At 46.6% G+C, this 72089-nt stretch overlaps 1 protein-coding gene across 1 annotated transcript; it reads left to right on the forward strand.

The window, feature by feature from the left end:
* Positions 1 to 4171: 4171 nt before the first annotated feature.
* LOC143799100 (uncharacterized) lies at positions 4172 to 33805 on the forward strand. The gene is made up of 4 exons (XM_077281140.1): positions 4172 to 4285; positions 32252 to 32393; positions 32482 to 32632; positions 33031 to 33805. The coding sequence occupies exons 1-4, from the start codon at positions 4172 to 4174 to the stop codon at positions 33704 to 33706; spliced, it is 1083 nt and encodes a 360-aa protein (XP_077137255.1). The 3' UTR covers positions 33707 to 33805.
* The last annotated feature ends 38284 nt before the right edge of the window (positions 33806 to 72089 follow it).

Raw genomic sequence — 72089 nt, forward strand, 5'->3', positions numbered from 1 at the left:
CTTACACACACGTAGCATTTTTTATGCATTTTTGAACTTTAGCATTGCTTTCAACCAAGACAAATGCATTCACTGGGAACTGTCATTTTAACATTTTACAACCATATCTGGTCATGTGGTGTGTGACACATCATCACACACATCCTGTTTCATTTATGAATGAGGGACTCTGAAAGTCACAAAGCCTATTTTAATAGGGTGATCAGGCGGCCTTTACTATTCTTAAAGGGCCAGCAGACAGCCCTCACTATTCTTAGAGAGCCATCAGCCGGCTATGCTTTGTTGTTTCCATTATTAAAGGGAACCTGTCACCCCCAAAATCGAAGGTGAGCTAAGCCCACTCTGGAATGCTGTAGATAATCCCCCGATGTATCCTGAAAGATGAGAAAAAGAGGTTAGATTATACACACCCAGGGGCGTTCCCGCTGCGGTCCGGTCTGATGGGTGTCGTGGTCCAGTCCAGCGCCTCCCATCTTCTTACGATGACGTCCTCTTCTTGTCTTCATGCTGCGGCTCTGGTGCAGGCGTACTTTGTCTGCCCTGTTGAGGGCAGAGCAAAGTACTCCAGTGTGCAGGTACCGGGAAAGGTCAGAAAGGCCCGGCACCTGCGCACTGCAGTACTTTGCTCTGCCCTCAACAGGGCAGACAAAGTATGCCTGCGCCCTAGCCGCAGCATGAAGACAAGAAGAGGACGTCATCGTAAGAAGATGGGAGGCCCCAGCCGGACCGCGGCGCCCATCGGATCGGACCGCCCGCCCAGGCGAGTATAATCTAACCTCTTTTTCTCATCTTTCAGGTTACATCTGGGGCTTATCTACAGCATTCCAGAATGCTGTAGCTAAGCCCCTGATGCCGCTGGGCTTAGCTCACCTTCGATTTTGGGGGTGACAGGTTCCCTTTAAACATTGGGTCTCCTATACTGTTATTGGATATGCATTGTGTGGCAGGGCTGCCCAAAATTTGGATGCACCCCAATACCCCTTTGAAGAGATGTACAGGAGGGCCTCCTGAAAACAATGTTCCCATTATTAGGAAGTGGATCTCCCATAGTGTTTGCCTATGCAGTGAAACAACAACTGCCAAAAATTTGGAGGAACTCCAATGCCCCTTGGAAGAGAAGTAGAGGTCAGAGAGCCTCCTGAAAACAATGTTCCCATTATTAGGAAGTGGGTCTCCCATAGTGTTTACCTATGCACAGAATGCAAAGGCTGCCCAAAATTTGGACGCACCCCAATACCCCTTTGAAGAGACATACAGGAGGGTCTCCTGAAAACAATGTTCCCATTATTCGAAAGTGGGTCTCCCATACTGTTTGCCTATGGAATGAATGCAAGGGTTGCCAAAAATTTGGACCTACTCCAATGCCCCTTGGAAGAGACATAGAGGAGGGCCTCATGAAAAAAATGTTCCCATTAGTAGGAAGTGGGTCTCCCCATAGTGTTTGCCTATGCAGTGAATGCAAGGGCTGCCAAAAATTTGGACCTACTCCATTGTCCTTTGGAAGGGACGAAGAGGAGGGCCTCATGAAAAAAATGTTCCCATTATTAGGAAGTGGGTCTCCAATAGTGTTTGCCTATGCAATGAAGGAACGGCTGCCAAAAATTTGGAGAAACTCCAATATCCCTTGGAAGAGACGTAGAGGTCAGAGGGCCTCCTGAAAACAATGTTCCTATTATTAGGATGTGGGTCTCTCATACTGTTTGCCTATGCAGTGAATGCAAGGGCTGCCAAAAATTTGGACCTAATCCAATGCCCTTTGGCAGAGACGAAGAGGAGGGCCTCATGAAAAAAATGTTCCCATTATTAGGAAGTGACTCTCCCATAGTGTTTCCCTATGCAGTGAAGGAACAGCTGCCAAAAATTTTGAGGAACTCCAATGTCCCTTGGAAGAGACGTAGAGGTTAGAGGGCCTCCTGAAAACAATGTTCCCATTATTAGGAAGTGGGTCTCCTATAGTGTTTTCCAATGCATTGAATGCAAGGGCTGGCCAAAATTTGGACGCAGCCCAATACCCCTTTGAAGAGACGTACAGAAGGGCCTCCTGAAAACAATGTTCCCATTATTAGGAAGTGGGCCTCTCATACTGTTTGCCTATGCCGTGAATGCAAGGGCTGCCAAAAATTTGGACCTACTCCATTGCCCCTTGGAAGAGACGTAGAGAAGGGTTTCATGAAAAAAATGTTCCCATTATTAGGAATTGGGTCTCCCATAGTGTTTGCCTATGCAGTGAATGCAAGGGCTGCCAAAAATTTGGACCTACTCCATTGCCCTTTGGAAGGGACGAAGAGGAGGGCCTCGTGAAAAAAAATGTTCCCATTATTAGGAAGTGGGTCTCCAATAGTGTTTGCCTATGCAATGAAGGAATGGCTGCCAAAAGTTTGGAGGAACTCCAATATCTCTTGGAAGAGATGTAGAGGTCAGAGGGCCTCCTGAAAACAATGTTCCTATTATTAGGATGTGGGTCTCTCCTACTGTTTGCCTATGCAGTGAATGCAAGGGCTGCCAAAAATTTGGACCTACTCCATTGCCCCTTGGAAGAGACGTAGAGAAGGGTTTCATGAAAAAATTGTTCCCATTATTAGGAATTGGGTCTCCCATAGTGTTTGCCTATGCAGTGAAGCAACAGCTGCCAAAAATTTGGAGGACCTCCAATGCCTCTTGGAAGAGATGTAGAGGTCAGAGGGCCTCATGAAAACAATGTTCCCATTCTTACGAAGTGGGTCTCCCATAGTGTTTTCCTTTGCAGTGAATGCAAGTGCTGCCAAAATTTGGTCGCACCCCAATACCCCTTTGAAGAGATGTAGAGGAGGGCCTTATAAAAAAAAGTTCCCATTATTCAGAAGTGGGTCTCCCATAGTGTTTGCCTATGCAGTGAATGCAAGGGCTGGCAAAAATTTGGAAGCACTCCAATGCCTCTTGGAAGAGACGTGGAGGAGGGCCTCATCAAAAAATGTTCCCATTAGAAAGGAGCGGGTTTCCTATACTTGTAATGCCCATGCACTAAGTATATAGGCTGACAAACATTTACCCCTGGGGGGTATGCATGAACATACTGTATACCAATTTTTTTTTTTACGGGCGTCATAAACACCCTTTAAAAAAATCATGTGGGCATCACGGACCACGGTCACCCTGGTGATATGGTGGTGGAGGATAAGAATGAGGAGAACGAGGATGACAACCGCAAATAGCCAAAATCAAGAAGCGTATACCCATGTGTGGGTGTGAAGAGGTGCATGGGAATAGACCTCCGAAAAAAAGATACTGGATTTAAGTTTATGTTACTCTGTTATCATTCGGTGGGGTTGAGAAGTCTGGCCCAATCCAGCCCTTGTTCATTTTTGTAATAGTCAGCCTGTCAGCATTTTCAGTTGACAGGTAGATGCGCTTATCAGTTATAATTCCACCAGCGGCACTAAAAACCCGCTCTGACAAAACGCTAGCGGCAGGGCAGGCCTGGACCTCCAAGGCGTAGATAACCCATTCATACCACATGTCCAGCTTGGATACCCAACAATTATAAGGCACAGAGGAATCATGGAGGACATGGTACTCCCTCAGCATCTTCTCAAGCTTTGCACTCCTTGTGACAGTACCCCTTGCCTCAGGGCCTGTGCGATGGGATGGTCTGACAAAACTCTGTCAGAACTTTGCCAGTGTTCCCCTGCCTCTGCTGGATTGGAGTTGTGTCTCTCTCGCCTGTACTCCTTGGTTGTCCAACAAACTGTGACCTCTGCCACCAACGTTTTCACATGGAAATTCTTTTAATAATTCCGCAACAAGGGCCTTCTGGTACTGCCCCATTTTAGTAGACCTCTCTGCCTCAGGAATAAGAGATAGAAAGTTCTCCTTGTAGTGTGGGTCTAGAAGTATCTCCAACCAGTAATGACTGTCACCTGTCATGATGATATAAATATGCCATATTAAGAGTATAGTTCTAGAAGGTTCCATGGAACACACATGCTGCAGATTTGAACCCCCTCCTTTTTTCCCCCACTGCATTCGCTGATACAAAAGCAAAGCCCTATGGCAGACACATACTGTGGGCTCTTCCTGTCGGCTCTGTGAAATTCTAAACCTCTCATCCACCCTCCTGCCTGATACCAGCTATAACTGGTACAACAACTTTCAGACCGCATGGGACTTCTTTGTTCATGAAAAGTTACGCATAATGGCACCGATCAAGGATAGAGATGTAAAAGATACATATGTCCACCGAGAGATCTATAACACACTGAAGTCACTAGGATCTAAACCCAACGAAATGCAAGGAGCGGACTTCTCTGTAAGCAGGTCATATATCCACTGCGTCTTTATACTTAATGAACCCCATGTCGTGGTTAGCATAATGATAACTTTGTCTTTCTTCTACGAGGTTCGTACACTGAGATATGTGTAGAGATGGTTTTTTTATATCTTCAAGAAAGGAGAATATTCAGCCACCCAGTGAGGTCACCACAGGGGGAGTGCCTTGGTTTTGAGAACAAGTATAAGATAGTGACACTTCATCTTGCAGTAGCTTTTGTCCAGGAGGCTAGCTGTGAGACACATCTGTAATGCATCTTGATGTATCGCCCCTCCCCTGCACTGCATGGTCTGCTATGAAATGATGTGAAAGAACTGTAAGTGTTTTTCTTCCTTTAATCCTTTTTGTTTTCGTAATTGTTTTTACATATGATACTTGTCTCATTTTATAATATCTTGTTCCACCTTTGTAAACACTGCCTACCTTGTGGAGTAAAATATATAAAATTACTAGCTTCGTTTCTCCTTGCTCTATAACATACTGTCACGTCCTCTGAAGTAAATTGCACTACTAATTGGGTTTGCTCCTGACCCATTATTGATTTAGTTATAGGGGCTGGTGGCAGCAGACTGTACTGAGCTTGTTGGGTAAAACTGGCAGCGACGGAACGGGGTTCGTAAGTGTATTGCTCGGCTGCGGCTGGGAATAGTTATATCACCCTTGCTGCAGTGTGCCCATTAGCCAGTCCATAGTAAGGCAGCCTTTCTGGCGATTTATTATCTTAAGTGCAGTACTCTGTCTAATCTGAGGGCAAGGGTGGTGCCAGAGAGCTGCAAGTTCCAAACCGGAACTGGGAAGTGGGATATAGATAAATTCCCTTCAGAAAAGAACTGGTGCCAACCAAATGACCCTGGTTCCTGACATATTGGTGTCAGTGGTAGGGATGATAAAAATATCCCCCTGCGATTCGTGACATCACCCAAAATTTTGAGAACGCGAGGGTCACGGGAAAGGCAGTGTAACATAAACTCAGCCATGCGTGCCAGACTGCTAACAGGCAAGACTTGTCCTCGTAACAAGGTGCACCGGGGGGTAGTTATGGCAGAGTTACTTAAAGGCACAGTCCACAGACAGAGCAAATGGTTAGCGAGCACCCCCGGCCCCTTGTACATAAATAGACGGGACCGACATAGCTTTTCCCACAGTTTACCTTTATCTCACTCTGGCCCTGGTGGTCCAGGTGAATTACAGTCCAAGAAAGCAGCAGGGAATAACTTTTTAATGAAGAGGGATGGAATAGAAAGAGAAGAGTACAACACTGGATTCCTGCTCGCTCCCTGACACTCTCTACAACCGCACTTGCAGCAGCTGCAGCATCCTAAGATTCACAGTAATCCACTCGCTGAGATCTGGGCACATAAAACCCCTTCAGCTGGGGCCCTTCCAGAGTCCTGGGGCCCGTGTTGCGGTCTTTAGTCCTTTTTAGTCTTTGAGACCCCTCTAGAGTCCTCTTGTGTCCTTTCAAGCTCCTCAGAGTCTCCGTTACTATACATCTGCTCAGGGCTAATGTGCCCAAGCTTCTGGCAGGGGACATCATCTTCCTGCCACCTTTCCTGCTGCTGGCCTAGCCCATAATTTAACTATCAACTGTCCCTAACTTAGTGCAACACATAGATACTTAAAAGGGAACTTTCCACATTACACAATATAAACACAGTGCAGTGTAATACACAAGGGGATAACATTGCATGGTACATAGTATTAAACATGACAATACACAGACATTTTACAATAACGTACACAACATATTTATATAGGACACACGGGGGGGTCACACTGAGAAGGAGAGAGTGCAACTTAGGGGACCTGCCACCTCCTTACATCCTCACCACGAGGACGACTGGCCATGCTGTCCTCCTCCTACTCCTCCTACCTGTCCTCAGGACATCCATGCTGAACAGACGGTATGACAGTTGTGCAGGTAGTACCGTCTATAGTGAGTGAAACTAGTTCCTGTTCTTCCTCTTCCTACTCCTCCTCTTCCTCATTGCCACCCAATCCACGTTGGGATGAGATGAGGCTGGGCTGTGCGTAATCAGCCTGTATGGTTCCTTACTCCATCTCATTGTGCTCCGCCTCCAATGCATCCTCTTTCATTGTGAGCAGAGAGCATTTCAGAACACAGAGAAGTGGGATTGTGATGCTAATTATGGCGTCATTGCCGCTCACCATCTAGGTGGAGTCCTCAAAGTTTTGGAGGATGGTACATATGTCTGACATAGTAACATAGTAACATAGTAACATAGTTAGTAAGGCCGAAAAAAGACATTTGTCCATCCAGTTCAGCCTATATTCCTATATTCCATCATAATAAATCCCCAGATCTACATCCTTCTACAGAACCTAATAATTGTATGATACAATATTGTTCTGCTCCAGGAAGACATCCAGGCCTCTCTTGAACCCCTCGACTGAGTTCGCCATCACCACCTCCTCAGGCAAGCAATTCCAGATTCTCACTGCCCTAACAGTAAAGAATCCTCTTCTATGTTGGTGGAAAAACCTTCTCTCCTCCAGACGCAAAGAATGCCCCCTTGTGCCCGTCACCTTCCTTGGTATAAACAGATCCTCAGCGAGATATTTGTATTGTCCCCTTATATACTTATACATGGTTATTAGATCGCCCCTCAGTCGTCTTTTTTCTAGACTAAATAATCCTAATTTCGCTAATCTATCTGGGTATTGTAGTTCTCCCATCCCCTTTATTAACTTTGTTGCCCTCCTTTGTACTCTCTCTAGTTCCATTATATCCTTCCTGAGCACCGGTGCCCAAAACTGGACACAGTACTCCATGTGCGGTCTAACTAGGGATTTGTACAGAGGCAGTATAATGCTCTCATCATGTGTATCCAGACCTCTTTTAATGCACCCCATGATCCTGTTTGCCTTGGCAGCTGCTGCCTGGCACTGGCTGCTCCAGGTAAGTTTATCATTAACTAGGATCCCCAAGTCCTTCTCCCTGTCAGATTTACCCAGTGGTTTCCCGTTCAGTGTGTAATGGTGATATTGATTCCTTCTTCCCATGTGTATAACCTTACATTTATCATTGTTAAACCTCATCTGCCACCTTTCAGCCCAAGTTTCCAACTTATCCAGATCCATCTGTAGCAGAATACTATCTTCTCTTGTATTAACTGCTTTACATAGTTTTGTATCTGCAGCGCCCCAGAGTTCTGGTCGTTGCAGTGCTGTGGCTTCGCCGCTAAGGGGAGCCATGGTACGTTCGATGGCACCGAAGGAGTTCCTCCAATCAGGTATCACAGACACCAATATATTTCACAGCTGGGCCTCCGGGGGGAGCTAAGGGTGCTATTCATTAGGCCACTCCCCACCATAGTGGGTAAACTGGGGGTCAGGCAGGAAGTTAGTAGAGAACGCTGACGGGATTGAACGGAGCAACACCCTGTGGCAGGGGGTGTTGTGAAGGGAGAGACTGTAGGGTCTCTGCCAGGGGTGGGATCCTGGCAGAGGCTTGGCATTGAAAGAACGTAACGGGTCCGCGCAGGCTCCTGGAAGCGGCGGGACTCAAGAAAGGACTAGAAGCGAGATAGATTGTGCTGAGTGAGAAACGAGATCAAGCAGAAGGAGAATACCAGCAGGGGTTTTGTTGAAAGAGGCAGCACCCTGCTGAGGCGCAATACCGGTGGCCGGAACGCCGAGGGAGTGGATTAGAATACAGCTTCAAGCCATACTCCAAACAGCGGCAGGACAGTCGGTCTCAGGCGGGCTGTCTACCACATATCACCTATGAAGTCTTGGGGGGCAATTGCGGGAGAGGGGCGACTCTAGGGTCCCGGAAGAACTCCAGGCCTACCTGACAAACGGGTGCCATTCCAACCTGAATACAGGGAAGGGGTGGATTGCAGAGGAACATCAAATCGAGTTGTGAGGGAACTTAAGAAACAGACACAACCGTTGTGGGGTTACTTTCCGTAAGCACAGCAGGGAAGGACTACAACACATAGCGCTAGAAGGAAGGCACAGATTTCCACCTGAGAGGAGAACTCTGGAGGTGCCATTGGACCGGCCGGACTTGCGTAGCCTGGTGAACCATGTTCTGGACTGAGGACTCAGAGATCTCCAGTAAAGAGGTAAAGAGACTGCAACCTGGTGTCCTCGTTATTTACCGCGACTTACACCCCACAACTGCACCGCTTCACCGCTATCATTACTACCACCTATTACACCGGACGTCCCCCACTGACGGACAGGGCCACGGACCGGGTCTAGCCACCGTGACAACCCCGAGACTGAGAACTAGAGGCCCGGCTCCGGGTACCCCCTCGGCCCTTCGGCGGTGTGGGGGCGCTCCAAACTTGGCGTCACGAACAGGATCTACTTAAGCCTGAAGAATCAGGTCATGTGTGCCTAGAGACTGTGATTTACTGTGCTTGGACTGTACTTTATTGAAAAGACTGTGCTGCGCCATTAGCCGCCAAAAGTTCCCGCCAAAAGGCGCCGCCATTGCTACACCCAAGGGGAAGGAGGGCGTGTTATGGGCGGAGACTCCCAGTGTGGCGCGAGAAATGGCTACCGCCCCCTGCACTTCTGGCTGCAGAGGAATGACCTGCCCCAAAGCAGAAGAGAAACACCTCTTGATATGCAACGGCGGGAAGCGGGTGACGGAGAAGCCCGACCTCAGAGAAATGGCGGAGTTAGGTGCAGGCACTGCCACCGATTATCAGGCAGCGATGATGAACGGCGAGTGCCTGAGCGAGGAAGAAGCAGTTCCGGCCTGCCCTTCTTCACCGGAGATGGACCGGAAGCCTGCGGACCCAACAGCGGAGTTACGTCCACCAATCCCGACCTCGGAGTTAGAGGAGGAGGAACCACAGCCAGCGGAGCCGAATCCGAGCATCCCGTTGGAGGAGCCCCGGTCCGGGCTGCAGCAGACTCCAGTGTCCTCGTTAACGGACCGGAGCGACACCGATGGAACCATATTAGGCGCAGGTATGGCCGACGTCCCTGCTCCCCTCCGCGAGCCCGCTTCCATGACCCACCTCTATCGCAGTAGGGAGCGGCTTATCTCGGCAGGGCTAATGGTGCTATCCCCCGATGACCTGGGGAGGATGGTGCCACCGCTGTCGACTGGAGTGGGGGAGCCTGTGGATGTGAGCTTGGATGGAGTAGTTCTTCGGTGGGACACCCCCTGGTTTAGAGCAGATGGATCCCGGGAGAACGGGTCCACTCTTGCGGTGCTTACATGGGAACAATATAGACAGTGCTTGATTTTGCAGTGGAAAGGACGGAAAGGAGCTGAGTCGATGGGCCCATCGAAAGTACAACAACCCCCCCCGGCATGGGATGACGGAGACGTGACAAGGCGGGGCACTGTGTTGGCCTACCATGCAAGAAGAGGTTGGGGCCTCATACACGAGCCAGGATTGGATACTGATGTTTTTGTTGCGCACTGTAACGTGAGGGCTCCCTGCTGTGGCCGAAGTGGAGAACCATTGCAAAAGGGGGATTCAGTGACCTACAGCCGCCACCAGAACCCGCTCGGGTGGTATGCACGGAATGTTCGGCGGTGTATGTCTGGAGCCGCGACCCTTACCGCCTCGGACCTGGTCCCAGGAGCGCCCGATCTTGTCACCATTGCAACGGTGCGCCTGGTTGCGGCCACCGAGTTGGCCAGTCGAGTTCATCTTCATGTTCGAACCACGGACGCTGGCGCCACGGTGGCTGGGGGGCAGGAGCCCGAGCCACCAGAAGAAGAATAAACCTCGATACTCTGAAAAATGTAAATAGTTACTGTTTGTTCTTTTAAGTTGCTGCTAAACCCGCCCAGGGTTAATGGATCCCTCTGTTAACCCGGGATCCCCTTTGTTTGTTTTCCTTTTCTGAAGTTGTTGCACAAAAGTTACACAAACTGCAGAAATCATGGACTGTGCATGATTCGAACTTCCTTTGTAAATAGTTTGCACCTTCTTAAAGGTGCACCCTACTGGTTTTAGCCAAAGACACTTTGCGAAGATATTTGCCCCATTTGTTTGAGCCAAAGACACTTTCTGAAGATACCTTTCCTACCGGTTCTAGTTAAAGACACTTTGCGAAGATACCATGCCGGAACCTTTGCATGGGCCGGTAGGCTGAGAAGACGAGCTACCTTAGAAAGACTTGGTCTCCTCTTAAAGGGGATGTGAGAAACTGAACGTGAGAAAGATACTGTTGCAGAACAGTAATGCCATAATGATGCTTTGAAAAGAAATGTAACTGTTTTACATGCTAAGTTATATGTGTTGAATTTGTTGAAATGTCTAAATAATGTTTTGCAGAAAGAAAAGATGCAGAGAGCCCGTAGGGGTAGAGATAGAGGTCTGCATAGTTGAAAGTAAGCGAAGTAATAATGAAGGTGAGGATAGAAGGTAAACCCCGCGTCCCCATTGAAAGTTACTTTGTTACTAAGGACAGAGAGTGAACCCGTAGGGGTTAGAGAGTGAGTCCTTAAAGGAGCCGAGTAGAGCTGGCTCAGAGTTCTTTAAACGAAAGGAATGTTATGTCTATACCATGTATAGTAGAGAAAGGCAGTAGGCCCTGGCTGAACGGGGCGGTCCTGTAAAAGAAAGGAGAGGCAGTAGGTCTGGTGCCATAGGGACAGGCGGTCCTGCAGGTTCAAAGTAGGAGAATGAGAAGTTACCTTACCCTGTAATGTGATTATAGGAAGGCCTTTGGTAAACTAAGAGTGTATGTTTCTTAAAGGCAATGTTAATTTATTGTTCCAGAATTTGCACTAAGTAGAATACCCGGTTGGGTAACAGGAGTTATGCATAGCCTGTAATTTATAATGTTGACCATGTTTGTAACGTTAAAAGTGTCCTCACCTCCCATAAAGGGAAGCCTGTTCAAGTATACTTATTGTTTTGCACTCAACAAAATTGTATGTCTGTTTACTAATCTGTATTGTTGTTTTTCTTCCCAGTCCCGGAGTACTGTGTTTAACCAGGGGGGAGTGCAGCGCCCCAGAGTTCTGGTCGTTGCAGTGCTGTGGCTTCGCCGCTAAGGGGAGCCATGGTACGTTCGATGGCACCGAAGGAGTTCCTCCAATCAGGTATCACAGACACCAATATATTTCACAGCTGGGCCTCCGGGGGGAGCTAAGGGTGCTATTCATTAGGCCACTCCCCACCATAGTGGGTAAACTGGGGGTCAGGCAGGAAGTTAGTAGAGAACGCTGACGGGATTGAACGGAGCAACACCCTGTGGCAGGGGGTGTTGTGAAGGGAGAGACTGTAGGGTCTCTGCCAGGGGTGGGATCCTGGCAGAGGCTTGGCATTGAAAGAACGTAACGGGTCCGCGCAGGCTCCTGGAAGCGGCGGGACTCAAGAAAGGACTAGAAGCGAGATAGATTGTGCTGAGTGAGAAACGAGATCAAGCAGAAGGAGAATACCAGCAGGGGTTTTGTTGAAAGAGGCAGCACCCTGCTGAGGCGCAACACCGGTGGCCGGAACGCCGAGGGAGTGGATTAGAATACAGCTTCAAGCCATACTCCAAACAGCGGCAGGACAGTCGGTCTCAGGCGGGCTGTCTACCACATATCACCTATGAAGTCTTGGGGGGCAATTGCGGGAGAGGGGCGACTCTAGGGTCCCGGAAGAACTCCAGGCCTACCTGACAAACGGGTGCCATTCCAACCTGAATACAGGGAAGGGGTGGATTGCAGAGGAACATCAAATCGAGTTGTGAGGGAACTTAAGAAACAGACACAACCGTTGTGGGGTTACTTTCCGTAAGCACAGCAGGGAAGGACTACAACACATAGCGCTAGAAGGAAGGCACAGATTTCCACCTGAGAGGAGAACTCTGGAGGTGCCATTGGACCGGCCGGACTTGCGTAGCCTGGTGAACCGTGTTCTGGACTGAGGACTCAGAGATCTCCAGTAAAGAGGTAAAGAGACTGCAACCTGGTGTCCTCGTTATTTACCGCGACTTACACCCCACAACTGCACCGCTTCACCGCTATCATTACTACCACCTATTACACCGGACGTCCCCCACTGACGGACAGGGCCACGGACCGGGTCTAGCCACCGTGACAACCCCGAGACTGAGAACTAGAGGCCCGGCTCCGGGTACCCCCTCGGCCCTTCGGCGGTGTGGGGGCGCTCCAAACTATCTGCAAATATCAATATTTTACTGTGTAAACCTTCTACCAGATCATTAATGAATATGTTGAAGAGAACAGGTCCCAATACCGACCCCTGCGGTACCCCACTGGACACAGCGACCCAGTTAGAGACTATACCATTTATAACCACCCTCTGCTTTCTATCACTAAGCCAGTTACTAACCCATTTACACACATTTTCCCCCAGACCAAGCATTCTCATTTTGTGTACCAACCTCTTGTGCGGCACGGTATCAAACGCTTTGGAAAAATCGAGATATACCATGTCCAATGACTCACCGTGGTCTAGCCTATAGCTTACCTCTTCATAAAAACTGATTAGATTGGTTTGACATGAGCAATTTCTCATAAACCCATGCTGATATGGAGTTAAACAGTTATTCTCATTGAGATAATCCAGAATAACATCCTTCAGAAACCCTTCAAATATTTTACCAACAGTAGAGGTTAGACTTACTGGCCTATAATTTCCAGGTTCACTTTTAGAGCCCTTTTTGAATATTGGCACCACATTTGCTATGCGCCAGTCCTGCGGAACAGACCCCGTCGCTATAGAGTCCCTAAAAATAAGAAATAATTGTTTATCTATTACATTACTTAGTTCTCTTAGTACTCGTGGGTGTATGCCATCCGGACCCGGAGATTTATCTATTTTAATCTTATTTAGCCGGTTTCGCACCTCTTCTTGGGTTAGATTGGTAACCCTTAATATAGGGTTTTCATTGTTTCTTGGGATTTCACCTAGCATTTCATTTTCCACCGTGAATACCGTGGAGAAGAAGGTGTTTAATATGTTAGCCTTTTCCTCGTCATCTACAACCATTCTTTCCTCACTATTTTTTAAGGGGCCTACATTTTCAGTTTTTATTCTTTTACTATTGATATAGTTGAAGAACAGTTTGGGATTAGTTTTACTCTCCTTAGCAATGTGCTTCTCTGTTTGCTTTTTGCCAGCTTTAATTAGTTTTTTAGATAAAGTATTTTTCTCCCTATAGTTTTTTAGAGCTTCAATGGTGCCATCCTGCTTTAGTAGTGCAAATGCTTTCTTTTTACTGTTAATTGCCTGTCTTACTTCTTTGTTTAGCCACATTGGGTTTTTCCTATTTCTAGTCCTTTTATTCCCACAAGGTATAAACCGCTTACAGTGCCTATTTAGGATGTTCTTAAACATTTTCCATTTATTATCTGTATTCTTATTTCTGAGGATATTGTCCCAGTCTACCAGATTAAGGGCATCTCTAAGCTGGTCAAACTTTGCCTTCCTAAAGTTCAGTGTTTTTGTGACTCCCTGACAAGTCCCCCTAGTGAAAGACAGGTGAAACTGTACAATATTGTGGTCGCTATTTCCTAGATGCCCGACCACCTGCAGATTTGTTATTCTGTCAGGTCTATTAGATAGTATTAGGTCTAAAAGTGCTGCTCCTCTGGTTGGATTCTGCACCAATTGTGAAAGATATTTTTTCTTGGTTATTAGCAGAAACCTGTTGCCTTTATGGGTTTCACAGGTTTCTGTTTCCCAGTTAATATCCGGGTAGTTAAAGTCCCCCATAACCAGGACCTCATTATGGGTTGCAGCTTCATCTATCTGCTTTAGAAGTAGACTTTCCATGATTTCTGTTATATTTGGGGGTTTGTAACAGACCCCAATGAGAATTTTGTTACCATTTTTCCCTCCATGAATTTCAACCCATATGGACTCGACATCCTCATTCCCTTCGCTAATATCCTCCCTTAAAGTGGACTTTAGACAAGACTTTACATAGAGACAAACCCCTCCTCCTCTCCGATTTTTACGATCCTTTCTAAACAGACTGTAACCCTGTAAGTTAACTGCCCAGTCATAGCTTTCATCTAACCATGTCTCGGTTATTCCCACTATGTCAAAGATACCTGTAGATATTTCTGCTTCTAGTTCTTCCACCTTGTTTGTCAGGCTTCTGGCATTTGCGAGCATGCAGTTTAGAGGATTTTGTTTTGTTCCAATCTCCTCGCTGTGGATTGTTTTAGAAATGTTCTTACCTCCCTTCTGAGTATGTTTTCCTGGGTCTTCTTTGTTCGAGTCTAATGTTTTTCTTCCCGTCCCCTCTTCTTCTAGTTTAACGCCCTCCTGATGAGTGTAGCGAGTCTTCTGGCGAATGTGTGTTTCCCAGGTTTGTTGAGGTGTAGTCCGTATCTGGCGAGGAGTCCATCGTACAAGTAATTCACACCGTGGTCCAGGAATCCGAATCCTTGTTGTCTGCACCATCGTCTTAGCCAGTTGTTCGCATCAAGGATCCTGTTCCATCTCCTGGTGCCATGCCCGTCTACTGGAAGGATAGAAGAAAAAACTACCTGTGCATCCAGTTCCTTTACTTTCTTCCCCAACTCTTCAAAGTCCTTGCAGATTGTCGGTAGGTCCTTCCTTGCGGTGTCATTGGTGCCAACATGTATCAGAAGAAATGGGTGGACGTCCTTGGAGCTGAAGAGCTTTGGTATCCTATCAGTCACATCCTTGATCATCGCACCTGGAAGGCAGCATACTTCTCTTGCGGTTATGTCCGGTCTGCAGATGGCTGCTTCTGTGCCTCTCAGTAGTGAGTCTCCCACCACCACCACTCTTCGTTGCTTCTTGGCTGTACTTTTTGCTGTCACTTGTTGCTGCGTACCCTTTTCTTTTTTGCTTGCTGGTAGTGCTTCATCCTTAGGTGTGCCATCTTCAACCTCTACAAAGATTTGATATCGGTTCTTCAGTTGTGTGGTTGGTGATTTCTCCATGGTCTTCTTGCTTCTTTTGGTCACATGCTTCCACTCATCTGCTTTTGGAGGTTCTCTGACACTTTTTTCAACTTCTGTGACCAGTAGAGATGCTTCTGTTCTGTCTAGGAAGTCTTCATTCTCTTTGATGAGTTTCAAAGTTGCTATTCTTTCTTCCAGACCCCGCACCTTTTCTTCTAAAAGGGCCACTAGTCTACACTTCTGACAGGTGAAATTGGATTCTTCTTCTGGTCGATCTGCGAACATGTAGCACATGCTGCATCCATGTCCACTCCTGAGGTCTTATGTGTGGAATCTGAACTGAATACCGACGGCCTTGTTGATGCGGGTAGTCAACAACTGCCCTCTTCTGCTCACAAATCCTTACCAACATCTGCAGTGTAGAGTTCCAAAGCGCAGGGACATCACACAACAGTCGGTGAGCCTGAAGCTGCAAACGCTGCTGAAGCACGGCAAGGGTGGTGGAAGCTGTAGCTGAGTTTCTAAAAAGGGCACACAGGTGGCGTACTTTGACAAGCAGATCCGGCAGCTCCAGGTAGGTTTTGAGAAACCACGAGGTTAAGCACATGAGACAGGCATGGTACGTGTGTGAGCTCGCCTCGCCTCAGAGCCACCACCAGGTTCCCGCCATTGTCATACACGACCGTGCCTGGCTGTAGGTTCAGCGGTGTCAGCCACAGATCTGCCTGCTCTTTCAGACCTGTCCACAACTGTTCAGCACTGTGCGGTTTGTCACCTAAGCATATTAGCTTCAGCATAGCCTGTTGCCGCTTGGCTGAGGCAGTGCTGCAGTGCTTCCAGCTTGTGACTGATGTGGTCATTTCGGCGATGGAGGCTGAAGAGGAGAAGGAGGATGAGGTGCAGGAGCTGTAGACTGTGGGGGCAACCCAGAATGATATAGGGTCCGCAATCCTCGGTGTCAGGAGGACGTGTTCCATCCCAAGGTCTGACAGGGTCCCGGCTTCCCCTATGCTAACCCAGTGTGCCATCAGCAACATGTACCATCCCTGTTGTGAATTCTGTTATGGGTTCTGCTCTTGGGCTCCCTCCGGTGGTTATAAGTGGTAGTGCTGCTGTTTGTCCTTCACAACAGTCATCAGCTGCTTCCACTTTGGACGGGGCTATTTAGTCTGGCTCCTTCCTTTAGTGAGTGCCAGTTGTCCATTGTTTTCTAGGGATCCACATCTCTGCTTGGTTTCTCCTTCTGGATTGTCCAAATCATCAAAGATAAGTCCTGGCTCAGTTTTTGCAGTCCACATGCGGTGGACTTAATAGTTCTGTGAATTGCTATGTTTTTTCTTGTCCAGCTTTGTCTGTGTAAAGATTTATTCAGCCAAGTTGGAAGCTCTGGAGTCACAGAGTTACCCTCCATGCCTTTAGTTAGGTGTGGAGATTTTTGTATTCTCTGTGGTGGATTTTGTAGTATTTTTTATACTGACCGCACAGTACTCTGTCCTGTCTTTCCTTTCTAGGTAACGTGGCCTCCTTTGCTAAATTCTGTTTTCAGTCTGCGTTTGTAATTTCCCTCTCCTCTCACAGTCATTATTTGTTGGAGGCTGCCTTTCCTTTGGGAATTTTCTCTGAGGCAAGATAGTATTCCTGTTTCTTTCTTTAGGGGTAATTAGTCCTCCGGCCGTGACGAGGTGTCTAGGGAGTGACAGGAACATCCCACGGCTACTTCTAGTTGATGTGTTAAGCTCAGGGTCTGCGGTCAGTATAGAGGCCACCTACTCCAGAGCTCGTCCATGCTGCTCCTAGGCCACCAGTTCATAACACATCCCTGCCCTTAAGCACTTGTCCACTTGTCCGTGGTTAGGTGGACTTTCCCAGTAACTGCATTATTGAGCGCACAGATAATATTATGGGACATGTGCTTGCGTAATGCGGGAACGGCACACCGGGAGAAATAGTGGTGACTGGGGATTGAGTATAGAGGGACAGCTGCCGCCATCAGGTTGCAGAAAGATTCCATCTCTGCGAGCCTAAAGGGCAACATTTCGAGGACTGTTAGTTGAGATGGATATGTGTATAGTATATGGTATACCCACACTAAGTAAGAACCAGGCAAATCTCTCCCTAGCTCAGCAGCAACTCTCCCCCTATACTGCCTGATTCAGTAGGAGACTGTGACGAGCATGGCGGTACCAGTTCTGATATAGCCCTGATGACGCTGTGCAGCCAGCCAATCACTGTAATGACATAACCAACATGATTGCAGCATTACAGTGTGTGGCAGACAATCCTTGCATGTTCATTGGCTCTTTAAAGAGTGCCAAACATGCAAGGCGGAGACCCGAGCTCCCGCCGAGCAACCCCAGAAATTCTCAGCGAGCTCCGAGCATCTCGAGCAGTGAGATGCTCGGGCGAGTACCGAGTAGTGGAGAGCATGCTCGCTCATCACTAATAGTCATACATATGCAGCGCCCCAGAGTCCTGGTCGTTGCAGTACTGTTGCTCCGCCGCTAAGGGGGGCTATGGTACGTCTGATGGCACTGAAGGAGTTCATCTGGCCAGGTATCACAGACACCAATACATTTCACAGTCTGGCCTCCAGGGGGAGCTAAGGGTTCTATTTATTAGGCCACTCCTCACAATCTGGTAAAACTGGGGGTTAGGCAGGAAGTTAGAGAGAAAGCTGACTGGGTTGGAACCAGGCAACACCTTGTGGCAGAGGGTGTTGTAGGGGAAGATTCAGAGGGGTCCCTGTCAGGGGTGGGATCCTGACAGAGGCCTAGCAACCAGAGAGAACGTTACGGGACCGCGCCTGCACGATATAGCGGCGGTACCCCAAGAAAGGACAAGAAGCGAGGTTTATTGTGCTGAGTGAGAAACGAGATCAACGCAACAAGGAGAATACCAGTAGGAGTCGTGCTGTGAGACGAGGCAACATCCTATTGAGGCGCATAACCGGTGGCCGGAACGCCGAGGAAGTATAGAGCTCCAAGCCAAACTTCAAACCTACGGCAGGACAGTCAGTTACAGGCGGGCTGTCTCACCCAGACCCAGGAAGACACAGGGGGGTAACAACAGGAGTGGGGCGACGCTGGAGTCCCGGAAGAGCTCCGAGCCTCCCGTCATACGGGTGCGTCCTAACCGTAAGATCAGGGGGACGTAGAGGGAGAACATCAGAATCGAGTTGTGAGGGAACGCGAGAAACAGACACAACAGTTGTGGGGACTATCCCGTAAGCACAGCAGGGGAGGACCACAACACACAAGCGCAGGAAGGTAGGCACAGATTTCCACCTGCAAAGGGAACTCTGGAGGTGCCATCGGACCGGCCAGACTTGCACAACCCGGTCAACCGTATTCCGGACTGAGGACTCAGAAGCCTTCAGTAAAGAGGTAAAGAGACTGCAACCTGGTGTCCTCGTTATTGACCGCGACCGGCACTACACCGCACCATAACATCAGCACCATACCGCACACCTATCATTGTGCGCCCCTCAGCAGGGCCACGGACCGGGTCTAGCCACCGTGACAACCCCAGAGCAGAGACTCAGAGGCCCGGTACCGGGTACCCCTCGGCCCTGCGGCAGTGGGGGCGCTAAAACTTGGCGTCACGAACAGGATCTACTTAAGCCTGAAGAATCAGGTCATGTGTGCCTTGGAACTGTGATTTATTATACTTGGACTGTGACTTATTGCAAAGACTGTGCCGCGCCACTTGCCGCCAAAATCCGCCATTACAGCGCTGAGGAGAGCGCAGAAGAAGAAGAGGGGCGTGGAGTGGGCGTAGACAAGCTGGAGAGCGCGAAAGACAATGGCCGCCCAGTCTAAATACTTCTGCGTCCTGAGGACGTGCCCGTCAGCAGCCGAGGTCCGCCTCCTTATTCTCTTTGGAGGATGGAGACCATGGAGACGGGGCTGCCCACAAAAGAGACCGCGGGAAGAGGACACTGGAGAGGAAGCGAAGATGGCGACGCCGGGAGCACCGCGTGGGAATGACCCGACTCAGCGAGAGGCTGCACAACCCAACACAGCCCCGGACACGCCATCGTTGCGGGAACTGACCCTTGCGGAGCTACCGATGGGCCGACCCCCCTGGCCACCGTCCGAGGAGTGTGTGGCTGCAGCCGAGGCCCGGCAGATAGACTACCGCCTGGAGGCCGACGCCCGTGTGATCGCTCGGCTGGGCCAACCTACGGAGGTCCGCCTGTCTCCGGTGTCCCCCGCTTCTTTCATCCCGACCGCGGCGGAGTGTGAGCTGCAGGCACAGGGCCTGAGGATCCTGCCGGAGGCGGAACACCTGCAGCGCCTGATGACAGCGTGGCGGAACAGACCCCAACCGGCAGCCCAGGTCGATCTGAAGAGCGTTGAGGAGGTTCCACCGTCACACTGGGGTGTAGTGATATCCTTTAACTCCCGGGAAGGAAGGGGAGTTATTCAGGAGATCGGGGAGTCACTGCAGGTCCGTGTCAACCGGGAGGAAGTGGAGCCCTGTGGAGGAAGGTTCGTTTGCGATCTGGAGCCGGGTGACGCCGTGACCTATACCCGGTGGAGGAGGGAAACTGGCGAAGCTGGCTGGATAGCTCGGGGCGTCCAGCGGTGTGTCGCACTTCAGGCCGATACCGGGACATCTGAGGACGAGCCCTCTGCAGAGAAGGCGATGGAACCTGTCTCCGTGGAACCTCCGGAAGTCCGGGCTCACCGTGTGCCCCTGGGTCGCGCTTGCCCACGAGTAAGGAGGGCATCCCGCAGAGGGATCCTGTCGTTGCTGGAGCCGGGACCGGCCCGTGCTGCACCAACGCGACCCGTTGGCCGGGTGAGGCCTGGAAGGAGACCGCCCACTGCACTACCAAAATCAGAGTAAGCAAGAATGCTTTATTGATTGTAAATAGTTAATTGTTTTTTCTGCTGCTTTGCTAAAACCCGTCCAGGGTTAACTCTTAAAGGGATCCCTTTGTTGACCCGGGATCCCTTTTGTTTTTTGTTTTCTACTTTTGCTCAGTTATCAAAAGACTGCCGAATCATGGACGGTGAATGATTCACAAACTGATGTTGTAAATAGTTTGCACCTTCTTAAAGGTGCTCTCTACTGGTTTTACATAAAGAAAGGACTCTTTGTGAAGATACTGATCTTGAAAACATTACCGGAGTCCTTATTGCGAACAGACTTGCAGCTTGAGAAGTTGCACTACCTCATAGAGACTTGGTCCCCTCTTAAAGGGGATGTTCATTGATAGTACTTAGAGGATGATGATGCTCTAAAAGAAAAAGTAATAATGCTGATATGTGAAAGTTAAATGTAGCTAACTAGTTGATTGTAAGAAATGTTTAATGATGTTGATAGAAGAACGAGGACAGGAAGTGAACCCGTACGGGGTTAGTTAGTGAGTCCTCCTAGGAGCCATACAGAGATGGCTCAGTGATCTTGAACTGAAAGAAAAATATGTTCTATACTGTGTATAGTAGTGGAAGGACAGTAGGCCCGGGCGGAAAGGGGCGGTCCTGTAACAGAAAGGAGAGGCAGTAGGTCTGGAGCAGTTAGGACAGGCGGTCCTTCAGATTTGAAGGAGAATGCATAAAAGTTGAGTAGCCTTATAATGTCTTATAAGAAGGTCTTTAGTGGATTCAGCGAGTACGTCCTTAAAGGCAAAGTTAAATTATTGTTCAAAGATTTGCACTTAGTAGAATACCCGGTTGGCTAAAAGAAGTTATTTATAGTAAGTTATTTAAAGTATTTAACCATGTTTGTAACGTTCAAGTGTCCTCACCTCCCATAAAGGGAAGCTCTGTTAAAAAGTTTACTTGTACTTGCATTTTTCAAAATTGTATGTCTTTTTGCTGACATGTATTGTTGTTTTCTTCCCAGTCCAGGAGTACTGGATTTAACCGGGGGGGAGTGCAGCGCCCCAGAGTCCTGGTCATTGCAGTACTGTTGCTCCGCCGCTAAGGGGGGCTATGGTACGTCTGATGGCACTGAAGGAGTTCATCTGACCAGGTATCACAGACACCAATACATTTCACAGTCTGGTCTCCAGAGGGAGCTAAGGGTTCTATTTATTAGGCCGCTCCTCACAATCTGGTAAAACTGGGGGTTAGGCAGGAAGTTAGAGAGAAAGCTGACTGGGTTGGAACCAGGCAACACCTTGTGGCAGAGGGTGTTGTAGGGGAAGATTCAGAGGGGTCCCTGTCAGGGGTGGGATCCTGACAGAGGCCTAGCAACCAGAGAGAACGTTACGGGACCGCGCCTGCACGATATAGCGGCGGTACCCCAAGAAAGGACAAGAAGCGAGGTTTATTGTGCTGAGTGAGAAACGAGATCAACGCAACAAGGAGAATACCAGTAGGAGTCGTGCTGTGAGACGAGGCAACATCCTATTGAGGCGCATAACCGGTGGCCGGAACGCCGAGGAAGTATAGAGCTCCAAGCCAAACTTCAAACCTACGGCAGGACAGTCAGTTACAGGCGGGCTGTCTCACCCAGACCCAGGAAGACACAGGGGGGTAACAACAGGAGTGGGGCGACGCTGGAGTCCCGGAAGAGCTCCGAGCCTCCCCATCATACGGGTGCGTCCTAACTGTAAGATCACCGTGACAACCCCAGAGCAGAGACTCAGAGGCCCGGTACCGGGTACCCCTCGGCCCTGCGGCAGTGGGGGCGCTACACATACACATGCATAAACGCATACACGCACATACGTGCATATATACAAATACGTACATATACCACACACATTCAGAAACACTTACATACACAAACAGACTCACACATGCACACACATGCATACACACACACACACGCAAAAACACATGCGCATATATACATAAACATACACACACATGCATAGACAGACACGCAGTGCCGGCTCCAGGTTTTCTTTGGCCCCGGGTGAAAGAGTCTTAGTGGACCTCTTTAACACATACCACAATTAATGATGCACGGATATGGCAGAGAAATATAGGTATAGTACAATGCCAAAGATTTCACTTACTTCCTACATTACATGAGTGATATCTATTGGAACAATACTATACAGCAAAGGGGATTCAGGTGATCGTGGGTCCACAAGTTTCAGGGTTTCAGTGCCTGCAGTACTTGAGGTAAACAAGATATTGATAAATGTACACTGCCAGTAGAAACTGTCCTCAGCAGTGTACCCTTTACAAAAGTATTTTTTTCCTAGATAATTGTCCATACAGAATTATGCCCACCGCATAGTCTTCCGTACAGTATAATGGGCACCACATAGTGCTCCATACAGTATTATGGGCACCAAATAGTGCTCCATGCAGTGTACTGGGCCTCATATATTGCTCAATACAGTATTATGGGCACAACATAGTGCTCCATACAGTATAATATACCTCATATATTTCTCCATTCAGTATAATGGGCCCCATATATTATTATTATTATTTATTATTATAGCGCCATTTATTCCATGGCGCTTTACATGTGAGGAGGGGTATACATAATAAAAACAGGTACAATAATCTTGAACAATACAAGTCACAATTGGTACAGGAGGAGAGAGGACTCTGCCCGCGAGGGCTCACAATATATTGCTCAATTCAGTATAATGAGCCCCATATAGTGCTCCATACAGTATAATGAGCTCCATATAATGCTCCATACAGTATAATGAACCCCATATAATGCTTTCCAGAATGGGCCCCATATAATGCTTCATACAGAATGGGCACCATATAATGCTTAATACAGAATGAGTCCCATATAATGCTCCATGCAGAATGGGCCCCATATAGTGCTCCATACAGAATGGACCCCATATAATGCTCCATACATTTAAAAAAAATAATCAAATACATACCTCTCCCTCTTCCCCTGCTGCTGCGGTCTCATCAGCATCTTCTGACACCCTGCACAGCTCAGCGCAGAGGGCACGCTATAGTGACGTCATTGTGCCCTCTGCCCTGAGAAGTCAAAAAGTCACAAGACTTCAGTGACTGAAGCTGCGGAGGAACAGGGAGAGGTAAGTATTTCAAACAGTTTAAAGCACAAGGTGGCCAGGTGCCAGTTCTTGCACTGGCACAGGGCCCCCTGACTCATGGCCCCGTAGCGTGCCAGTGTCCCTAATAGTGAGTGGGTTCCAGAATGCGCCAGGTGGTGATACCAGCCCTACTTGCCTGCAAGGGCTCCCCACCACCTTCCGGCCCTGGTGCAGCTGCACCAGCAGTATGATGGCCCCTGGGCTGAGCCATGCCAGGGCCTCTCCTGCAAGGAAGGGCATCAGGAATCCCACCTTACCCCGATAGGAGGAACGACTGCCCAAAGACTTCATAGTGCCTCATGCACTGCTCTAGGAACCCATGGCACTGATTCAGATCCCCATAATACTGGGGCAGATCAGCCAGGATCGGTTCTTCTTCAGAGGCATAGGTTTCAGGTTGCATAAACACAGCCACAGGCTCAGCAACTTTTGAGGGCCATTGATCAGGTTTCGATGGGTCAGAGGGGTGGGAACTTGTTTAAAAGACTTGCGCAAGTAGAAAGTCGGTGGATCTACCGACTACAAACAGTTGCCCCCCTGGGCCTCAATGAGAACTTTGGGTTCAGTTCTTTTCTCTGAATTAGTATTTTTATTATTTGGGTAGGGGAGGGTGGGGATTCATGTAGGGTATGTATATTAGTGTTTTAACTTTTGATGTTTTTGGTACTAATTTATGTTATCTTTTTTAGTTATTCATGTCAGATTCCTACTGTTATTCGGTATGAGGGTTTGGCTTGACCTGAATATCCTTCTGGGTTTCTAGAGACGTGATTACCACCAGTCCGTTTTTTCTTTGTCATCAAGTGATATCTGATGCTATGGACATCATTTCGGAGGCTACATTGGCACAGTGGGCATTATTTCCAAGAAGAAAGAATTCAGCATGTATTGTTACTGTTTTTATGTAATATGTAAAAGTGATAATAGTGGTATTAGTGATAGTATATTGTATACTGTATGTGTTGTAGTTTTATATTTGACTACAAATATTTTCTTTCTTTTTTTGTGCTGTTTTATGTATCACTTAATATAGTCTTTTGTAATTTAGATGGCTTATTGCTCATATGTTCACTAACTAGCACATTGCACTTTATATCTTAATATTAGGAGAATTTCTGCATAAAATTTAGCCAGAGTGCACTCATATGTGATATTTTTGGCAAATTCTGGTATTTTTTAATATGCCACTTACTCATTAATTAATTGATTCATTGCTTATATATGTTTATGTATCTCTAAGCACACGGCACCTTCACTTATTTATATATGTAGGCTTCATGCACATACACTAATTACGTAGTCTAATACTTACCTCATTTTTATATATGTGCAAGTTTTTATAACATCATATACACCTCCAGTCCAACACGTTTTTTCTTTCTCTATTGTGTGTTACCGGAATCAGCGCAGACGTGGCTGCCCTGCTCTCTGACGCTTATACACTCGAGTGGCCATCAGAAGACTTGTGCATGCGCCGTCTCTATGACGGCCCATGTTAGCTTGCACTTCACGGCCGCTGGTCTATGCGTCTCAGTGACGAGCGCCGTTGGCCGCGCCTGCGCAATAGAATTCCGGAACTAACTCACTGTTTGCCTCGCGCCACCTGGTATATCGATATGCGCCTCCGTAATGCTTAGAACTGATTGGCCAGCCATACTTTATATACAGCTTCACCCCTCCCCAACACACGCCTCCTGACGAAGAAGCGAAACGTGCGTTGGGGCGGCGGGGATGCCACATACAGAGACATTATCCATGTAAGTGCTGCTCATTATCTTTTCATTACACTGCCACCATTGATTCTGAGAGGGTGTTATGCCCCTACACTATGTAGTTGATGTGCGTGTGATCCTTAACTGTGATTAAAAGTATATATGCAGGCATTACTGTGGTAGAGAACCGGTGTAATACACTGGTAGTGGCTGTCCCTGCTTTCTTAGCAGTCACCTTATATATGTTTTTGTAAAAAATTATTTTAATGTATTAAATAAAATTTTGGTATATTGGCACTCTATACTGCTTTTCTCTTTTTGTGGTCGGGGCAGATCAGCCAGAATCGGTTCTTCTTCAGAGGCATAGGTTTCAGGTTGCATAAACATAGCCATAGGCTCAGCAACTTGGGTCAGTGCAGCAATAGTCAGTGCTTACGATTGCGTATCTAGAATAAGTGAACAAAAAAGTTCCTCCTGTTGCATATACTGGTTAAACAATGAATTGAACATCTCCAGGCATGAAAGACCATGGGGCTCAACGGTGCCCATGGTGTGAGCAAACTGTTACACACGCAAGTGGCGTATGTGGTTCGTGGACTTACTGTGGCATAAACTGGACTTACTGTAGGAGCATGACTAAGCATCTACCTTGGTGTTCACTGAAGCCTCTAGTCTTGAGGTCAGGCTTGTGATGCAGGTCACGGCCAGGTGCCATTCCAGGGGAAAGTCCGGCAGTAGCAGCTGACCCCTAGACAGGACAGGACGACCACTTTGGACTTGTTCAGATTGTGTCGACTGGACGGCCACTTGGGACAGGTTCAGACTGTGCTAACAGGATGTCACAGGGACAGATACAGACTGTGTAATCTCGGAATAGCAGACAGGATGGCCACAGGGAAAGGTTCATACTGTGCTGACAGGATGGTCACAGGCACAGGTTAGACACACTGGTCTCAGGAAACAGTTCAGGTACCGCTGATGCGGTTTCAGAGTACGGACACCGCCAAAGCAGACACAGGAAGAAAGACTAACTATACTGGACTAATGAGACATAGGATACAGGAAACATTGACAGACTAGGGACAGGGACCTGGTAACATACAGCTGCACACACTAACCTACCTAACAGTAACTATAGAGTTTTTCACGCCCCTCCCTTTTGGAGACGGTGCCTTTTATAGAAGATGCCTCCCAGCTATTGGCTGGGAGACACCTTGCATCTGCACACATTAACTAAATGCCTCCCAGCTGTTAGCTGGGGATACTTTATCATGTGTGCGCTGCTCCTTTAAGAACAGGGGAGGGACACACTAGGCATGCTGCCGAACACAGTGCAGCATGAACAGGGAAGGAGGAGGGAGCACACAGGAAAGCTGCTGCGATCAGGGCAATGAGTAAGTGGGCGTCAACGAATGGAGGAGGGAGGATGTAATGTGACTGGTTGGCACGAGCTTGTGGGTGTGGCCCCACTGTGCCACAAACCAGACTACCCTGGAAGGGGCATGACTAAGCAGCTACCTTGGTGTTCACTGGAGCCTCTGATGGTGAGGTCAGGCTTGTGCGGCAGATAGCTGCCAAGTACCACTCCAGGGTGGTGTCTGGCTGTGGCTGCTGATCCCACTGGTTGATGGAACACTGGCAGGCAGGGGGGTATGACTAAAACTCTGGCAGGCAGGTGGGCACGGCTGAGACATTGGCAGTCAGGCATGGCTGAGACACTGGCAGGCAGGCGGGCATGGCTGGGACACTGGCAGGCAGGTGGGCATGGCTGAGACACTGGCAGGCGGACACTGCCAAGACTCTGACAGGTGGGCACGGCTGGCACTCTGGCAGGACAGGTATTGAGTAGGTAGGGACCGGAATACAGCACAGTATATGGAAACAGGTAGGGACCTGTTCAGACAGGAGGGTATATGGTAACAGGTAGGAACCTGACCCGTAGGTTGCAGAACAGAATTAGAGCAGGACCGCAAGGAGTGGATGCAAAACAGAACCACAGGAGGTGGAGAAAAGAGCAGAAACATAGCAGGTGGAGCTAAGAACAGAACCAGAGGAGGCAGAGTTAAAAGCAGAGCTGAGGGAGGTGAATCAAAGGGCAGAAACATAGGAGGCGGAGCTAAGAGTTGAGGGAGGCAGAGCTAAAAGCAGAAACCTCAGAGGAAGTGCTAAGAGCAGAACCACAGGAGGTGGAGCAAAGAGCAGAGCCACTGGAGGCAGAGCCAAATGCAGAACTGCTGGAGGCAGAGCCAAAACCAGAACTGCTGAAGGCAGAGCCAAGAGCAGAAAGGCACAGATCCACAGGTTGCGTTGAGCAGAGCAGAGAAGCACAGAGCCACAGGTTGCAGCGAGCATGGCAGAGAGGCGCAGAGCCACAGGTTGCAGTGAGCAGAGCAGAGAGGCGCAGAGCTACAGGTTGCGGCGAGCAGAGCACAGCCGCAAAGTGAGCAGCAGAGCCGAGCTGCAGGTTTGCGGCGAGCAGAGCAGGAAGGCACAGAACCACAGGTTGTGGTGAGCAGACCAGAGAGGCGTAGAGTCACAGGTTGTGGCGAGCAGAGCAGAGAGGCGCAGAGCCACAGGTTGCGGCGGGCAGAGAAGACAGGAATGGACACAAAGGAACACACAGCTGAGTGGGAAAGGGAACAGACAAGGAAACAACAGGAACATATATAGACCAGAGTACAGACAGGGACAGGAAAGGGACAAGGCACAAAGACAAGGATACAGACCAGGGTACAAAGCCCCACTGGGTGGCTGAGAGAGGACAGGACCTGGTGGCTCAGTAGCAAGACACTAACTGAGGTAGAAAGTTGCTCAGGCATCCTCCAATGCGTGGGGATGCTTTAAGTACCAGAGGTCTCTTGGCAATTGGCAGGGGACACCTTAGGAAGGTGCACACAGTCTCAATAAGAATCAGGAATTGCCAGTGCCGCCCCTCTATGCACACAGCCAGGAAGTATGCACAGAGCAGACAGGAGACATGAGGAACACATCATGGAACAGGTAGAAGACAAAACTCACGGCATGGCCCGGAGCAGTAAGTAAGTTGATGTATCAGGCAGGTGGAGGATGGGAGGCCATGCAGTGATGCCGGCAGGGTTGTTACAGAGGGGGAACTGTGCAGAGACGCCAGCAAACGTTACAACTGTCAATCTTCCTTGGTCTGGAGCTCTATGCAAGATCTCGCCTTGTGGGATAAGGATGATTCTGAGGTCAGGAATCAGTCCAGAACTACATGAGAGGACCTGCTTAATGACCTGAAGACAACTTGGACTACAGTCTCAAATATTACCATTAGTAGCTACACCGCCATGGATTGAAATCTTGCAGGGCTTTCAAGGTCCCCCAGCACTTGTCCAGGCCCGTTTGCAGTTTGCCACTGACCAACTGAATGATCCAGAGGATGCATGGGAGAAGGTCATGTGGTCAGATGAGACCAAAATAGAACTTTTTGGCATTATACTAACTCGCTGTGTTTGGAGGAAGAAGATAAATGAGTACAACTCCAAGAACACTGTCCCAACCATGAAGCATGGTGGGGGAAACAACATACTTTGGGGTGCTTTTCTGCAAAGGAGACAGGATGACTGCACCGTATTGGAGGGAGGATGGATGGATGGAGTTATGTATCTTGAGCTTTTGGCCAACAATGACCTTTTCTCAGTAAGATCATTGAAGATGGGTTGTGGCTGGATCTTCCAGCATGACAATGACCCAAAATACACAGCCAGGGCAACTAAGGAGTGACTCCATAAGAAGTATTTCAAGGTTCTGAAATGGCCTAGCCAGTCTCCAGACTTGAACCCAATAGAAAATCAATGGAGGGAGCTGAAACTCAATGTTGCCCAGCAACAGGCTCGAACCCTGAAAGATCTGGAGTAGATCTGTATGGAGGAGTGGGCCAAAATCCCTGCTGCAGTGTGTGCAAATGTAAGCTTTCCCTGCTCCTTACCTGGAACCAGTTAGTCAGACAGCTGGGTTGTTGGGGGGAAGACTTTCTGCCCTGGACAGAAGGGACCATGTGACTGCTGGGGGCACAGAGGAAGAGAGAGGGGTGTGGTCAGAAAAGAGCGGGAGAGCAGAGCGCGGGGGACAGAGGGGACAGCGTGCCAGAGAGAGAGCAGGCTGCAGCGCCGTGCTCCCCGAAAGAGAGTGCTCCCCATGAGGGCACTGAGGCTGAGATACCAGCCGTAGTGAAGGCTGGATGTGAGGGTGTGGACTTGGAAGCCTCCGTAATCAGAAAAGACATATCCCCTGACAGTGACCTCAGTATGCAGCCCCGGTGACCACAGTGACAAGCCATGACCCCTGAGTGTAACAAGTAAACTGCTCAGTGTGTGTGTAGCATTGCTGCTGCAGAGAGAGACTGCCAGCCTAATATACAGAGACTCGCAGCAGAGTGGCTGTGTTACTTCCTGCTTCCAGCTTCAATGGGAGAAAAGACTGCAAAGACTAAGGCCATGTTCACACGCTGCGGTTTTTACCGCGGAACCGCCGCGATTTTGCCGCTGCGGGTCCGCTGCAGTTTCCATTGCGTTTACATTTATATGTAAACCTATGGAAACCGCAAACCGCTGTGCACATGCTGCGGGAAAAACCGCGCAGAAACGCAGCGGTTTACAACCCGCAGCATGTCACTTCTTTGTGCAGAACTGCAGCGGTTCTGCACCCATAGAACTCCATTGTGAGTGTCAAACCCGCAGTAAAACCCGCAGAAGAAAAAATATCTGCGGGTTTTCTGCGGTTTGGGGTGTAGAAACCGCTGCAGCAGGAAGTGCGGGGAAGCGGGCGGAAGTGCGTGGGCGGAAGTGCGTGGGCGGAGTGTGGCTGTCATCATGGAGGCATATCGTCGCATGGGGATCGATGTCGGCCGTTTGATAGATCTGGTATGTATGTGTGTGTGTGTGTGTGTGTGTGTGTATATGTGTGTGTGTGTGTGTGTGTGCGTGTCCCCATGCGACGATAGTGCCACCATTGTGCTAAGTCGCCGTATGGGACTACTACTCCCATCCGATATTAGGATGGGAGAGTTGTCCCTGTGTTTCCGGCGACTTAGCACAATTGTAAGTAACACAAACACACACAATACACACACAATAAACGTAACATACATGACAGACATTACATACAACATATAACATAGAGTATATACTCACCATACAGCACACTGGTACGCGAAGCCCTCGCCCTAGGGAAAAAGTCCAAAAAAATAAACAAAATCCATACTCCCTGTCCGCAGAATCCAATACAGAGTGTCCCACGCCGATCCCCTGCTCTCCGGCGATACACTGCCGGGAGCGAAGCTCCCAGCAGTGTATCGTGCACTGTTCCGGAGTTCAATGGCGCCGGCGTCTCTATTTACGGCACTACAGGTGCGGGTGAACTTTCCCACGCTGTAGTGCCGTAAAGCGAGAGTGCCGGGGTCAATGACCGCCGGTAAACTCTTGCGCATGCGCAGTAACACACCGACAGGTGCCAAAGCACCTGTCAGTGTGTTGCTGCAGCCGTGGAGAGCAGACACATCTCCGGATGTGTCTGTTCTCCATGGCAGATCGACGTGGGACCCTCGTTGGATTTCTGCGGACAGGGCCAGGGAGTATGAATTTGGTTTGTTTTTTTATTTCTGTACAGGTCGAGGGTCTTCAGGTGGATTACCCGTGTAATAAAGGGTTTGTCAAAAAGTGTGTGTCACTATTTCATTAAAATATTTTTTTCAAGTGTTTGTGTTTTTTTTATTTTTATTGTATTTTAGTGCCACGTATTTAAGTGCCACGTATTTAAGTGCCACGTGTCACGTATTTAAGTGCCACATGTCACTTATTTCAGTGCCACGTATTTCAGTGCCACGTATTTAAGTGCCACGTATTTAAGTGCCACATGTCACTTATTTCAGTGCCACATGTCACGTATTTAAGTACGTGGCACTGAAATACGTGGCACTGAAATACGTGGCACTGAAATATGTGGCACTTAAATACGTGACATGTGGCACTTCAATACGTGGCACTTAAATACGTGGCACGTGGCACTTAAATACGTGGCACTTCAATACGTGGCACTTAAATACGTGGCACTTAAATACGTGGCACGTGGCACTTCAATACGTGGCACTTAAATACGTGGCACGTGGCACTTCAATACGTGGCACGTGGCACTTCCAATACGTGGCACGTGGCACTTCAATACGTGGCACGTGGCACTTAAATACGTGGCACGTGGCACTTAAATACGTGGCACGTGGCACTTAAATACGTGGCACTTCAATACGTGGCACTTAAATACGTGGCACGTGGCACTTCAATACGTGGCACGTGGCACTTAAATACGTGGCACTTAAATACGTGGCACTTAAATACGTGGCACGTGGCACTTCAATACGTGGCACGTGGCACTTCAATACGTGGCACGTGGCACTTAAATACGTGGCACTTCAATACGTGGCACTTAAATACGTGGCACGTGGCACTTCAATACGTGGCACGTGGCACTTAAATACGTGGCACGTGGCACTTCAATACGTGGCACGTGGCACTTCAATACGTGGCACGTGGCACTTAAATACGTGGCACTTCAATACGTGGCACTTAAATACGTGGCACGTGGCACTTCAATACGTGGCACGTGGCACTTAAATACGTGGCACGTGGCACTTCAATACGTGGCACTTAAATACGTGGCACGTGGCACTTCAATACGTGGCACGTGGCACTTCAATACGTGGCACTTCAATACGTGGCACTTCAATACGTGGCACTTAAATATGTGGCACTTAAATACGTGACACGTGGCACTTAAATACGTGGCACTTCAATACGTGGCACTTAAATACGTGGCACGTGGCACTTCCAATACGTGGCACGTGGCACTTCAATACGTGGCACGTGGCACTTCAATACGTGGCACGTGGCACTTAAATACGTGGCACGTGGCACTTAAATACGTGGCACTTCAATACGTGGCACTTAAATACGTGGCACGTGGCACTTCAATACGTGGCACGTGGCACTTCAATACGTGGCACTTCAATACGTGGCACGTGGCACTTAAATACGTGGCACGTATTTCAACCAGCCTAACCGTGTTTAATGCCACCTTACAATAGCAAGGTGGCATTAACCCCTCATTATCCCATATCCCACCGCTACAGGGAGTGGGAAGAGAGGGGCTAAGTGCCGGAATTGGCACTTCATTGTGATGCGCCTTTTCTGGGGCGGCTGCGGGCTTATATTTGTAGTCAGGGGTGGGGCAAATATCCATGGCCCCTTTCCTAGGCTATGAATATAAGCCCACGGCTGTCTGCGTAGCCTTTCTGGCCTAAAAATATAGGGGTACCCTACGCCTTTTTTTTTTTCCGGGGCCCGTGTGTTATGTATGTAATGACACTATTCTTTTCATTGTAGGTTCGCGATATACCAGCTCTATGGGATGCCGCTGATGTGTCCTTCAAGGACAGATATTTCCGTGACCATTGCTGGACCAAGATTGTGAGGGACCTGTATCCGGAGTTGGATTCCTTGTCCATTGGCAACCAACTGGAAATTGGTAAGTATAATGTTACAGATTATTATTACCGTTTATTAGAAATTTACTTTGACAATATAAAGATATATATATATATTTTATTTCTTAGAAAAACATGTCAAACAAAGATGGAGGTCAGTTCGGGACCGGTTCAACAAATTTATCAATTCATGTGACCGGAGTGGATCCTCCCCCAGCCGCACTAGCTTTCCATTTTATGACGAGCTGCAGTTTCTGCTCACAAGCCGGACTTTGCGGAGGTAGGTTATATACCATTATAGTGTAGTACAGTTGGCTGTGTATTGAACGCTGTGTCCTGCCGCAGCGTTCAATACACAGCATCCAGATGTTATACCATAGTGAAGAGAGGATTTTCAGAAATCTTGTTTGCACTATGATTCCAAAGATTGAGTTGTGAGAGCTATGGCACCACACCGTGTCTATTTTTCTTGTGTTGGCACTTTGACTGCGCAAGATAACTAGCACATTGTTTGGATAGCATGTGGTGATAACGCATGTGTTAAATGAAAACGTGCATTATCAGCAGACACGCAAAAAAGTGAACAGCATTTTAAACAAAGCAGCCTTTATGCTGTTCCAAAAATGTTGCTCCTCCGCAGCGGTCATAATTAATTATTTTTTTCCTTTTCTCACACAGGACTGAGGGAAACATTTCAAGCCCGCCTCTTGTTGATGACAACTCTGAAGATGGAGCAGGCACTGATGGAGCAGGCACTTCCTCGGGAGCGACAATTTCTCCATCTGTTACCACAGCTTCTGCTGGTGCCGCATGTCCAGCAGCTGCTGCAGGCACATCAACTGCAGCAGCTGTTGGATCATCTGTTACGGCAGAAGCTGTGGTAACGCAGAAGAGAGCTGCCTATCCGTTGGCAGGAGAGTCCAGAAAAAAACAAAAAACAAAAAAAAATGAGGATAACACTGAAAAGATCGCAAGTGACACACTCAATTTACTCAAACAATCCTCAACTGAGGACCAATGTGACTTTTTTGCCTTGACCATTGCCCGAAAGGCACGCTCCCTGCCACCGGATAGGCAGTCTCTCTTTATGGCTCTGTGCCAAACGTCCCTCACCGCTCTGGAGGACCCTGCTCCAATTCAGTCATATCAGGATGTATTGACGGGGGTTTTTGGACTCTTTCGCCCGCGACCAAAACCCAGAGAACCTCAATCTACAGCGTCTTCCTACACCCAACCGGCACTACATTTTTCGGGTGGAGGAAATACAAGCCTGGGACCATCTGCTAGTCAAAATTTTATCACAGACCCAACTAGCTCTTATGGGTATTCACAGGAATACACCTACTTGCCTTAATCTGCAATTGTATCTTCAAAAAAAAAATAGTTTCACTGGGCAAGTTGCCGCAAAATTAAGTTTTTCATATTGAAAAAATCTTGACAACTGTTTGTCAAAATTTAGTTGCTTGTTAAATAAATTAATGTTGATCAAATGTCATGTCTGATTTTTATATACTTTACGTTCTTAGTGGGCAAGGCCTCTATGTTGTACGGTGTCATGGCTATATGGGCGCTGGACTATGGGATGGACATAGTCTGATGGGTGTATGGGCAGTGAACAAAGGGATGGAGGAGAATCAATCATTAAAAATTTTCTACAAACAATCCTTATTAGATTGAAAAATAACCACTTGAAAGTTAAAAAAAATTTTATTAACGAGAAAAATAAAATAATAATTTTTGGGTTCACCAATAAAAAAAGGTACAATAAACAACATTGAATATCAATCTTGAATTTGATTAACAGGGATCTTGACTTCTTCTAGCTTTTGGTATAGATCGTGGCATCTTTTATTGGTCGGTCAATGTTCTTCCATCCTTCTCTGCTGGTCAGGCTGCCCAACACCAGCACAGGAGTATTGCCAGTGCACGGCACCTTCAGGACTCATGAAGTAGTCAGTGAAGGATTCTCTCACACGCACACCCGAGTTGGATGGCCTGCCCAGACCCACGTTGACCACTGGATTAAATACTGGCTGCTGGTACTCCACATCTACGTCAGTGTTGTACTCACGAGCATAGTTGTGGAGTACACAGCAAGCCTTAATCACAGTGTCAACGGTGTCAGCATCCAGCTGGATGGGTGTGTGAAAGATCCTCCACTGACTAGTCATGATCCCAAAGGTGCATTCCACATATCTGCGTGCACGACTTAGCCGATAATTAAAAATCCTTCGCCGGGCATTCAGTCCCCTTCGTGGGTATGGGCGCAGCAGGGTTGTCGTTAAGGGAAACGCCTCATCCGATACCATCACAAAGGGCACTGGATGTGTGGAACCCGGCAAAGGTCTTGGGGCTGGGAGCGTTCCGCCATCTTGAAGAATTTGCATCCCAATCTGTGACGTTCGCAACACCCGAGAATCCCCAGTACTACCATAGGCACCAACGTCAATGGCAACAAATTTGTAATGGGCATCAGCCACCGCCATCAGGACCACTGAAAAATACTTCTTATAATTAAAGAAGCGTGATCCTGATCGTGGTGGCTTCAGCACTCTCACATGTTTACCATCGACTGCACCTATGCAGTTTGGGAAATTGGCCACAGACTGAAAGCCTGCTGCGACCTGCAGCCAAGTCTCCTCGGTTGGGGAAGGCATCACCATGGGCTGCAACTTCTGCCAGATGACGGTACATGTGCACCTCACAATTTTAGAGATGGTGGATTTACCAACTCTAAATTGGAGGTGCAGGGATGTATAGCTCTCTCCTGTGGCCAAAAATCTGCAAAGAAACAAAAATGAATATTAGAAATGTCACACAAAAATATAATGAAACATGTCAGCTGTTATGGACGCTATAATATGCGTCCAGCACCTTTCATGTTTTATCTAAAGCATTCTATAATGCTGGCCTTAACACCCGGCACAACACAAAGGGTATCAATAAATAAACGGCCAGTCACATCAGATGGGACTAGCAGGTCCATGTCCAGGCACTCCAATATTTAGCTAACGACGACAGCCTCCTGCTTGCTTCAAACGCACTAATTCGGCCTGTTGAGGGCAGAAGTAAGTCTTGCAGTGAGCGAAGACAAGGAAAGGTGAGAGGCCCAGTGCATGCTCATCTGCGCACTTAGCTCTATCCTCATCAGGACAATAAAGTACGTCTGCGCAGGAAGGGAGGCGCATGACCTGGACACAGCAAGATGGGATAACATTACACGATAGCACCCCACACACGGGTATGATCTATCGCCACTGACCCATTGCCTTATTTATAGAATGCTGTAGATAATGCTTAAAATACAGTGGGTACATGTGCTAGCAAGCAAAAATGCTTTTACAGTTTGCAGGTGTGTTTTACATATAATATATCCGGTACCGTAAAGCACAGTACCAGAGATATCCATGTCCATGTGTGTGTGCAGCCCATGTGCTGAATCCTTCCCACACGGATGGCTAGCAGGGATCAAAACAATACAGTAAGCACAGTTAGCGGCGGCAGGTGATGAAGACAAATCCCATTCTTCCCTGATGGCGCTGAAATCATGCAGAGCAGGGAAGAATGATGACAACATCTTCATAACCTGCCGCCAGGGAACAGCGCTTCCTGTAGCACTTCTTCACCAGTGCAATGTGTGTCACACAGAGGACATCAATGTGTGTTCTCCGTGTGCACATGTGCGGGACACTTTGTTGAACATGCAAATAGTCTCAAAATGACATGTCAGCGGGTTTTGCGTGCAGACATACGGCCGCCGACAACGCGCTGACATGTCCATAGATGACTGTGTGTAAGTTTGTCAGTGTCTCCGGGACATGTGAAAACTTTAATCACACATACCGGACGCACTGACATGTGAAAGAGCCCTAATGACATTCCAACCCAAAATTTAGTTACTTACCGCAAGGTGATGAGCAGCCTTTCCTCAGCAGAGATGGCTTTCCTCATAAAAGTGTCGTGCATCGTGAGATGGGGCGAAACTATTGCCAGAAGTCGGTCAAACGCCGGGATGGGTAGACGGCAGAATGAAATGAACTTTTCCGGGTACCTGAAAATGTAAAAAGAAAACAAATGGTTACATAACATATAACATTTGTAGAAAAACATTATTTGTCTTTTCATGTATTTCAACTTACTTCCTCAAATCATTATAAAGAACATAAAAGTGGCCTTTTTGTGGACGTTCGGCGACAAGCGGGTGCACCCAGAGTCTTTTCTGTTGACGTCTTCTCTCCTGCTGCTGCCTCTAAAATAAAAACAAATATATATATTTCTTAGAACAGAACAGTGTCAAAAAAAAAAATAACAGAAAGAAGTGGGTAAAGCGCTGCAGATTATGTGTAGCGCTACAAAAAAAAAAAAAAAATTTAATAGCTTACCTGCTGTCTATGATTATTCAATATTTGCAGCAGCAACCCCAGCATAAGTATACGGTGCGGCCTGCGGAGCTGTATCTGCGGCATGCTGTGGTTGCTTCCACTCATTTTGATGTTTTCACAACATGGAGGATGAAAGAAGAAGGGGTTGGACAAGGAAGTGACATCATTTTTTTTTTTTTTTGTTTCTGAATTTTTTCAAGTTTGTGAACCTTAAAAACGCAGACAATCTGCAGAAAAAAACGCAATGAAAAACGCACTGAAAAACGCACCACAAACGCACCAAAAACGCACCAAAAACGCACCTGCGTTTTCTGCCAATAACTGCAGATTTTAGTGCAGAAAAATCCGCAGGAAAATCTGCAAAGTGTGCACATACCCTAAGGGTACCGTCACACAGTACCATTTTAATCGCTACGACGGCACGATCCGTGACGTCGCAGCGATCGTATGAGTATCGCTCCAGCGTCGTAGACTGCGGTCACACGTTGCAATCACGGCGCTGGAGCGATGCCGAAGTCCCCGGGTAACCAGGGTAAACATCGGGTAACTAAGCACAGGGCCGCGCTTAGTAACCCGATGTTTACCCTGGTTACCAGCGTAAACGTAAAAAAACCAAACCGTACATACTCACATTCCGGTGTCTGTCCCCCGGCATTCTGCTTCTCTCCACTGTGTAAGCACAGCGGCCGGAAAGCAGAGCAGTGACGTCAGACGTCACCGCTGTGCTCGCTTTCTGGCTGGCCGGCGCTCACAGTGCAGAGAAGCTGAGACGCCGGAGGACAGACACCGGAATGTGAGTATGTACTGTTTGTTTTTTTTTACTTTTACGCTGGTAACCAGGGTAAACATCGGGTTACTAAGCGCGGCCCTGCGCTTAGTTACCCGATGTTTACCCTGGTTACAAGCGAACACATCGCTGGATCGCTGTCACACACAACGATCCAGCGATGTCAGCGGGTGATCAAGCGTCGAAAGAAAGTTCCATACGATCTGCTACGACGTACGATTCTCAGCAGGATCCCTGATCGCTGCTGCGTGTCAGACACAGCGATATCGTATGGATATCGCTGGAACGTCACGGATCGTACGGTCGTAGCGATCAAAGTGTGACTGTGTGACGGTACCCTTAACCCCGGAGTCTCCAGTTCCCAGGAGACAGAGGAGAGACTTCAGGATCTTCAAGCGCTGCTGGTGACTGTACCCACGTTGGAATAAGGACCCTCCAGTCAGGACCTCCCTGAACTGATAAGTTACAAGAACACTCCTTAACCATTTCGATTCCGCTTAACTGTTTACTGTTTGCTTTATCTCTATTAACCCCCTGTTTACTCCCTGTGAGGAGAATCTTACGCCTGTTAATAAATTCCCCTCAACAGTTGTTCTGTCTGTTCCGTGGTGACATACTCGACCCTGCACCCTATTACACAAACTTGGTCAAGAACTACAGGAAATGTCTGACCACTGTAATTGCAAACAACCGTTCCTGTACCAAATATTAAGTTCTGTTTTTCTATTGTACCAAATACTTATTTCATGCAATAAAGTGCAAATTAATTATGTAAAAATTATAACATGGTATTTTCTGTTTTTTTCTGTTTAGATTTTGTCTCTCACAGTTGAAGTGTACCTACGATAAAAATGACAGACCTCATTTTGCAGGTGAGAAAACTTGCAAAATCTGCAGTGTATCAAATACTTATTTCCCTCACTCTGGATAGATAGATAGATAGATAGATAGATAGATAGATAGATAGATAGATAGATAGATAGATAGATAGATATAGATAGAATCCAGTTTACAGAAACTAGCTTTGGAATAACTTTCATCAAACAAGTATCATGTCTGACATTTGAAATGTAAAATTCCTTTAAATGTATTTTTAGTCTTGAGTGACAGAATGACACTATGATATTACGCGTTTAACATTTAAAAAGTATACAAGAATCCAGCGATGATACAGTAATATCTGCAATTTTCCTTCCCATCATCCAAGCCCTGAAATCTCATCTGAATTTAAAATGCAATAAGAGGAAGCCTACATCAAAGTGGCAACAAGGTAATTATACAGAATCCCATTATAGTGTAAAAAGAAGGACTTCAAATTTCTACTGTGCTCTCATTATGCTTCTACATGAATTCTACACAATATATAGATGCACTTACAGGGCACTTGCCACATTATACATGAAGTACAATATGTGGACAGCATGGTATAGAGAAGGAGAAGCTGAGCAAAGTGATATATAGGTTTGTTGAAAAGCGATTCTTTATAACCTATATTATATGCTTGCATGTAAATGAGTCCATTGGGTGGTCCTACTTGATTGAAAACTATCTCTACATACACAGCCATGCAGGGAAGACTGTCAATCCGTTGTAGGACCGCCCACTGGACTGTTACATAAAAACACCAGGCGTTTCACTGAATAAAATACAAGCTTTACTGAACCTTTTCCCACAAAAAATGTGAATTAATCTGATCAGCTCCTCCATTTTCAATAAGACATGTTTCCATTAAGGTGTGGTACAAAAAATTCTGGAACTTGGTGCTTTTCGTTCTGGGAATACAACTGACTATAGAACTTAATTTATTCAATTGCTCTCTATGAAGCAGACACTGTTCATATTTTTACATTCTTTATCCTGGCGAAAAGCCAAGGAGCAGGGTGAATCAATTCAGAACTTACAGCTTGCTGTTCAGAACCGGATGCTTTGATAAGTTGCCATTTGAGTATAGAAAACGTCTACAGTCAAATCAAAACACATATAATCCATACATATAACAGAAAGAAAGTCTATTCATTGAAAAGAAGAGCCAGCAGAATAAAATGTTATTAGTTACTAGCTGTACCTGGTCACGTGTTTACTGTGGCTCAGTCTGGTTAAATGGAAAAAAAGAAAAGAGAAAACGCACATTTCTAATATGTTTCATTTTACAATGCTTGTGGGTATACAATATTTTTTGTCGTTCCATTGTCTGTGTAGATATAGAGATTGTCTGGTTTGCCGACTCTAGAACATGCAGTGTATAATTGTCCATGTGAGAAGCAATCCGTGTCTACAGTATATCTAAACGACACAATTCTAAAGATTGGCCCTGACTGAGCTTTGTTGATGGTGAGTGCAAACGACATTCGAATTGGGAATTGCAATCTCTTAAATTGAAATGGCATATCTGTTGAAAACATGGGAATGTGAGGAATAAAGACATCTTCACCTTTGAAAGGTCCTGTCAAGATTGTTGCTTCTACGACGTTGCTCATTAATTTTTTTACTGCAAGCCGCGTGCCGTTGCAAAGCTTTGGCTGGTTGATATTTTGCAACATGATAATTGGCACTCCGATTTTCAATTGCAGTACGTGCGGTGGCATCCATGGCAGATCGAGTGAATTAAAAATTCTGTTGGGTAATTAACCGTTTCCTCTGCTTCACAACAGTGTCGACGGACTTGTATGTGACTGCCACGCTTTGAATGTTAGACTGAATAATATTAAGTTCGTAGACGTCTTTGTTCTTGGCCGCAAGAATAGCTCGTTCACTCAGCCAATCGGGATTCTTATAATTGGTTTGAATATTGTGAAATACTTTTTCAATCAATTATTCTTTTGACACCACTAAATTGCAGAAGTTGTGAGGCAGAGAAATTCATCCTGATGTAAGATCACCCGGCCCCATTCCGTTCCCAATTTCCAGCAATTGATGTGAGAATATCTCAGCTGATTGATCGTTTTGCAGCTGGACATGCATATTTGTAGTTAATTTTAATGTCTTTATGTGTCGCCACAAAGTAGAGTATTTCAGGCAAGCATTTATTTTGTCCGCTGGTGTCGATCGAGAAATTACAGGTAATGTTTGTCTGAAATCTCCTGCAAGCAATATTAACCCCTTCACCCCCGGAGCTTTTTCCGTTTTTTCGTTTTCGTTTTTCGCTTCCCTCCTTCCCAGAGCCATAACTTTTTTATTTTTCCATCAATATGGCCATGTGAGGGCTTATTTTTTGCGGGACGAGATGTACTTTTGAACGATACCATTGGTTTTACCATGCCGTGTAGCGAAAAACGGGAAAAAAATTCCAAGTGTGATGAAATTGCAAACAAAGTGCAATCTCACACTTGTTTTTTGTTTGGCTTTTTTGCTAAGTTCACTAAATGCTAAAACTAACCTGCCAGTATGATTCTCCAGGTCATTACGAGTTCATAGACACCTAACATGTCTAGGTTATTTTTTATCTAAGTGGTGAAAAAAATTCCAAAGTTTGCTAAAAAAAAAAAAAAATGCGCGATTTTCCGATACCCGTAGCATCTCCAATTTTCGTGATCTGGGGTCAGGTGAGGGCTTATTTTTTGCGAGCCAAGCTGGTGTTTTTAATTATACCATTTTGGTGTAGATACGTTCTTTTGATCGCCCGTTATTGCATTTTAATGCAATGTCGCAGCGACCAAAAAAACATAATTTTGGCGTTTTGATTTTTTTTCTCGCTACACCATTTAGCGGTCAGGTTAATCCTTTGTTTTTATTGATAGATGGGGCAATTCTGAATGCGGCGATACCAAATATGTGTATGTTTGATTTTTTTTAATTGTTTTATTTTGATTGGGGCGAAATGCCATAGGAGGCTAGAAGCATGCACAACTCGATCGGCTCTGCTACATAGAGGTGAAGTACAGATCACCTCTATGTAGCAGAAATCCAGGTGTACTTTGAGCGCCGACCACATGGTGGCGCTCAAAGCAATCGGCCATCAACAACCATAGAGGTCTCAAGGAGACCTCTGGTTGTTATGGCAATGCACCGCTGACCCCAATCATGTGACAGGGGTCAGCGGTGCGAGCATTACCGGCCGCGCGGCCGGGAGCGCTAGTTAAATGCCGCTGTCAGCACTTGACGGCGGCATTTAACTAGTTAATGGGCGCGGGCGGATCGCGATTCCGCTCGCACTCATTGCACGCACATGTCAGTTGTACAAAACAGCAGACATGTCGCGGCTTTGAGGTGGGTTCACCGCCAGAGCCCACCTCAAAGTAGGGGATCTGCCAGCTGACGCTGGCAGAAAGGGGTTAATACGTTCTCAAATGGTCTGATGTTTCCGCGCAAATCTTGCAATGATTGATCAAGAGCCTCGAGCAATTTTTTGTGCGCCATTGTGCATTCATCCAAAACAATAAGTTTGCGTTTCTGCAATACTTTTCACATGCCGGATGCTTTGGAAATGTTGCACGTGGGAGTTTCAATGAATTGTTTGTTCAATGGCCATTTCAAAATGGAATCAATAGTTCTTCCACCTGGTAGCAATGTCGCAGCTATTCCGGACGATGCAAGAACTAAGGCTATGTCATTTTGGGATCGAATTGCTGCCAGAATCAATCTAATTAGGAACGTTTTACCAGTTCCTCCTGGCGCATCTAAGAAGAAGATTTCTCCAAACCCGTTATTGACATTTTGCATTATTTGATCGTAAATGCCTTTTTGCTCAAGCAATAGCTTAGACATATTTAGACATACGAAAAAAGATCACCCGCATTGTAATTTTGCTCATGACGCAATTGTACATCGAACGAAGCAACAGCAGAATGATTCGGTGATGGAATTCCCAATTGATTGAGAACTTTGTTCGCGATTTCTAAGGGCAAATCTTCAATCTTCAATCATGTAGATTTTGGGTGTGAAATCCGTGTTCATATTTTAATTGTCCTTGCAAATATCTTCAGCCATGTGGGATTTATATTTCTCCCATAACCCTGTTGGAGATGAAGGAGTGCAGACAGTCAATATGATGGCAAACAATGCGCAAATTTGATTTGGATGTGACGTGTTGCACGCGTCATTAATGCATACATCCCAGTGTTAGTTGTTCTCCGTAAGTTCAGAGCTTGGCATGCACTGCGAAAGTGTCATGTCATGTGTAATGCCGTTGACAATTCTCAATTGCTAGAAAGACATTGACCCGGGCACATTTACCCACAGCATGCAAAGAAAAAAGCATTTGTCTTGATTGGGATGCACGGTGTACAGTCTGCCTAGCGTAGTTTTTTTAATATGCCAGGCTGTCCGTCGACTGGCTCTCCTCGTTTGCCTCATTCAAATGATTTTCTACATGCATCCCATGTGTAATACGTAGGCACTCCCGAATACAGCAGTGTTTTCGCAAATACGTAATTTCAGTATAACGAGAAGAAAGCAGTTAATGTTGTATTCTGTGCATTCAGGGCTATTTGGTGCACATTTGCAGCGGTGAAATAAACACGTTGTCCATTTTCTAGATGTACTGCTAAGTGAACAACAGCTGGTAATGTATGGGGAATGAAAAAATTCGCCTACAGTTTCATTACTGCTATGTATCTTCCAGCTTGATACTGTACAATTTCATCTATATGTATGACCGCATTCCTATCACTTCTTCCTAGTTTCCAAAATCTGAAATGTTGCTGCCTTTATTCACATACTTAGAAATGTATTTGATCAATTTAACTGAGTTACATATTTTTGACAGCAAAGGCGGATATGGAACAACCCACCAGTTATCTACTTCAATGTCACCGTTTCGCATTTGTATGGTTGCTAATTTACCGCCATCTTCTGCACATCTTCTTCTGTATAAAGGATATCATTGTTTCCTGTAACGGTGCTGGATACTAATGTTCGAGGATAATGGTTAGAGCATTTTCCGTCTATCTTGCATGGTGAATTTGGATTCAGTGTACCGCAATGTCCATGTATCATATTTTTCATCAGACCCTCATGCAAATCCTTATTGACGTCGACATCAGGTATCTCAGCGCATATTACATCGTCAATTTCCTTTGAAGTAATTTTGTTATGCAGCCAAATTAGTATATGTGTGTGTGGCAATCCTCTCTTTTGCCATTTTACTGAGTACATCCAGACCCAAACACTTCATGTTTTACCATGAAATCCATCAGCGATTTCAGCTTCTGTCTGAAAACACATGTTGTGATGTCATGCCTATCTACTGGTGATTGCCCAGGAAGTAAGAGCTGTCATACATCATCCCAAGCTGGATTGCATGTGAATGTAATGAATAGGTCTGGATGCCTGTAGTGACAAATATACACAATTGCATCTTGAGCGTACTCATGAATATGACGTGGACTGCCTGTATATGAAGATGGCAGAATGTAAGCCCGCAAGGGCAGGATCCTTGCCCCTCTGTATCAGTCTGTAATTGTTAGTTTGCTTACTGTAAGTGATATCTGTAATTTGTATGTAACCCCTTCTCATGTACAGCACCATGGAATCAATGGTGCTATATAAATAAATAATAATAAAATTGGCAAAATCATTAGTCTTTCAACATTAGTTGTATTACCATCATTCACAACTGCATCTCGTGAATGAAAGTGTTCTTCAGAGTGAAGCTTTGTCTGATTCAAACGGATAAATATCAAACGTTCTGTTTTGATTTTTGCATACATATCTACAATTTATTGGTGAAACAATTGACGGCATTTCAAAATGTGATTGTCTTCATTCTCTCAAATCATTAATCGATATGAATAATAGTTCATTGCGCTGCATTTCACATTTGTTTCTTAGCCACTGACTGGATTTATTATCTTAACGTTCAAGTGATATCTATTGGCACCATCCCCAAAAATGATTGTATATTGCAGGGCATCGTAGCACCGATGAGTTTCCGCAACTTTTGTCAATTGATTGTTTCTCCGATGAAGAACAATATATCTGGGTTGGAATTGATCTCCAACTATAACAATTGCCACTTCGTCTATAGTTGGATCATTAAATCTTCGCACATGTTCTCCAGCAGGCATTGTGTCAGCACGAATAGCAATCTTGTGTGTATCAGATGGCATCATGCCAATTGCTGTTTTGAACAAACACACTAAATTGTTTTTTTCATGAAGAAGCTCTTGCAGTTGGGAAAAGATGGAGCTTTTTATGCTGCCGAAATTCTACAGCGTGCATTCAATTCATCATTGCCATCACCGATGATATACATTTGTAGGAATTTATGCTGACCATCTGGGAATGGAAGCAGGGAGCCGGCTTTATGATAAATTTGTCCTTTCACTCTGAAAGTTGGCATGAATTGAGCTGTTAGGGTTTCTGCGCCGAAAGACATCATTTGGAAGCATGAGTTGTATTTGCTGATGTTAGATAGGAAATGCTTTGATTCAGCGGTATATCCGGCAAGTAAAGTTTTTAATTGCTCTGGTGGTTCTTCAAGTTGAGGCAGTTTAATTTTTACAGCGGCGCATCACATTCCTTTAGTTTCTCCATTAAATTTCAGAGCCTTGCAATAAGGACAAACTTCAGTCATTGTGCCGATGAGAATATGCTGGCTCAAACTATCATCATTAGTTGGGTTGTACCGGAATGCAAGGCAATTGTAATCACGTGATTGCTGAGCACGAAGTCGCGATTGACGCTGATCTGCTGTTTCTCGTTGATGTCTTTCAGCCTTTTGTAGTGTGACACCCCCACTGGTTGTCACAGTGGTATTGCCTTCCTGACGGAGAGAGTGATGCCATGCTTGGAAGCGAGGAAGGATCCCTTTAACAGGTAGCACATACACACAACACTGTTCTGACTCCAGGCCAGAAGAAGGAGCTTTGATCCAGTTTGTGGGTGGCTTCCCTATATATTCTAGCTGGAGGAGGAGTTAGAGTTCAGTCTGTCTGAGAGGAGTAAGGAGTAAGGAGTGGAATGATGGGGCCATGCAGACAGGTGGTTCTGCAGCTCCTGGAAAGAGAAGAGAGGGACAGAGCAGTCTGTGAGAGACTGCAAGGGGAGAAGGAGCAAAGGAGAGGAAAGATACTGGGAGTGGAGCTGTGAGAGGGCTCACTCCAAAATCAGCGCAAGTAACCAGAAGCCGGAATTCCGAGGTTGTGGGGGTAACTGTATGCCCCACAGCAGAAACCGGCGGGCAGGAGATTTCAAGTCGCCTGTCCACCATTACATCAAAAGGCACAGCAGCATATAGAGCCTCGAGTCGCCGCAACCAGGGACACCTGTAAAAAGGCTTGAGTTGCCTGCCATATGGATTAGTGTCCTACTTAAAGGGACAGAGAGAAAGTGAGGACCTTGTGTGAAGCCTTAGGCAGCAAGGGACTTAAACCACAGCGCAGTGAGGAAGGCTTCCAACCCCACCTGGCTTGGGGTATTCCGAATCACTTCAAGGCTGGCCGGACCTCACCACCACCTGTGGTCCCTACCCTGGACTGTGGCTGCATACCACCAGTAAATGAAAAAGGGACTGTAAACTTGTGTCCTCTAATTCTTTCTGGCACTACACCATCTGTCATCTTTGCCTTCTACATTGGAAGCCCTGGGGACTGAGTTCTATCTGTGGGGAACTATACCACCTCTGCTGCAATACCATCATCCCCAGAAAACCCCTTTAAGCAGCGTTGGCCATCCCTGGCCAAATACCACAGGTGGCGTCATGAACACTACTACAATAGACTTTATTCCCACTGCACTTTCCCCCTTTTATTGGATGCACAGGACCACGGACCGGGTCATTGCCACCGTGATCACCTCTTTAAGAACCGGCTCTAGCTCCAGTAGCCTGTCGCGTTTGTTCTTTTGAAAACAAAGCAGATGTGAAGCTGCATAGCGCAATCGCTGTGCTTGCAACCGTACAGCCTCAAGTCTGGCTGCACGTCACTCTGCTGCTTCCTCGGCATGTATTTGAGCCATTCTTTGTCTGTTTCGCTCGTTCGCTGATGCCCGTTCTTCTTCAGGTTGATTTGCAATTACTCATCGCATTGCTTCTGCTGCGCGAGTATGATGACCTAAGTTTGATCCTCTGCGAGGCATTATTTGGATGAACTAAAGCAGATCGATTGCACTGAAAAAGAAAAAAGAAAGTTATAAAAAAATGAAAAAATGAAGAAAAAAAGAAAAATGAAGCAAATCAACTATACTCACTAAATGAACACTATGGTAAATAACACAGCTCAATTCCAGTCACAAAATAATTAAATCGAAATGAAAATAAATCAAAATCTATGAAAATTCAATTCAACCCCTTCGGTCATGAATTTTGTTCTGTCATTCAAAAAATCTGATATTTTTTTATCGGTTAAGTATTGCATAAGGAAGTGGATGACACCTTCTACATAAATAATAACTAATTAAACAGTAAATGATCACTACTTAATTGTCTTTGTTGACACTACTCAACTTAAATAATGTTGTTGCTTTTACTTCCAAAAGGTAGCGGTGTTCAAAAACGCATGTTTTTACCTGTCACAGGTGTGCCATCTATATCATAGGTATATACTGTAAAAACACACTCATATTCTAATGCAACGTTGTCAAAATTTCAAAACTTTGGGAGATTTAACCCTTAAACGAGCGCTGATACGCCTTTTAACGGCGGCAGTTAAGGGTACTTATTCCCCAGCGCAGCTTTTTAATGGCACTGAGAAATAAAGTTATAGCACCCCCAGCGTTGGAAAATCTTCAGGGTCTCGGCTACTGGGGGTAGCTGAGACCCCAGAGAACACGATTTGGGTTGGTTTTTACCGATCCCAGAGTTGCGATCACCGTTATTCATGTAATAATGATGACCGCAAAAAAAGAGTCAGAGTTCCCATTTAATTTCTCTCTCCTCTGATATAATCTAGCATATCAGAGGAGAGAGAAATGGAGTCCCCCAAGACCTTCCCGGTACCTCCGGTGTCCCTGGACCCTCGTGCATCCCCCAATCCTGTCCCCTGGCCATCGGCATCTTCTTCCAGGAAGAAAATGGCGGGCGCATGCACAGTGTGCCAGCCGAGATTTGCCGGCTGGGACCCGGTAACAAAAGGAAATTTTTCCTATTGGTTAATTTTGATCACTGTGATAGACCCTAATGGGTCTATCACAGTGATCAAAACGCTACAAAGAAACTGACTAACATGAGGACTGCCCCAGGAAAGGAAGACCAAGAGTCACCTCTGCTTCTGAGGATGAGTTTATCCGAGTCACTAGCCTCAGAAATCGCAGGTTAACAACAGCTCAGATTAGAGACCAGGTTAATGCCACACAAAGTTCTAGCAGCAGACACATCTCTACAACAGCTGTTAAGACTAGAGGAGTCTTTGTGCAGCAGGCCTTCATGGTAAAATAGCTGCTAGGAAACCACTGCTAAGGACAGCCAACAAGCAGAAGAGACTTGTTTGGGCTAAAGAACACAAGGAATGAACATTAGACCAGTGGAAATCTGTGCTTTGGTCTGATGAGCCCAAATTTTAGATCTTTGGTTCCAACCATCGTGTCTTTGTGCGACGCAGAAAAGGTGAATGGATGGACTCTACATGCCTGGTTTCCACCGTGAAGCATGGAGGAGGAGTTGTGATGGTGTGGGGGTGCTTTGCTGGTGACACTGTTGGGGATTTATTCATAATTGAAGGCATACTGAATCAGCATGGCTACCACAGCATCTTGCAGCGGCGTGCTATTCCATCCGGTTTGCGTTTAGTTGGACCATCAATTATTTTTCAACAGGACAATGACCCCAAACACACCTCCAGGCTATGTAAGGGCTATTTGACCAAGAAGGAGAGTGATGGGGTGCTGTGATAGATGACCTAGCCTCCACAGTCACCAGACCTGAACTCAATCGAGATGGTTTGGGGTGAGCTGGACTGCAGAGTGAAGCCAAAAGGGCCAACAAGTGCTAAGCATCTCTGGGAACTCCTTCAAGATTGTTGGAAGACCATTTCCGGTGACTACCTCTTGAAGCTCATCAAGAGAATGCCAAGAGTGTGCAAAGCAGTCATCAAAGCAAAAGGTGGCTACTTTGAAGAACCTAGAATATAAGACATAATTTCAGTTGTTTCACACTTTTTTGTAAAGTATATAATTCCACATGCATTAATTCATAGTTTTGATACCTTCAGTGTGAATGTACAATTTTCATAGTCATGAAAATACAGAAGAATCTTTAAATGAGAAGGTGTGTCCAAACGTTTGGTCTGTACTGTACATCTTGTTGCAGCAGTATGCAACCTCATATAGCTGTTCAAGGATTACATACATATTCCTTAAACAACTATTTGAGGGTGCATACTACTGTGTTGGATGTCTGCATATTGTATATTTTGTAAGCCATGTACTGGAACTAAATAATTAGGGGATTGAGTTTGAGTCAAATTTTGAGATTCCATTCGTGGCGTGCAAAAAACAAAAAACAAACCTTGCTCAGCATCATTTCCCACACTGCTGAAGCATCTGAGAGCAAGCATACATCATTTTGCATTGCCTTTCGGGGCTCCCCATAATGCCCTGCGGCTATGATATTTTATGGATTATCATATCGTACACAGTGGTGGTATGTAACACCTCAGGTAATCAGTTGTTACAGTGATGTTGCCTTCCTTTCGGGGAGGGTGATGTCATGCCTGTAAGCAAGGAAGATCCCTTTAACAGGTAGTACACCTACATGGAACACATTCTGATTCCAGGCCAAAAGAAGGAGCTCTGAACCCGGCTTCCCCCAGATATATATATATATATATATATATATATATATATATATATATATATATATATATATATATATATATATATATATATACAGTGGGGCAAAAAAGTATTTAGTCAGTCAGCAATAGTGCAAGTTCCACCACTTAAAAAGATGAGAGGCGTCTGTAATTTACATCATAGGTAGACCTCAACTATGGGAGACAAACTGAGAAAAAAAAATCCAGAAAATCACATTGTCTGTTTTTTTATCATTTTATTTGCATATTATGGTGGAAAATAAGTATTTGGTCAGAAACAAACAATCAAGATTTCTGGCTTTCACAGACCTGTAACTTCTTCTTTAAGAGTCTCCTCTTTCCTCCACTCATTACCTGTAGTAATGGCACCTGTTTAAACTTGTTATCAGTATAAAAAGACACCTGTGCACACCCTCAAACAGTCTGACTCCAAACTCCACTATGGTGAAGACCAAAGAGCTGTCAAAGGACACCAGAAACAAAATTGTAGCCTTGCACCAGGCTGGGAAGACTGAATCTGCAATAGCCAACCAGCTTGGAGTGAAGAAATCAACAGTGGGAGCAATAATTAGAAAATTGAAGACATTCAAGACCACTGATAATCTCCCTCGATCTGGGGCTCCACGCAAAATCCCACCCCGTGGGGTCAGAATGATCACAAGAACGGTGAGCAAAAATCCCAGAACCACGCGGGGGGACCTAGTGAATGAACTGCAGAGAGCTGGGACCAATGTAACAAGGCTTACCATAAGTAACACACTACGCCACCATGGACTCAGATCCTGCAGTGCCAGACGTGTCCCACTGCTTAAGCCAGTACATGTCCGGGCCCATCTGAAGTTTGCTAGAGAGCATTTGGATGATCCAGAGGAGTTTTGGGAGAATGTCCTATGGTCTGATGAAACCAAACTGGAACTGTTTGGTAGAAACACAACTTGTCGTGTTTGGAGGAAAAAGAATACTGAGTTGCATCCATCAAACACCATACCTACTGTAAAGCATGGTGGTGGAAACATCATGCTTTGGGGCTGTTTCTCTGCAAAGGGGCCAGGACGACTGATCCGGGTACATGAAAGAATGAATGGGGCCATGTATCATGAGATTTTGAGTGCAAACCTCCTTCCATCAGCAAGGGCATTGAAGATGAAACGTGGCTGGGTCTTTCAACATGACAATGATCCAAAGCACACCGCCAGGACAACGAAGGAGTGGCTTCGTAAGAAGCATTTCAAGGTCCTGGAGTGGCCTAGCCAGTCTCCAGGTCTCAACCCTATAGAAAACCTTTGGAGGGAGTTGAAAGTCCGTGTTGCCAAGCGAAAAGCCAAAAACATCACTGCTCTAGAGGAGATCTTGCATGGAGGAATGGGCCAACATACCAACAACAGTGTGTGGCAACCTTGTGAAGACTTACAGAAAACGTTTGACCTCTGTCATTGCCAACAAAGGATATATTACAAAGTATTGAGATGAAATTTTGTTTCTGACCAAATACTTATTTTCCACCATAATATGCAAATAAAATGATAAAAAAACAGACAATGTGATTTTCTGGATTTTTGTTTCTCAGTTTGTCTCCCATAGTTGAGGTCTACCTATGATGTAAATTACAGACGCCTCTCATCTTTTTAAGTGGTGGAACTTGCACTATTGCTGACTGACTAAATACTTTTTTGCCCCACTGTATATATATATATATATATATATATATATATATATATATATATATATATATATATATATTCTGGTCTGGAGGAGGAGTTAGTGAGTTGTTCAGAGAGAGTGAAGGAGAGAGTAGTATGAGCAGAGCTGGGGCCGTGCAGCCACATGTGGTGCTGCAGCTCCAGGAGAGAGGAGAGAAGCAGACTGGTTGCATTGATAGCAAGTGCCTGAGGGGAGAAGCACAGGAGAACAAGGGAGCTGGAAGGGAGCTGCGGTTGCATTACTTCAAAGCCGATGCGCAGGAAGCGGGCACTGGGAGCCCGAGGCTGTGTAGTACTCTATGTCCCATAGCAGAACCGGAGAAGAGTAGATTTTATGTCGACTGTCCGCACCCCAACCTGAAGGTACAGCAATACACAGAGCCCGAGTCGTAATAGAGACTCTGTAAAAAGACTCGAGTCACCTACCATGCAGGTACTTTCCCAGGACAGGAGAGAGAGGACCTTAACAGAAGCCACAGGCAGCAAGGAACTCGCTTAAAAGCGTGAGACGGAAGGCTTACGAACCTCTCCTGGGAAAGGGATCTATAATTGCTTCCAGGACGGCCAGACCTCACCTACACCCATTGCTGGTACCCTGGACTGTGGCTGTCTACCATCAGTAAACCAGGTAAAGAGACTGCAACCCTGTGTCCTCTGTTTATTTACGGCACCACACCATCCTTGTAAAAACATTGGGAGTCCTGGGGACCCAGCTTCACCTGTGGGAAGCCATACCATCCCTGCTGCCATAATACCACCCCAGAGGACCTCTTTAAGCAGCGTCGGTCACCCCTGACCGAGTACCACAGGTGACGTCACAAACTTTTATTATTTCACAAACCCCTTTAAAGACCGTCCCTTTTACTTGGGCGCCCAAGGCCAAGGATGGGGTCGCTGCCGCAGTGACACATCCCTTTATGTACTGGACCCGGTACCGAATACCCCACGGCCCTGGCGGGCATTCCAACTTCCTGAGTCATCACAGATCACCAGTTCCTAGTGAGCACAGTTTGTATGGCAGAGTCATTTTCCATCTCCTGAATCACTGGGTAAATCTCTCTCTTTTATAGAATGTAAACTTTTTTGGTCATTAGAGTTCTATCTCTTATAGAGTGCAAACGTTTATGTCCAGAAAGGACCCCGCTCTCTTTCTCTTATCTATGAAGTGGTTTCAGAAAGTTGATGACCATCACAGTCCCCCAGTACCAGTTGCCCAGTCATCATTACTAGTAGTAGAGCATAGATATGTTTCGTCAAACTCAATTTGACAGGTGGACCCGCCCCTATCAAAGTGTATCAAAGTGTTGTAAGAGTCATGTCGGTCTGGTAGTTGGGGGCAGGTATATCTCGCCTAGATATCTGTCCTATGTGAGTTAGGCTGCTCTGTGTCTTCAGCATACTCATGGGTTAATAAGTGCAGGTTTAAAAGATGACCAGCTGGAGGAATCAGGCGTCAGCCTGGGGCACACAGAATGCCTGTCTGTGTGAGACAAACGTGAGTGAGAGCTATGCTCATGATCTATGTAATGTTAGCTGGGTGGGAGAAGCCCCCCCAGTTGTTAGTTAGGAACGTATCTGTATAGTTAGCGCCGGACAGGCAAGGATTTCTTTTTATGATTTGTTTTCTGTATTTGCTTTCACTTTAATAAACCTGACCTGAGGTCAGTCTACTTGGAAACCTGCTGTCGCCTCAGAGTTTAATGCACAAACCACGTGACCTTTGACCCCAGCAAAGGCGATCCCGGAGTGTTTTGTTACATTGTGGTGGAGAATGCGGGCACTCCGTGGCACAGGCGACAGTATGGAAGACGTGGTGAAAGCATTAGTGCAGTCCACTGCCATACAGCAGCAGGCCACTGCCGCACAGCAGGAAGCTAACCGCTTGATGGCCGCACAGCTGAGGGAGTTACTGGACGTGACGACTGCAGACCGCCAGCTTCTCCAACAGGTGGCGCAGCGCTTGGCGAGCATGCCTGAGGCTAACCCGGAAGCAGAGTCCAGGAGAATCCATGTGAGTCGGTACTGGCAAAAGCTGACCGCAGAAGATGACGTCGAGGCGTACCTGACGACGTTTGAGCGGACAGCGTTGAGAGAGAAGTGGCCGAAGGAACGATGGGCCGATCTAATTGCTCCGTTTCTCTCCGGTGAGGCCCAAAAAGCTTACCATGACTTGGACCCGGAAGTCGCTCAGGACTTTGAGAGGCTGAAAGCTGAGGTCCTGGCCCGGCTGGGTGTGACGACGGCTGTCCGTGCACAGAGGGTACATCAGTGGACCTATCAGCCAGATAAACCGCCGTGATCGCAGATGTTCGACCTGATCTACTTGATAAAGAAATGGCTGCAACCCGAGGTACTGACAGCTCCGGAGATAATCCAGCGGATCGTTCTGGACAAGTACCTGAGAGTACTACCACCGGCGCTGAAAAAGTGGGTGAGCCAAGGAAATCCTGCGACAGCGGATCAATTGGTGGACTTGGTGGAGCGTTATTCCGTGGCGGAAGGACTTCCTGATGATACCGCTACTACCCGGTCTGTGCCTCCTCCTCGTGGAACCGGTAAGACTGTTCCAGGAACTGCGGGTGAAGGAAAATTACCTAAAACTGTGGAGGAGGTACCCGGGACTGCTCGCTCTCCGAGACCGAGAGTGTCGGACTATGGTCTCAATAGGGGGCCTGTTAGGTGTTTCCGCTGCCATGAGAAGGGCCATGTTTCTGTGAACTGTCCTGTTACCGCTGAACCCATGCAATGCGATGTTACAGACTCTAAAAAACGCATGTCTTTGGTTACACGGCTAATGAGTGTGAATGCGGGTCAAAATGATGCAGCGAAACATCTGTGTGAATTATCTGTTGATGGGAAAAATGTTGTGGCATTGCTAGACTCTGGAAGTGTGGTGACTCTAGTGAAAGCCAGTCTGGTGGCACTCCCGTCTGGCCCGTCTGACAAGTTTTCTGTAACATGTGTGCATGGTGACACCTGCTCGTATCCTACAGCGGTCATATGTATTTCCACTCCATATGGGTCTGTGCAACACAAAGTGGGACTCATTCCCGCGTTGTTACACAATATAATCCTGGGTAGGGATTTTCCCCATTTCTGGCAGTTATGGGAGAATCAGTTGCTCCTTCACGGTAGCTGTGAACCTTCCCCCATGCCATCTGGAGGTCCCGAGTTCCTAGACGAGACCCCACAGGAAGATGCTGCTGGGGAGGTTATTGAATCTAACCTTCATTTCCCATTCTCAGTTATGGCGGGGGAAACTGAGGAAACTCAGCGAGAGGCGGAGGCAGACAGTCATCCAGCACCCTGCCTACCCGATTTGGGAGTCCAGTTGGATGACTTCCACAGCGAACAAATGAAAGATCCTACCCTGACTCAGGCTAGGAAAAATGTAAAAATGATAGATGGGGTACCCGTAGAACCTGTCACTAGGCTAGCGTACCCGTACATGGTTCTTGAGAATGATTTACTCTACCAGGTAGAGAAAAAAGGGGAAGACACTGTGCAACAGTTAGTGGTACCCAAACCTTATCGGCGGAAGGTACTGGACCTGGCCCACGGACATATAATGGGGGGACATCTGGGGGTACAAAAAACCACAGAAAGGATATTGCATTGTTTTGTGTGGCCTGGAATACACAATGATGTGCGTAACTATTGTGAGTCCTGTCCAGAGTGCCAAATCTCGGCACCTAAACCTCGGTTCTGTAGCCCTTTGGTACCCCTCCCTATTATTGGGGTCCCATTTGAGAGAATTGGGATGGATTTGGTTGGGCCCCTTCCCCGGTCCGCACGTGGGCATCAACATATCCTCGTCATCATGGACTATGCCACTCGTTACCCCGAAGCCATCCCTTTGCGTAACACTGCTACCAAAACGATCGCCAAAGAGTTGGTACAAGTGTTTAGTCGGGTGGGAATTCCTAAACAGATACTCACCGACCAGGGGACTCCCTTTATGTCAAGGGTGATGAAGGAGCTCTGTAGGCTCTTACAAATAGACCAGTTGCGTACGTCTGTCTATCACCCTCAAACAGACGGTCTGGTTGAGCGGTTTAATAAAACCTTAAAACAGATGCTCCGGAAGGCGATAGACAAAGATGGGAAGAACTGGGATTACTTGTTACCCTATTTGCTGTTTGCCATTAGGGAAGTTCCCCAGTCTTCCACAGGATTCTCGCCTTTCGAGCTGTTATATGCCCGTCGTCCTCGTGGACTGTTGGACGTCGCAAAAGAAACCTGGGAAGGTCAAGTCACTCCCTTTAAAACGGTGATAGATCATGTAACGCAAATGCAGGACCGTATTGCTGCTGTCATGCCCCTTGTGAGGGAACATATGTTACAGGCCCAGGGAGCCCAGAGGCAAAGTTATGATAGAGGCGCCAAGGTCCGTACGTTTGCACCCGGGGATAGGGTGTTGATCCTAATCCCTACGGTGGATAGTAAATTTCTGGCAAAATGGCAGGGCCCCTTTGAGGTCATGGAACGAGTTGGAGAGGTGAACTATAAAGTGCACCAGCCTGGTAAGAGAAAACCAGAACAGATTTATCATGTGAATCTGATAAAACCCTGGAAAGACCGCGCTGCCCTAACAGCGGATCTGCCCCGTCCGGTTTGTTCACCTACCATACCGGAGGTGCAGATTGCCGAGACTCTCTCTGAACGACAAAAATCTGAGGTTAAGCAGTTTTTGGTACAGAACCAACAGTTTTTCTCGGAAAAACCTGGCCAGACTAGACTAGTGAAACATGAGATTGTCACAGAGCCTGGTGTCACAGTTCATGTGAAGCCATACCGGATTCCGGAAGCACGCCGTGAAGCCGTCTCCCGGGAGGTGAAGGCAATGTTGGACTTAGGAGTCATTGAAGAATCGCACAGCGCCTGGTCCAGTCCAATCGTATTGATACCTAAGCCGGATGGCTCTATACGGTTTTGCAATGATTTTAGGAAACTGAATGCGGTTTCTAAATTTGATGCCTACCCTATGCCCCGGGTCGATGAGTTGATCGATCGGCTGGGTAAAGCCCGATATATTACGACCCTGGATCTAACAAAGGGGTACTAGCAGATCCCTCTGGCCGAAGCGGCCAGAGAGAAGACGGCATTTGCTACACCGGAAGGGCTGTTCCAGTATATCTACATGCCGTTTGGACTTCACGGAGCCCCAGCAACGTTCCAGAGACTGATGGATCGAGTCTTGAGGCCCCACAGGCAGTACGCTTCTGCCTACCTCGATGACATCGTAATTTACAGCATGGACTGGGGGACTCACCTCCAGAAAGTACAAGCGGTGATTGATGACCTGAGAGACGCAGGCTTAACGGCGAATCCCAAGAAATGTCACATCGGCCTTGAAGAAGCCCGATACTTGGGCTACGTGATTGGCAGAGGAGTGGTTAAACCCCAGTTCGACAAAATACAGGCAATTCAGTGCTGGCCGCAACCAGTGAACAAGAAACAAGTTCAAGCGTTCCTGGAGATTGCCGGCTATTATCGCCGGTTCATACCCAACTTTGCAGCCATTGCCACCCCCTTGACGGATCTTACCAAAGGGAAGGATTCCGTCATGGTAAAGTGGTCTTCAGCGGCCGAAGAGGCCTTCCACAGCCTAAAACGGGCTTTGTGCTCTCAGCCCGTACTAGTGACTCCCGATTTCAGCAACGAGTTCGTGGTGCAAACTGATGCCTCTGATACTGGTATCGGAGCTGTACTTTCCCAGGTGAAGGACGGAGTGGAACACCCGGTCCTCTACCTCAGTCGGAAATTAAATGTACATGAGCAGAGGTATGCCGTGGTTGAAAAAGAGTGTCTAGCCATTAAATGGGCTCTCGACTCTCTCAAGTATTACCTGGCAGGTAGGAAGTTTAAGTTGGTCACGGACCATGCCCCTCTCAAGTGGATGCACCTCCACAAGGACCGTAATAGTAGGGTAACTCGCTGGTTCCTTGCCCTGCAGGCTTACTCTTTCACAGTAGAGCATCGCCCAGGGGCGCAGATGGGAAACGCCGATGCCCTATCCCGAGTGCACTGTTTCGGGGGTGTCCTTGCTCGACCGGAGTGGTCTGAGCAGGAGGGGGGGATATGTAAGAGTCATGTCGGTCTGGTAGTTGGGGGCAGGTATATCTCGCCTAGATATCTGTCCTATGTGAGTTAGGCTGCTCTGTGTCTTCAGCATACTCATGGGTTAATAAGTGCAGGTTTAAAAGATGACCAGCTGGAGGAATCAGGCGTCAGCCTGGGGCACACAGAATGCCTGTCTGTGTGAGACAAACGTGAGTGAGAGCTATGCTCATGATCTATGTAATGTTAGCTGGGTGGGAGAAGCCCCCCCAGTTGTTAGTTAGGAACGTATCTGTATAGTTAGCGCCGGACAGGCAAGGATTTCTTTTTATGATTTGTTTTCTGTATTTGCTTTCACTTTAATAAACCTGACCTGAGGTCAGTCTACTTGGAAACCTGCTGTCGCCTCAGAGTTTAATGCACAAACCACGTGACCTTTGACCCCAGCAAAGGCGATCCCGGAGTGTTTTGTTACAGTGTGTAACCCCTCCCCTCCCTGTCAGCCAGCTGTCCCTCCTTGTCTGGCTGTCCCCTTTTGATATAGTTTAATATTATTATCACAGTATTTGATGCAGTGAATATTATCCCAGTAATTGTTTTATATTAGCTGTTTATATGCTGTATTAAGATTACTCTTATTTGATAATCCGATGATAGGGAGAGTGAGTCTGTGTTTCTGCAGTATTATCGGCTAGTGGTATTCTCATTTATATGTGATTTATAATGGGCACATTATGTATGCGGCCATATTACAACACCCGCAAGTATGAAGCGTGGTGTTTTATACGTTTATAAAAAAGCAAAAGACACGGTATTGTAAAAATGTAAAAGATTTTATTGTAAAATAAACACATCTCAAATACATTTCAATGCTGTAAAATTCTTGCAGAGTATAAAAGCAATCACATTAAATAGTACAGGGGATCATACAGCAACACACTTCTTACAAAATAAATAGTATCACTTGAATATACATCATTACACTTCTTACAAAATAAATAATATGGTGTTACAAGTCATGTACGCCATATTTATCCAGTACATTCTTTACATCGTGAGCCACATGGTTTGTAGCATCGGTAGAGACCTTTTTTTAGGTAGCAGAGTTCCACGTGTGGTACCTAATGACGGGGAATGTAAAGATTGGATTGTACGCGGCGTCGGAGCTAGCTTCTGCAGCGTAGATACAGCGTGTGTCTCGCTGTTGGAAATTTTTAATTCATCTAAAAGCTTCCTAGTAGTGGGATTACCAACAACTATAGACAGTATATTTAGCTCGGCCATAGCCTGCATAAATGATTCCCAACCCGGCGGTAAATTTCTGCCGGTCAGAGCATGACTCTGCGTAGTACTACGTACCAAATCCTGTAAGTTAGACCCCGGTATTACGGATCCTTTGAAAATAAATTCAGCTTTATTATTCCATGCTGTAACATTTTTATTCTGTAGTAACCTGTTTAGTAAAAATTCAGCATTCTTGTTATATCTTTGGTTTATGTGGCTGACAATTTCAGCGATCTCTTGATTTTTATCAGAGTCGGTATTTGACAATTGTTGCTGACCAGGATCAGGAGTGCTAACGAGATTTAAAGCCGTTACTTCTTTTGAGCTGTGCCGCGTATGCACCAAGTATCGTTGTAGCACGATGCTATACATTTTAATTTTCACATCATCGGGAATGTCACGACGTTGTAAAATGTCGCTAATTTCGCCATCAAGGCGATGAATAACACTGTCGCGTATGTTAGCTGTAGCGCCGGGTCTTAGTTTGTCTAGCTCCTGTTTGGGGACTAGATACATTTTCTCTGTATGCTCCATTATCTTCCTGTGAGCAGGCTTGTTATTATAGGGATTGCAAAAGCTAAAAGAGGGCCGATAAACCCGCCGGCCTGCTTTAGTAGCCACTAGGGTTGAGCGACTTTCATTTTTTTAAGATCGAGTAGGGTTTTGGGAAACCCGATTTTGTCCAGAGTCGAGTCGAGTGCAGTCGGCCGATTATCGCTAAAAATCGGGGATCGACCGAAACACGAAACCCAATGCAAGTCAATGGGGAAGCATAGTCGGCAGTGAGTGGAGGCCAGGAAAACACCTACAGTGCCCATTTTAATGCCAAAAACATCCATTCTTGTTTCTGAAGCTTGCCAATCTTAATTAACTGTATAATAATAGTTGGGCATAGGGAATTGGGGGAAAGTTGTGGGGGGAGTAGGGCTGGCTCAAGTTTTTCGTGGGCCCAGGAAATGCGGACTACGTCACGGCGGTGTTGCAGGGAAAGGTAAGTATTTAAAAGTTGCAAGTGCTGTGATCCTGAGCAAGCAGGGGGGGCCCACTCGTTCGCATTGCCACTGGCACAGGGCCCCTCAAAGTACGGCGGTGTGTTTGCATGGCGGGGGCGCCTCCCACCAGCAGCGACACTTTTGCGTACTCTGAGGGGCCCTGTGCCAGTGACGTCGCCAACGAGTATGCCCCCCCACCTGATGAAGGAACCTGCACTTTCATCTGCACCTTCCTCTTTGTCCCTGTGTAAGGTGGTATAACATGCGGGAAGGGGAACCTTACTTTCAGCAGGGACAGATTCTGGCTGTGTAGAGTACAAGGGGAATGTAGTGGTCTAGGTCAATGTACCAGCAGACTCATTTAGCAGTGGCTGGGCAATGGGCAGGATGAGGAGGAAACAGATATAGGGCCAAAGAATAAAGTAGGCTACATGCAGTTCAAAATTGGTAACAGGACTAAACAGGCGGCATTGCTTTGTTCAGTGGAGTAGCAAACCCAAGAGCAGCAGACACTGTTTCAAGGGCCTAACCACACTAGTAGGCCAAATGCAGTTTAATATCTGATAGTATAGGGCGAAAGCCAGAATGTGGAAGCTCAGCTTTGTTCAGTTGAGGACAACACCAGGGAGGGGCAGACACCTTTAGTAGGCCGGAAAAGCCTATTGCATTTTTTAAAATGGTAATTTGGAGCAGAAGGTTGAAGCTCAGCTTTATTTAGTTGAGGGCAACACCAGGGAGGGGCAGAAGCCGTTAGTAGGCCCTAACCACCATTTTTTTTTTTTTTAAAACCACTTAATGAGAGCCGGAAGGTTGAAGCTCAGCTTTATTTAGTTGAGGACAACACCAGGGAGGGGCAGAAGCCGTTAGTAGGCCCTAACCACCATTTTTTTTTTAAAACCACTTAATGAGAGCCGGAAGGTTGAAGCTCAGCTTTATTTAGTTGAGGACAACACCAGGGAGGGGCAGAAGCCGTTAGTAGGCCCTAACCACCATTTTTTTTTTTTTTAAAACCACTTAATGAGAGCCGGAAGGTTGAAGCTCAGCTTTATTTAGTTGAGGACAACACCAGGGAGGGGCAGAAGCCGTTAGTAGGCCCTAACCACCATTTTTTTTTTAAAACCACTTAATGAGAGCCGGAAGGTTGAAGCTCAGCTTTATTTAGTTGAGGACAACACCAGGGAGGGGCAGAAGCCGTTAGTAGGCCCTAACCACCATTTTTTTTTTTTTTAAAACCACTTAATGAGAGCCGGAAGGTTGAAGCTCAGCTTTATTTAGTTGAGGACAACACCAGGGAGGGGCAGAAGCCGTTAGTAGGCCCTAACCACCATTTTTTTTTTAAAACCACTTAATGAGAGCCGGAAGGTTGAAGCTCAGCTTTATTTAGTTGAGGACAACACCAGGGAGGGGCAGAAGCCGTTAGTAGGCCCTAACCACCATTTTTTTTTTTAAAACCACATAATGAGAGCCGGAAGGTTGAAGCTCAGCTTTATTTAGTTGAGGACAACACCAGGGAGGGGCAGAAGCCGTTAGTAGGCCCTAACCACCATTTTTTTTTTTTTTAAAACCACTTAATGAGAGCCGGAAGGTTGAAGCTCAGCTTTATTTAGTTGAGGACAACACCAGGGAGGGGCAGAAGCCGTTAGTAGGCCCTAACCACCATTTTTTTTTTTTTTAAAACCACTTAATGAGAGCCGGAAGGTTGAAGCTCAGCTTTATTTAGTTGAGGACAACACCAGGGAGGGGCAGAAGCCGTTAGTAGGCCCTAACCACCATTTTTTTTTTAAAACCACTTAATGAGAGCCGGAAGGTTGAAGCTCAGCTTTATTTAGTTGAGGACAACACCAGGGAGGGGCAGAAGCCGTTAGTAGGCCCTAACCACCATTTTTTTTTTTTTTAAAACCACTTAATGAGAGCCGGAAGGTTGAAGCTCAGCTTTATTTAGTTGAGGACAACACCAGGGAGGGGCAGAAGCCGTTAGTAGGCCCTAACCACCATTTTTTTTTTAAAACCACTTAATGAGAGCCGGAAGGTTGAAGCTCAGCTTTATTTAGTTGAGGACAACACCAGGGAGGGGCAGAAGCCGTTAGTAGGCCCTAACCACCATTTTTTTTTTTAAAACCACATAATGAGAGCCGGAAGGTTGAAGCTCAGCTTTATTTAGTTGAGGACAACACCAGGGAGGGGCAGAAGCCGTTAGTAGGCCCTAACCAAAGTTGAAGGCCAAATGCAGTTTAATTTCTGATACTATAGGCCGAAAGCCAGAAGGTGGAAGTTCCGATTTAGACAGTGGAGGACAATTTGAATTAGGGACTGCAGACAGACTTAGTAGGCTGTCCCCTGTGGACCATGCATCCACCACATTAACCCATTGCGCCGTAATGGACACGTAATCTTCCGTGGCCATGCCTACAGGTCCATGCGTCTGTTGTCAGGTGCACCTTTGTACTCACAGATTGCCAGAGTGCATGGACAATGCGGTCTTCTACATGCTGGTGGAGGGTTGGGATGGCTTTTCTCGCAAAAGAAGTGTCGACTGGTTAGCTTGTAGCGTGGTACAGCGTAGTCCATCATGGCCTTATTAATAGTAAATAAAATATATAACTAGGCTCTATGAACTTTTAAATAGGTTCCAGGGGTACACGGGCAGCATTGGTGTGGTCAGTGGAGGAGTATTGCAAGTAGGGGCTGCAGACAGGCTATCAAAGGCCTAAAATAACAAACAGTAGGCAGTCATGGCAGTTTTACATCGGTTACATGGATACACAGGCAGGCACTCCAGGCAGCATTGTGCTCAGTGGAGGAGTATTGCAAGTAGGGGCCGCAGACAGGCTATCAAAGGCCTAAAATAACAAACAGTAGGCAGTCATGGCAGTTTTACATCGGTTACATGGATACACAGGCAGGCACTCCAGGCAGCATTGTGGTCAGTGGAGGAGTATTGCAAGTAGGGGCCGCAGACAGGCTATCAAAGGCCTAAAATAACAAACAGTAGGCAGTCATGGCAGTTTTACATCGGTTACATGGATACACAGGCAGCTAGGTGGTGAGTGGAGGAGTATTTAAAGTAAGGACCGCAGACAGGCTATCAAAGGCCTAACATAACAAACAATAGGCTCATGGCAGTTTTACAGCGGTTACATGGATACACGGGCAGGCAGCTTGGTGGTGGTGAGTGGAGGAGTATTTAAAGTAGGGACCGCAGACAGGCTATCAAAGGCCTAACATAACAAACAATAGGCTCATGGCAGTTTTACAGCGGTTACATGGATACACGGGCAGGCAGCTTGGTGGTGAGTGGAGGAGTATTTAAAGTATGGACCGCAGACAGGCTTCGAAGGCCTAACACAATAAAATGGGCTGGCTGTAGGCACTTTAAAATTGGTTCCAGGGGTACACGGGCAGCAGTGGTCTGGTCAGTGGAGGCCTAGTGGAAGTATGGACCGCAGACAGGCTTCGAAGGCCTAACACAATAAAATGGGCTGGCTGTAGGCACTTTAAAATTGGTTCCAGGGGTACACGGGCAGCAGTGGTCTGGTCAGTGGAGGACTAGTGGAAGGAGGGAGCGCAGAAAGGCTTCAAAGGCCTAAAATAACAAACAATAGGCTCATGGCAGTTTTACAGCGGTTACATGGATACACGGGCAGGCAGCTTGGTGGTCAGTGGAGGAGTAGGGACCGCAGACAGGCTATCAAAGGCCTAAAATAACAAACAATAGGCTCATGGCAGTTTTACAGCGGTTACATGGATACACGGGCAGGCAGCTTGGTGCTGAGTGGAGGAGTAGTGCAAGGAGTGTCTGTCCCAGTACTCCCAAAATATAAATAGATGTTAATGTCTCGCAAAACAACCAAAACAAAAAAAAAGATGGCATACTTAGGTACAGGGGTGGGCTCATCTGCTGTGTTTCTGACATAGTAATTTGGCAGTAACTATTTAATGGTGCCAATATAGGACACAGACACAGACTACTTTAAGTTGCATCATAGATGTCTACAAATTTGTATTGTCAGTGCCAGACATTGAATGATGTCAGCGAATAGACTAAAGATTGGTGGAGCTGTGCGACATAATTTTGCACGTAGTAGAGCCCAGTTTGAGCTGGGGTAGGGGGGAACTCTCTTGAGGCCGGCGGGACCGCCCCAGGGCCACTCATGTTACAACGGTGTGTCTGACGTTGGGTGCGCACCACCACCGCCAGAGACACTACATTGTACTATGAGGGACCCAGTAGCAATGCCGTCAACCAAAAGCGAGCACACCCACCTCTTCAGACAAACAGCAGTCTCACGGGTGCTTGCGCCAAGTCGCGATACCACGGCCCCGTGTGGGGAGTTTGGCCATTTAGGGAGGTGTAAACATGTCGTATGCTGTACAATCTGCAGCAGCAAATTAGACATTAGAAAAGTAATTCACAGGCAAGAGCTTTTCATAGGAAAGCTAGGTGTCGGCCGGGCAAGGTGGGGCAAAAGATTTTGAAATCCAGTTGTGGTTCATTTTAATGAATGTTAGATCGTCAACATTTTGGGTAGCCAGACGAGTCCTTTTTTCGGTTAATATTGACCCTGCAGCACTGAATACTCTTTCTGATAGGACACTTGCTGCCGGGCAAGCAAGCTCCTGCAATGCATATTCTGCCAATTCTGGCCAGGTGTCTAATTTGGAGGCCCAGTAATCAAATGGGAATGACGGTTGAGGGAGAACATCGATAAGGGATGAAAAATAGTTAGTAACCATACTGGACAAATGTTGTCTCCTGTCACTTTCAATTGATGCAGCAGTACCTGTCCTGTCTGCGGTCATAGCAAAATCACTCCACAACCTGGTCAGAAAACCCCTCTGTCCAACGCCACTTCTGATGTGTGCACCCCTAACACTCCTAGTCTGCTGCCCCCTGGAGCTCGTGTGAGAACGATCACGTGCGCTGTGTGCTGGGAATGCCTGAAGCAAACGGTCAACAAGAGTTGATTGTTTGGTTGCTAATATTAGTTCCAAGTTCTCATGTGGCATAATATTTTGCAATTTGCCTTTATAGCGTGGATCAAGGAGGCAGGCCAACCAGTAATCGTCATCGTTCATCATTTTCGTAATGCGTGTGTCCCTTTTTAGGATACGTAAGGCATAATCCGCCATGTGGGCCAAAGTTCCAGTTGTCAAATCTCCGGTTGTGATTGGTTGAGGGGCAGTTGCAGGCAAATCTACGTCACTTGTGTCCCTCAAAAAACCAGAACCCGGCCGTGACACGCAACCAATTTCCTGTGCCCCCGTGAAAGTTTCCGCATTAAAAATATACTCATCCCCATCATCCTCCTCGTCCTCCACCTCCTCTTCGCCCGCTACCTCGTCCTGTACACTGCCCTGACCAGACAATGGCTGACTGTCATCAAGGCTTCCCTCTTCCTCTGGTGCAGACGCCTGCTCCTTTATGTGCGTCAAACTTTGCATCAGCAGACGCATTAGGGGGATGCTCATGCTTATTACGGCGTTGTCTGCACTAACCAGCCGTGTGCATTCCTCAAAACACTGAAGGACTTGACACATGTCTTGTATCTTCGACCACTGCACACCTGACAACTCCATGTCTGCCATCCTACTGCCTGCCCGTGTATCCTCCCACAAATAAATAACAGCACGCCTCTGTTCGCACAGTCTCTGAAGCATGTGCAGTGTTGAGTTCCACCTTGTTGCAACGTCTATGATTAGGCGATGCTGGGGAAGGTTCAAAGACCGCTGATAGGTTTGCATACGGCTGGCGTGTACAGGCGAACGTCGGATATGTGAGCAAAGTGCACGCACTTTGAGGAGCAGGTCGGAGAACCCAGGATAAGTTTTCAATAAGCACTGCACCACCAGGTTTAAGGTGTGAGCCAGGCAAGGAATGTGTTTCAGTTGGGAAAGGGAGATGGCAGCCATGAAATTCCTTCCGTTATCACTCACTACCTTGCCTGCCTCAAGATCTACTGTGCCCAGCCACGACTGCGTTTCTTGTTGCAAGAACTCGGACAGAACTTCCGCGGTGTGTCTGTTGTCGCCCAAACACTTCATAGCCAATACAGCCTGCTGACGCTTGGCAGTAGCTGGCCCATAATGGGACAACTGGTGTGCAACAGTGTCATCTGCCGATGGAGTGGTTGGCCGACTGCGTTCTGTGGAAGAGCTGTAGCTTCTGCAGGAGGACGAGGAGGAGGAGGAGGGGGTGCGAACGCCTACAGCCAACTGTTTCCTAGACCGTGGGCTAGGCACAACTGTCCCTAAATTGATGTCGCCTGTGGACCCTGCATCCACCACATTCACCCAGTGTGCCGTGATGGACACATAACGTCCCTGGCCATGCCTACTGGTCCATGCATCTGTAGTCAGGTGCACCTTTGTACTCACAGATTGCCTGAGTGCATGGACGATGCGCTGTTTAACATGCTGGTGCAGGGCTGGGATGGCTTTTCTGGAAAAAAAGTGTCGACTGGGTAGCTCGTATCGTGGTTCAGCGTACTCCATCAGGGCTTTGAAAGCTTCGCTTTCAACTAACCGGTAGGGCATCATCTCTAACGAGATTAGTCTAGCTATGTGGGCGTTAAAACCCTGTGTACGCGGATGCGAGGATAAGTACTTCCTTTTTCTAACCAGAGTCTCATGTAGGGTGAGCTGGACTGGAGAGCTGTAGATCGTGGAACTTTCGGGTGTGCCGGTGGACATGGCAGACTGAGAGACGGTTGGAGACGGTATTGTTTCCGCCGGTGCCCTACATGCAATATTTCCTCCTACAAAACTGGTGATTCCCTGACCCTGACTGCTTTTGGCTGGCAAAGAAACCTGCACAGATACTGCCGGTGGTGCGGAAAATGGTGGCCTTACAGTGACGGAAGGGATGTTGCGTTGCTGACTAGCTTCATTGGCCGAGGGTGCTACAACCTTGAGGGACGTTTGGTAGTTAGTCCAGGCTTGAGAATGCATGGTGGTTAAGTGTCTATGCATGCAACTAGTATTTAGACTTTTCAGATTCTGACCTCTGCTTAAGCTAGTTGAACATTTTTGACAGATGACTTTGCGCTGATCAGTTGGATGTTGTTTAAAAAAATGCCAGACTGCACTCTTCCTAGACTCTGATCCCTTTTCAGGGATTGCAGACTGAGCTTTAACCGGATGGCAACGCTGTGCTCCAACAGGTTTTGGCTTTGACACGCGTTTTGGTCCAGATACGGGCCCGGCAGATGGAACCTGTTGCGATGTTGATGCCTGCTGCGGCCCCTCCTCCACCTCCGCTTCTGAACTACTGCCGCCTGCACCCTGTTCCCCCAATGGCTGCCAATCGGGGTCAATAACTGGGTCATCTATTACCTCCTCTTCGAGCTCGTGTGCAACTTCGTCTGTGTCACTGTGTCGGTCGGTGGTATAGCGTTCGTGGCGGGGCAACATAGTCTCATCAGGGTCTGATTGTGGATCTGTACCCTGAGAGGGCAATGTGGTGGTCTGAGTCAAAGGAGCAGCATAGTACTCTGGCTGTGGCTGTGCATCAGTGCACTCCATGTCAGAATATACTTGTAATGGGCATGGCCTGTTAAATGTTTCACTTTCTAAGCCAGGGACGGTATGTGTAAAGAGCTCCATGGAGTGACCCGTTGTGTCGCCTGCTGCATCCTTCTCTCTTGTTGTAGTTTTTGCTGAGGAGGACAAGGAAGCGACTTGTCCCTGACCGTGAACATCCACAAGCGACGCGCTGCTTTTACATTTACCAGTTTCGGAAGAGGAGGCAAAAGAGCTAGAGGCTGAGTCTGCAATGTAAGCCAAAACTTGCTGTTGCTGCTCCGCCTTTAAAAGCGGTTTTCCTACTCCCAGAAAAGAGAGCGTTCGAGGCCTTGTGTAGCCTGACGACGAAACTGGCTCCACAGCTCCAGACTTAGGTGGAATATTTTTATCCCCACGACCACCTGATGCTCCACTACCACTACCATCATTACCAGCTGACAATGAACGCCCACGACGACCTCTTGCACCAGACTTCCTCATTGTTTTAAAATCTTAACCAAAGTAACTTTATTTGTTGCTATCAAACAACTTACACGGTGAGCTATAACTTCAGTATGATTTCAATATCCCTTAACAGGTTGGTGAGACCACAAGGAAAATCAGGCACAATGTTACACACTCTGTTTTCTGTGGCACAAAATCACAGAGATGACACACACGCAGGACTGTCACTCAAGCACTAATGTCAATATTAATCTCCCACCTAATTTATTTATTTTTTTTTCTCAGGGAGACTTTAGAAACCAAATAATATTAAAAAAAAAAAAAAAAAAAGGCTTTCTATGGCCCACAATTAGAGAGAGAGAGGTGGCACAACCAGGAGTCAAGACTGGCGCACAAGCTGAAAGGGCAATATTACTCTCCCACTGTTTTTTATGTTTTTTTTGTTTTTTTCAGGGAGACTTTAGAAACCAAATAATATTAAAAAAACCAAAAAAAAAAAAAGGCTTTCTATGGCCCACTGAATGAGAGGGAGAGAGGTGGCACACCCAGGAGTCAAGACTGGCACACAAGCTGAAAGGGCAATATTACTCTCCCACTGTTTTTTTATGTATTTTTTGTTTTTTCAGGGAGACTTTAGAAACCCAATAATATTTAAAAAAAAAAATAAATAGGCTTTCTATGGCCCACTGAATGAGAGGGAGAGAGGTGACACACCCAGGAGTCAAGACTGGCACACAAGCTGAAAGGGCAATATTACTCTCCCACTGTTTTTTTAGGTTTTTTTTTTTTTTTCAGGGAGAATTAGAAACCAAATAATATTAAAAAAAAAAAAAAAATAGGCTTTCTATGGCCCACTGAATGAAAGGGAGAGAGGTGGCACACCCAGGAGTCAAGACTGGCACACAAGCTGAAAGGGCAATATTACTCTCCCACTGTTTTTTTATGTATTTTTTGTTTTTTCAGGGAGACTTTAGAAACCCAATAATATTTAAAAAAAAAAATAAATAGGCTTTCTATGGCCCACTGAATGAGAGGGAGAGAGGTGGCACACCCAGGAGTCAAGACTGGCACACAAGCTGAAAGGGCAATATTACTCTCCCACTGTTTTTTTAGGTTTTTTTTTTTTTTTCAGGGAGAATTAGAAACCAAATAATATTAAAAAAAAAAAAAATAGGTTTTCTATGGCCCACTGAATGAAAGGGAGAGAGGTGGCACACCCAGGAGTCAAGACTGGCACACAAGCTGAAAGGGCAATATTACTCTCCCACTGTTTTTTTATGTATTTTTTGTTTTTTTCAGGGAGACTTTAGAAACCCAATAATATTTAAAAAAAAAAATAAATAGGCTTTCTATGGCCCACTGAATGAGAGGGAGAGAGGTGGCACACCCAGGAGTCAAGACTGGCACACAAGCTGAAAGGGCAATATTACTCTCCCACTGTTTTTTTAGGTTTTTTTTTTTTTTCAGGGAGACTTTTGAAACCAAATAATATTAAAAAAAAAAAAAAAAAAAAAATATAGGCTTGCTATAGCCCACTGAATGAGAGATAGCGCACACACAGCAGTGGCACACAAGCCCTGACTGAGGCCAATATTTTTCTCCCACTGATTGATGTAGTGTTTCTGTGTTGAGGTAGATTTTAGAACACAAATCACGGAAAAAATAAATAGGCTTTCTATGGCCCACTCAGTGAGAGATGGCACACACAGGGATGGCACTGTAGCAGAAATGCCAATCTTAATCTCCCACAAAAAAAAAACAAAAAAAAAAAAAAAACTGTCCTACAATTACTATCTCCCTGCAGTAATGTAAGCCAGGTATGGCAGGCAGCAATAGGAGTGGACTGATGCACAAATTAAATAAAAAGTGTGGACAAACAAAAAAGATAGCTGTGCAGAAAGGAAGGAACAAGAGGATATGTGCTTTGAAAAAAGCAGTTGGTTTCCACAGTGGCGTACACACAGCAATACAGCTATCACGGAGCCTTCTAGGGCAGCCCAATGAGCTACAGCGCTGAGGGGAAAAAAATAAATAAATAGCTTCCACAGTCCCTGCACACCGAAGGTGGTGTTGGACAGTGGAAATCGCTGCAGCACAAGCGGTTTGGTGGTTAGTGGACCCTGCCTAACGCTCTCCCTGCTTCTGATGAAGCGGCAGCAACCTGTCCCTAAGCTCAGATCAGCAGCAGTAAGATGGCGGTCGGCGGGAACGCCCCTTTATAGCCCCTGTGACGCCGCAGACAGCAAGCCAATCACTGCAATGCCCTTCTCTAAGATGGTGGGGACCAGGATCTATGTCATCACGCTGCCCACACTCTGCGTTCACCTTCATTGGCTGAGAAATGGCGCTTTTCGCGTCATTGAAACGCGACTTTGGCGCGAAAGTCGCGTACCGCATGGCCGACAAGCACAGGGGTCGGATCGGGTTTCATGAGACGCCGACTTAGCCAAAAGTCGGCGACTTTTGAAAATGATCGACCCGTTTCGCTCAACCCTAGTAGCCACTTCTTTTTCTTTATGGGCTGAGATCTGTCGCTCAGGGTTCTTATAGCTTTACGCCACTTGTTTAATATGCCTTTTTGACGCTCTTTCAGCGGAATCCTGCCTTTTAAGATGTTTAAAGCAATCTCGCCTATGGCTGTAATTAAACCATTGCTTGCATTGCGCAAAATAGACTTTCGGACAGCCGGGGTTGCCTTCACCAGAGTTTTTAAGAGAGCCCAGTTACGTCGGAGTCTCTCAGACATCTTTACAGCACAACGCACACAGCGTAGAATGTCTGATACCTGGGTAAAATTCACTTTTTAGAAGTGTTTTTCTTTTGAACATAAACAGCAGGCAACGCTGGTGGAAACAAGCCGGTCCTTAAGCGAAGTTCCTCAGGGGTATTAGCTCTCAAATCTACAAGCAAATACCCATTTGAAATCTATAGCGAGCAGTCGGGTCATTAAACAAAAGAGGCAATGGCTGTATGATTTTAACAATTACACGACAAATCTGTGTTTGGCTGCTAGTGTGTGCGCAGTGATGGACGACACTGGTCTCGCTGATGGCGATTTACTGAGCCGCTCTAAAAACATACACACAGCACTGGGCATCCCTGACGGTCAGTTAGTGAGCTTTAGCAACATTCCTGCATTTGAAAAATATTTGGGGGTCACCATTAAAGTACTGTACTATAGTCAGGGTGACTGGCGCTACTTTCAGAGCGGCAATACAGCTAATGGTAAAACCGTATTCATATTGTTCCATGATCAACATTACTACGGTATCAAAAATATGAAGGGCTTTATCGGTGCTGATTACTTTTGCGAACGCTGCAATTCTGTGTTTCATCACAAGAGCAGTCATTCCTGTCAGTATTTTTGTAAATCGTGTCAGAGAGATGATTGTGTAGAAACCGCTGGCGAGCAGCAGCCCAGGTGCCCTATTTGCAGGGCTTATTGCCGATCGAGCAAGTGCTTAGATTATCACGCACAATTGGGTGTAGCCGGCTTAACATTCTGCAGGCTTAAAACATTTTGTGATAAATGCAACCGTTTTGTTTTCAGAAATAGCGAGACTGAGCATAAATGTAAAGGTTTGCGCTGCCCTGTATGTCGCGGTCGTATAAATAAATTTGATGCTCATCTTTGTTACATGCGGCGGTATGTAGCACAGGATGAGACGGATTGTTATATCTTTTATGATTTTGAATGTATGCAGGAGACAGGCCCGCACATTCCGAATTACATTTATGCTACTACGCTGTATGGTCACCCCTCCTGGGAGTTTGAGGGTGATACCTGTACACATGACTTTGTACAGTTCTTTACAAGTGGTAAATTTTCAGATCACACATTTATTGCCCACAATGGTGGTAGATACGACTCATACTTTATTGTTAAGGAACTGATTTCTGAAAAACTACAGGAAAAGTTGATAACCCGAGGCGGCCGCCTCTTGTGTGTGACGCTACCCGATCTGTCTATAAGGTTCATAGACTCTCTAAATTTTATCCCCATGAAACTCAGTAAATTACCACAGGCCATGGGTTTTTCAGGAGGCAAAGGGCATTTTCCACACTTTTTTAATACCAGAGAAAACCAAAACTATGTAGGCCCCATACCTGATGTAAAATATTATGGGGTGGAGTACATGTCACCTGGTGAGAAGGTAGAGTTCCTGGAGTGGTATGCGACACAGGTAAATACAACTTTTGACTTCAAGGCTGAGCTAAAATCTTATTGCAAACAAGATGTTGAAATTCTGAGACATGCCTGCGAGATCTATAGAGGGCATATTATGCAGATGACACAGAAAAATGTCAAAAAATACTGTAAGCGTCAAAGGCAAATGATTGTAGTGAGCAGATGTGTTGATCCTTTTCAGCTCATCACCCTGGCCTCGGTGTGTATGGCAATGTACAGGTTTAAATTTCTTCCAAAAAAGACCATCGGCATTTTGCCTGGTGATAATTATCACAAGGCAAAAAAGCGCTACTCGTCACCGGCTATACAATGGCTCATGTATGTAGCCCACTCCGAGAACATCGACATCCGCCACGCATTGAGAGGCGGTGAAAAACGAGTCGGGAAATATTTTCTAGATGGTTATGCCTATGTTAGCGGCCAACACATAGCATTTGAATTTCAGGGGTGTTTTTATCACGGGTGTCCCGTGTGCTATAATGAAAAACTAAAACATACCCTGTAGGTCATCCAGACATCATCTATGACAATTTTGGATTCATTAAAAAATACTTTGGCATTGCTAAAGTCAAGGTCTACCCACCGAGAGATTTATTTTTTCCAGTTCTACCGGTAAAACTCAACAAAAAATTAATGTTTCCCCTATGCTACACATCCGCTGTAAATTCCCAGGCAGATATTTGTGCGCATA

This window comes from Ranitomeya variabilis, chromosome 1 (genome assembly GCF_051348905.1).
Source record: "Ranitomeya variabilis isolate aRanVar5 chromosome 1, aRanVar5.hap1, whole genome shotgun sequence".
NCBI lineage: Eukaryota > Metazoa > Chordata > Amphibia > Anura > Dendrobatidae > Ranitomeya > Ranitomeya variabilis.

What these genes read in the sequence shown, in the direction of transcription:
- LOC143799100 (XM_077281140.1), top strand. Translation starts at nt 4,172, where the DNA reads ATGGCACCGATCAAGGATAGAGATGTAAAAGATACATATGTCCACCGA. An exon ending in TGGCAACCAACTGGAAATTG is followed by an intron (nt 32,394 to 32,481) that starts GTAAGTATAATG and finishes TTTATTTCTTAG; the next exon opens with AAAAACATGTCAAACAAAGA. An exon ending in ACAAGCCGGACTTTGCGGAG is followed by an intron (nt 32,633 to 33,030) that starts GTAGGTTATATA and finishes TTTCTCACACAG; the next exon opens with GACTGAGGGAAACATTTCAA.